The sequence below is a fragment of the Biomphalaria glabrata genome, chromosome 9 (assembly GCF_947242115.1).
Source record: "Biomphalaria glabrata chromosome 9, xgBioGlab47.1, whole genome shotgun sequence".
Taxonomy (NCBI): domain Eukaryota; kingdom Metazoa; phylum Mollusca; class Gastropoda; family Planorbidae; genus Biomphalaria; species Biomphalaria glabrata.
In genome coordinates, this window is record NC_074719.1 from 42,296,713 (window position 1) to 42,368,801 (window position 72,089).

Consider the following 72,089-nt stretch of genomic DNA (forward strand, 5'->3'; position numbering starts at 1 on the left):
GGTTCTTTATTCATCAACACGTGAATATTGCGTGATTTTCATAGTTCTGAATTTGGTGTCAGAAGCATGGACTCTAAACCTGCTAGTTTGAGAGCTAATCAACGTAATCCATCAAGCAGACTAATAAAAATTGGTACGGAGTAGATCAGATATATATCATAGAATAAAAAAAAAATAAAAAAATCCAAACATCTGAAGAAGGTAGATCTATATTCCGGATGTCACGGTTAAACTTTCACATGGGGCACAAGGTCAAGGCTAGGCGCAAGAATACGGCGTCGCATGATCAGATGATTATCCGTGCAGTCAGGGCCGGTCCTAACAATTGCGAGGCCCAATGCAAAACGGGTAGCGATAAGGATAAGTTCAAAATTTAGATTTTGTATAAGAAAAGACATTCGTCTTTGCAATACATTTTTATTAAAGTAATACATTAATGATTGATTGTATTAATTGAGACTTTTCCTGAGATTTTCAAGAGATTTCCAAGACTTTTTCGAGCATATTTTGCAATTTCAAGAGATTTCTAGGAGGCCATGGAAACCCTGTTAATATGTATATAAGTTATAATGATCTAACGTAATAGTTTACACATATTTACACCAATTAGCGCGGGGCCTATAAAAGTGCGGAGCCCACTGCAGTGGTATAGACTGCAGTGGCTTAAAGCTGGTCCTGCATGCAGGTCCACGTTCGTAAGTTAGGTGAGGTCACAAAAAGGCAGGAAGAGAAAGGTGAAGGCTGAAGAAAGCGATGGTGTGGAAAGATGGTTCTAGAAGATTGGGAACAAGATTATAAAGAAACTAGTGGTTCAGTGAGATTGAGAGAATGACAGCTAGATGGTGCTAGTTAAGGTACAAAGCTGGTTTATTTATTTGATCATTACTAACATTATTGTATACCGTATCTGAAGCATAATAACTATGTATATATTTGTTGTTTGATGAAAAATTTTGCAGGTAATACAACATTAAAAGTTATAATTACTGAGTCATTGTATTGCATCTTAGACTCTAAGTAGTGTTTGTCTTATATCAACGGTACCTCGGAATGCGCATGTCAGGTGTTTTAGTGAAGATACGTGTCTATCTTTTAAAACAACATCGTGGCGCCAGGCATTGACAACATCATTGAACGATTCCTCTCTGGTTCATGACATTTGGCTGTAGCACACAAATAAAAGCTCTCGACTCCTCGGAGGAGCAGTAGCTGAGCGGTAAGACGCTTGACGTCTGAACCGGGTGTTCCAGGTTCGAATCCTGGTGAAAACTGGGATTTTTTATTTCGGGACTTTTGGGCGCCTCTGAGTCCACCCAGCTCTAATTTGTACCTGACATTAGTCGGGAAAAAGTAAATGCGATTGGTCGTTGTGCTTGGCCACATGACACCCTAGTTAACCGTAGGCCACAGAAACAGAAGACCTTTACATCATCTGCCCTATGGAAGGTCTGAAAGGGGAACTTTTTTATTTTACTTGACTCCTCAAGAAGCCAGACACTTATCTCCAAGGTAATCAAGTTTCCAATCATTTTTCACCTACGAATGTTCATAACAACACTTGATGATATATAAACTAAATCTATCTCGTGTTTATGTTCTTAAAAATAAAAATAAATTGCCATATGGGAGCCTGAAAGACCGATTTACAAGGTCTGAGCCTCTTTGTCGCTAAAAAATGGTCCATTGCATCAGTGGATTAAAGATTTTCTGATAGGGAGAGAACAAACTGTAATAATAAATGGCTCTAAATCAACACCGATAACAGTAAACTCAGGTGTACCTCAAGAACAGTCTTAGGTCCACTACTATTCTTAATTTACATAAATGATTTACCAAATTGCATTACTTTATGAATAGAGTCAGATTATTTGCAGACGATTGCATAATATTTAGAACAATAAAAACAACACAAGACACAGATATTTTACAAAGTGAATTAGATGAATTACAGAAATGGGAATCAAATTGGAGCATGTCTTTCCACCCAGAAAAATGTCAGTTGTTAAGAGTAACAAAAAAAACTAAAACAAATTAATTCCACTTATCTTATTCATGGCAAACCAGTAACACAGACTAAAAACGCAAAATACCTAGGTGTTATAATAAATGAAAATGAAAAACTGCCATGGAATCCAAATATTGATGAAACTATAAAAAAATCAAACAAAAATTACTTAGACTTAGAATTAGGTTCTCCCGCCCCGCTCGGCGCATTGGGCGGCAAGCTGTCTCCATAAAGATCTGTCACTGGCAATGTCTGAAGCCTCCTCCCACCTGGTGTCAACTGTTCTTAGGTCCTCCATGAAGGTGTATCGCCAAGTAATACGAAGATGTCCCTGTTTGCGCTTTCCTCGTTTTGGCCTCCATGTTATCGCAACTCTTGGTGTGCGTAGTTCATTTTGACGTAGAACATGTCCCGCAAACCTCATGCGACGCTCTGTCACAACCTCACAAAAGTGTTTGACTCCCAATTCGGCATAGGATTTCCTTGTTTGAGACTCGATCTGTGTAACTGACTAAATCCGTCTCAGCCATTTCAGCCATTTTTGTTGAGCAAACAAAGCATTAGGGTTTATTAAAAGAAATTTCTATAAATCAAATAAGAACATAAAACTAAAATGTTATTTAACCTTGGTTAGGCCAATAATAGAATATGCATCCTCCGTTTGGGACCCCTCAACTCAAAAAAAAAAACATTAAGAAACTGGAACAGACACAAAATAGAGCAGTGAGATTCATAACAAACGAATATTCACATTTGACTCGAGTAACACCTTTAGTAAAATAACTAAATTTAGAAAACCTTAAGGACAGAAGACTCAAAAGTAAAGTAGCAATTATACATAAAACACTGAACCATAATTTTCAAATACAAAAAAAAAAAAATTAATAAAATACTCTGAAAGACACAAAGATAAAGGCACATTTCTCGTCCCATATGCTAGGACAAATTTGTACAAATTCTCCTTCTTCCCTAGTGCTATTAGAGTATGTAATGGGTTGCCTGAGCTAGCCAAGAAAACCAGTGACGTCAGAATTTAAGTCATTGGTTAATATGCATGACTAAATGCATGACGCGTAGGATGTAATCATCTTCTTTTTTGAAGTAACGTCAGTATTATATAAGAAGATAAAAGAAAAAAACAACGCTTTTAAACTGGCTATTAAACATAAAGATAAAAATGTCTCTGGAGCCACAAAAACGCTATGGGACGTCATAAGCAATTTGTCAGCCAGCCAGTGGCTCTTTAATAATATGCCTGGATGTATAGCAGATTCTATCATTTAATTACTTTAGAGTTTAGAACAGCAGATAGGTCTTACATAGTGCTGTTTTCTTTTTGGAAGGAATGCTAAGCCTCAATTGTGCAAATAAAGTTTGCGTCATCTATATTCCATTGAACAACAAAATATAAATAAATATTTTAGCTTTTAAATAGCACGACTTTCATGCTTATAGTATGCTCAGAGCGCTTTGGTCCAATCTCTTTTGTGGACCAGTTGGGGGGGGGGAGGCTGGTATTTAAAAGAAGGTGTTCCGTGCTACCTTTAGGCGCTCAGTAAACACAACTCTGCTTGCGTCGGGTTTCAAACCCCGAGCCCCCTCTTCGTTGATAGCCAAGACAAGCGAAGTTCAAGCGTACTTTAGGCTTTCGACCACGCATTCCACATATTAATAATATATAGGGTTATCGCACAAAATTCATTTTCTTTCCAGTTGTATAAAAAGGTTTCTGTAATAAGATCAAGGTTTAAAATGTGAAAAAAAAAGGTTTCTTTATGGTTTAATACAAATATACAAAAATAAAAACACTTTCTTCGTTCCATATGCTAGAAGAAATTTGTACCAATGCTCCTTCTTCCTTAGTGCTATTTAAGCATGGAATGGAGTGCCTGAGCTAGCCAGGAAAAACTAATTACTTGGCAGAAATAAAGTTATTGGTTAACATGCCTGACTAGATGCATGACGCGTAGGACGAAATCATTTTCTTTTTTGAAATAACTTCTCTATTTCCTAATATAAGAAGAAGTTACTATAGTAAAAGTAAAATTTTATATTTTATTCGTCTTTGGAAAAAAAATGGTTTTGCCTAGGAACTGACCGACAAAATTCGTGTTCTTTGCGTGACCAATTAATCTGCTAGCATTAATCTAAAAAATATAATTTTAAGAACTTAGTTAAAAATGGTTAGTAAAATGCAGTTCACAATGACCAATTGTCTAATTGTAGTTTGGATGTTAGTGTTTCAGTGTTATGAAATATGCCTTTCTATGTAAACCTATTACAAACTAGAATTTTTTTTCTATATCTATAAAAAAAGTGTCAATTACTGTATGGCAGCGGATGTGTACTAAAATCATATCAGAGTAATGATTAAATTAGTATACAGTTTGTTTTAAGTGACAAAACTCATTACTCTTAAAGTGAACAAAGTGAAATGGTTTTTGTCACCAACTGTTCCCACGTTTCTGTTATATAGCGTAGCAGACGAGACCTACAGTGTATCTTGCTGATCCAGGGCAGAGCAAACGTAAAGGTAAGACCGATTTCGTTACTATTGCACTGTCAAATGAAATCTTAAAGCGGGTGGTAAGTTTTTTTTTTAATCTTTTTCTTGTTTCGAAAATACAAACGCGCCTGTTGGTATGTACAGAGTTATTAAACTGTAAAAGAGTATACTTGATACTGCTAGATCTTCATCTAGATCAAAATTTTACTTCGGAAAGCGATACTATACTCGGACAAAATAACACATCGCTTGTTAACTATTTTAATGCATCTAAACACGAGTTCTGGTGAAGAATGGAATTTAAAATTTCGAGATCTTCTAGCGCCTCTGAGTCGACCAAGCTCTAATGGGTCCTGACGATAGTTGGGGAATATTAAAGTCGGTTAATCGTTGTGCTGGCCACATGGCACCTTTGTTAACCATAGGCCACAGAAAAAGATGACCTTTACATCATTTGTCCTATAGACCACAAAGTCTAAAATGGGAAATTTACTTTAAAAAAAAAAAATTACTTCAACATTAGGCATGCATGTGATGGAGGCAGAGAATAAGAAATAAGAATAGACACATGTTCAAATCTTATAAAACAACATTGTATTCGGATATCTTGAAATTATGTCGAAAATTGGTACAAAAATCAACCGACGTAGACTGCGGTCCAAGCTTACCTTTTACGTGCACCCATCATACGCCCTGGGGGTCAAGTGGCGTAACCGCCCCAGACTCGCGCCTAACATGGGCCCCGCTATCGTATATTTCTTTGTCACCTTTAGCTTCCCAACCAAGATCAGTTCTCATTATTGTTTCTGTAGCTGGAGAGACTATTGAAATTGTGCAAACCTTTAAATACCTTGGTACTATCCTAGACAATAAACTAAATTTTACTGCAAATACTGATTATATCAGCAAAAAAGGGCAGCAAAGATTACGACTACTAAGAAAACTGTCCTCGTTTAATGTTAGCGAAAAGGCTTTGGCTATGTTTTATCACGCTCACATCTGCAATGTTTTCAGTTTCAATATCACTGCCTGGTATGGCAATCTGAGCATTAAAAATAGGAATAAACTTAATAGAATCCTCAATGCTGCTGGCAAAATCATTGGCAAAAAACAAACCCCATTTGGGCAGTTGTTTGAGACAAACATCTATAAAAAAGCTAACAAGATCCTTGAAATAAAGAATCACCCTTTGTGTCAGGATTTTGTGATTTTACCATCACAAAAGAGATACAAGACACCGATAGCAAAGACAAATAGACACAAACACTCTTTTGTTCCCCTGGCAATCAAATCATTAAATAAGAACAATCTGGTATAAACTTGTCACATGTAAATTATGAGTGAGTCTGGTGTGAATGTACACTTTGGTTTCTTATAGTTATAAGGTTTTTTGTTTGGTGTAATGCACAAATTGTAAGACAAATTTCCTTACGGATAATAAAGATTATTATTATTATTATTATTATTATTAAGTACGACTAGATATATTGAAAGCCTTCCCAGAATGTATATGTACCATGCTAGCTCGTAATTTGACATGAATGGTTTTAAATACCGTTCAGTTTCGGTAAAAATGTAAATAGTGGAATTTCGCAAATATAAGAAGGCTAAAAAGTGTATCTGATGAAATTTTAAAATTGGACAATTTTTTTTTTATTCCAGGCTCTCTTACAGATATTGTAAACATCATGCTAATTAAAGCGGGTTACCTCCTCTTAGTTGGTGCATTCTACGTGGCTGGTCAGACTGTGTCTTCTGAGGCGGAAAATGCTTCTGAAGAAATAAACTCTGTTCCTGATGTGACGGACACTGATTCTGAAGTTAATGATTTCAAACAATCTTTAAGTGATGTAAGTTTATCTGTATACATTTTCATTTATTTTGATCAATAAAGATGTCTACTCTTATCTTTCTTATCCATCTATCTGTAACGATGTATGTTTGAGTGCATGATGAAAACATTGTCTTGATGTTACGATGAGATTGTGTTAATCAGACAATTCTTTTCCAATATGGTAATTCTGAATAGTCTTCTAGATTAGACAATTTCTGAATTCTCCAACAATATCGCGATTCCGGAGATACTACTTCAAATTATGAACTAAAATTTTCTTTTAAATAAATATGTCACAGCTTTCCTATTATATAACTCTATCTACTTATAAATCGATATAATCTACCTTAGGTCTCAATACGTCTAGGTGTCCCTAGTTCAGTTCTAGTTAACGAAATGAAACAATTAAACCACTAGATCAAACACATACACTTTAATCAGCTTTACTGCATATCACACACGCTGGTCTCTGTCTGATCAACCTCTGACAACAAAACACACTTCCGGTCATTCGCGCAGAAAGTAAAAATAGATTATACATACATACACACATTCATGCGTGACATCTCGCCCCTCCTAAAATTATAATACATAAAACACTATTATAAAACAAGCATAAAACATTAAAACACAATACAACAAAAATGTTCGTTCGATAGGCCACAAAGGCTCTGGGTATGACACACAGGCGTTTATGTATCCAAACAACTTGAACATAGTCACACAGACTTTAATGTAGTCACACAGACTTTAATGTAGTCACACAGACTGCAATGTAATAGGCACACAGTCTATACCTAAGACACACAGTCTTAGAAGATGAAGACACAAAGTCTTAAACGATGAAGACACACAGTCTTAAAAGGTGAAGACACAAAGTCCTAGTTGTTGACAGAAAGTCTACCACCAAGCAACAAAGTCTAAACGTCTAAACTGTTGAAGACACAAAGTCTTTGACCAAGCAACACATGCTTGTAAGAAGCCAAGAAGGCTTATCTCTATGATAAGCGTGACAGAATGTCCGCTACGACGTTTCCTTTACCTGGAATATGCTGCACTTCGAACTGAAAGTCCTGAAGCACCAGGGCCCAGCGAGTTACCCTGGAATTCACCGACTTACGTGTGTTTAAACAGCGTAAGGGTGCGTGATCTTTGCGGAGTACGAATGTTCTGGTATCTGGCCAACTTGGTTACTGCCCAAAAAACTGCCAAGCACTCTCTTTCTACGGTGCTGTATCGTTGTTCTGCTGAAGACAACTTTCTACTGACGTACATAACGGGATGTAGAATGCCCTGTGATTAATGTGCTAAGCATCCCCCGCTAGCAACAGCAGATGCATCAGTAGCTAGTATGAATTCCTTCTGACAGTCAGGTAGACGCAGGATCGGTTCCTCTGCAAATGCCTTCTTTTTCTGCTGTAGTTTCTCTTTCTTATCTTGTCTCATCAGTAGCCCATTTTTCACTTTAAATGTCATACATTGGACTTTCTTACCGGTCAACTGGTGAGGGTGCGCATGTAGTCTCTTCACTCCGATTGTGGTCGCTGCTGTATCTCTCAAGACCCAAATAGATTTCTTCCCAACAAATCCAGAATACATTTTTAATTTCCCAGCATCACAGGTTACAGCTCCAGCCATCTGGATCTGATCAGCTTCATGAGGGAGTTGTTCACCATGTTGATAGTCTATGCAAACTGACGCAATGTATGGATGTCCAGTGGGTCTTCCCCTGTTGCTGGTTTAAACTCCTGACTTCTGCTTGAACCCATAGTCTCATTTCGTCTTAATGGGCTTTTGTTTCTACATTGGGCTGCTAAATGTCCCGTTTTTAAACACTTAAAACATTATCTTTTTTCACCAACACTTCTTTTCTGCAGACGGTCCTGTCTCCATTCTTGTTTAAATCGACTTCTGTTATCATTAACTTGCTAGTTATCAAGTCTTCCTCTCACTGAATTGTCTGCTCTGGATGTGCAGTAATATATTGCTGACACAACTTTACAGTTGTTGGAACATCTTTTGTTTTCCTTTCATGTAGAAAAGCCACTAACTGAGGGTTGCATGATGTAAGGATCTTGTCTCTGATGAACAAATCAATGAGACCTTCGAATGTCTTTTCAGTATTAGACAGTTCTACCCAACGCATTAAGTATCTTGCAATGTCCTCAACTAATTCATGGAATGGCTGGTTTCTCTTTGGTTTAGCTTTATGGAACTTCTCTCTTTACCAATCATCTGTCAAGTTGTATCTTTTCATCAATACATCCTTCACCTTGTCATATTCCTCTAAATCTTTCTTTGAAAAGTTGATACAAGCTTGCAGTGCCTTTCCCTGTAACAATGTGTATAGATGACTTCCCCACTGAGTTTTAGGTATATCTGTAGCTTGAGCATGCACTTCAAATCTCGCCAAATATGCATCCATTTGATCCACGTTCTCATTAAAAGATGTTCCTTCTGCCTCTTTAGCTCTCTCCACCGCCTCTCTTTCTTTAGCTCTTTCCCCCGCCTCTCTTTCTTTAGCTCTTTTTTCTCTCTCTTTAACACGTTCGTCACGCTCTCTTTCTTCTTTTTCTTTCTTTTCCAGCTTGACTTCTCTTTCTTTCACCCACTCCTGTAGAGCTGTCCCCGACAATCCCATCTCTTTTCCAGCGGCTAATATCTGTGATAATTTGTCTGCCATCCTTGTTTATGCGTATAGCATCAAATATAAAGAATACAAATTACTTTATCACTGTGTTCGACCTAGTTTCGTCTCTGCTGATTGACTTAGTTTTTTTCCCGCCGTTGCACGTGAGCGCACACACTTCACGACTTCACAGCCTTCTTGGTCCTTGACCTTTTCACAATGGCGAACCGCAGTTCTGCCTAATGTCTTCCAAGACTAAGTCAAATAACTAGATGAACGAGCCTCCAAATATGTCACAGCTTTCCTATTATATAACTCTATCTAATTATAACTCGATAGAATCTACCTTAGGTCTCGATACGTCTAGGTGTCCCTGGTTCAGTTCTAGTTAACGAAATGAAACAATTAAACCACTAGATCAAACACATAAACTTTAATCAGCTTTACTGCATATCACACACAAGCTGGTCTCTGTCTGATCAACCTCTGACAAAAAAACACACTTCCGGTCATTCGCGCAGAATGTAAAAATAGATTACACATAGGGGAAAGGGGGGTAAAACGTACCCCCTAAGGGAGAAAATTCATAAAAAAAAAGTTTGGCAAAAAGAATGTTTATTTTTTATGTCATAGCTTTACAACAACACATACTACAAATGTACAAGGTTTAAAGACTGAGTTATTTATATTAAAATAGAAAAATACAAAACAAAAAAAAAAAAAAAGAGTACTATTTACCCTCCCAAGAGTCTAAATAGTACCAGCATGGAGGGTAATAAGTACCAACTATATATATACATAACAATGCAGAAAGATTCACAAACATAACTCACAAGTATAAGTATCAGCATTTTCACAACCTGCACATGCAATATGCACCCAAGAAGCACATATTAAACATTGTATCATATCTTCTTTAAGGTTTTCTTCGCATATAAAACAATACCAATTTTGACTTTTCTCACTCTCATTCTGACCAAACTGAATAGAAATTTTACTTTTTTTTTTCTTTTGTGTTGCAGGAATAATTTGAGTTTGTTGTTTTTTACTTTTTTTTGCAATTGCAGCATCCACAAGAATTTTTTTATAGGGACTGGAAGTTAAAATTTCAGATTGAAAAGATTTTTTTTTCTGTTTAACATGGGGTTTTTCTTTTACTGGGATAGGAGAGATTGCAGTTACAGGGATGTATTTAGACTTTGATTGCCGAGAAGGAATTAAGCAATCATAATGGCCTACATCATCTCCAATATTTGTAAATCGAATAACTACTGCAGGGGAGGAAGGAAAATCATTCATGCCATATTTTAAAACAACATTACTAGTTGCATTCATAATGACAATTGGCTTTCTGAGCAGCTTCGTAGTTGCTATTATCTCTAGCTCGCCAACCATAGTATTTGGTCTAGAAATACTATCTAGCCTTTCAAAAATATTGTCAAATTTTGCATGTGGCATGTCAGCACACAATGTTGCTGCATCAAGGTCAGTATAATGCTCAATGTTTTTACAAATATAGTCAACAACTTGTGCTCTAAGAGAGTCTGCCAATGCCTTTTCTTGTATTTTAACTTGCAGGCTACATACAACTCCACTTGAATCTCTGTCAGTTAGCTGGAGATGTTCATGTAATGAAATGCAAATGCTTCTAAAAAAGCATCTGCCGTCAGGCTCTGTTGGAATTGCATTGTACGCAGATATAGAAAGTTCTAGGTGAGAATAATTTGAATTTATGGAGCTTTGAGCAGTTGCACCAAATCGTGGTTCATTTGATGAAGTGAGTGGGGATGTTGCAACTATTGTTGAGGAGTCTGATGATGACTGCACTAACAACTGATCATGTTGGGAATTTGAGGTTGAAGGGATGGGTTCTACAGGAATATTTATAACTGAGCAAATGGAGGTTTCAAAATCACTTTCAGTGAATATATGTCGATTGCAAGGCCATATGCCACATTTCAAAAAACCATTAGCAAAATTTGCGACCGAAGCTGCTCTTGGGTATGCTCTACCTAAGATGGTAGCCACCTGAAATACAGTAATTCCTCTACCTGGATGATTAAAAAGCCACTTATCTGACTCTTGTACATAACAGCTTTGCAGGGGCTTAAAAAACGAGACATCCAAAGGTTGAAGCTTATGTGTAGTATGAGGGGGCAAGCTGAGCATAATAACACAAGAGTTACTTGCAGCAGTGATGGCTTGCAAATTTTTGCTGTGAGAGGTATGTCCATCCAAGATAAGAAGAACAGGCTTTTCTTTTGATGGTTTTACACTGTTTATAAAATGATCCATCCATTCTGAAAAGCTATCTGCAGTCATCCAGCCACTTTCATTGCATACAGCGATTGTTCCTGGAGGAGCACCATCTAAAAGTTCGCCCTTCATCCGTTTTCGCTTGTAGACAAGCATAGGTGGAATAGCATTTCCTGCTGCATTAGCGCAAAATATTGCTGTGGTGGTAAGACCTCTTTCTGCACTGGTCAACTTCCCCACCTGATGCCTTCCTGTCAAGCTCACCACTTTTTGATGTTTTTTCTGGACAGTTGAGAGCGCTGTTTCATCGGTATTGAAGATCCTAAGAGCATCTAATTTATTTTCTGTAATGATGCTTTCAAGTTTGTCAAAAAATCTGTTAACTGCTATCTTGTTAAAACCGGTACTACGCGCAAGAGATGTTGCTTCAGGTTGTCGCAAGCTCAGATTGTGACGTTTCTTAAAATCTCTAAACCAGTCTTTTCCTGCCATTCCTTCTGTTTTATTAAATCTGTGAGACAAGCCATTTTTTTCTGCTATTTGGTATGCAAGACATCTTATATCGTTTCTGGTCAGGCCGAACAGCATTCCTTCCAGTTGATTGATGTGACTGACAAGTTCATTCTCAAGCTCTGCTGGGAGAACAGTCATTCTACCTCTTTGTACTACATTCCCATTCGCAAACTTGTTTTTTCCATCTAAGTGTCTTTTTAGAGTTGGTTTAGGTATACCGTAAAGTCTAGACACTTCATTGAGACCATATTTATTCTTCAATGCCTCTAAGGCTTTCTGAAGATCCTCCGGGGACCAGGTTGAAGCTCTGCCCCTGGGTAAAAAAAATAATGAATGTAAATGATTATTAAATAGATTGCTATAGTCTATATGGTATGTTATTTATTTTTTTTAAATGTAGATCTACTTATAGTTAAGGGCTAGATTATGTTTAGTCTAAAATTTAGATATAGCCTTAATTTTATTAAATCTAAATCTACTAGATTTAGTACCTTAATTATCTTTTTTAGTCTAGACTCTATATTCTATAGTTATAAAGAAAGTTATTGTTACATAGACATAGAGTAGAGTATAGAGGATGATAGAATATGATTTAGAACTAGATTATATTATAAAGATCTTTAGCAATTACTAGATCTAGATCTAGATTCTAGCTTTAAAACATAAAATAAGAAAGTTATTCGATCTACATCTAGATATTATGTCGAGATCAACTGTGGGGCTAAATAGTACCGAATGTCGGATAATTAGTACTTCCGGTACTTTTTACCCTCCTGGCGCCGGTACGATTTACCTCAAGGGGTCAGCCCACATAACGGTTTATTATATTAACATGTCTAAAAATAACTGATGTACTGAGGCATTATTTTCAAGAGGAAAGGTTGGTTAACAATGCAATAGCTTTTGGAACATGATAGGTTGCCTCATTAGATAATTATACGATTTCTAACATGTGCAAAAATTACATCAAAAAAGGTAAAAATGAATAAAACCTTACCGTTTTGGTGTCTTTTGGTTCAACTCCATAACATTAACATGAATGATGACGCTATAGTTGTAGGTCAATATGCCAGGTTTTTTATTTTTAAAGACCATTTCTAAATATGAAAATTTTCGGTGGTACGAATTAAACAGTGGTACGTTTTACCCCCCTTTCCCCTACATACACACATTCATCCGTGACAAAATACAAAGCTTTAAATCTAGAACGTGAATTTACTTTGATAATATTTTTTGTTGTTGCTGTCCTGCAGTGTGAAGACATTCCAGCAGTCAACTTTGAGATGTATCCTTTTATCGACTCGTTTGGGACTAGTCATTTGTGGGCTAATTACAGTATTGCCTCCAACCTGCACAGAGTATTTTTAATTCAAAGTGATAGTTGGCTTGCGTAGACCAATACCACTCTTTGAGCCAAATGCAGTTCACAGAAGTCTGAGACGGCTGCGGACCACAGATAGACGCAGGTTTTATATCGGAATTTCCGTCTCCTAGACTGGCTGCCGACCAAAGCTATAGAGCCCAGTCTGCTTAAATGTACAATGCCAATTAATTAAAATTATTTTCCTTTAGTCGCCGTTCACACTAAATTGATATATATCCGTCTTTTGAATACTACCTCTTGCCCCCTTTCTCGTTAAGTCCAAACTATTTGTAGAGGTTATGGAAAAACTGTTATCGTTTTAAATAAAATTCTTACTACTTGTGAAAAACGTGCAAATATGAACGTGAGCTAACGAAATACAATCTAAAAATAAACTTAATGCAACAGAAATGTCATAGGGTGTGGTGCAATGGACTAACTTTTTTGTTGTTGGAGGGGAAGGGGGGGGGGAGAAAAGAGTAAAGTAAAGGGCCCAAAATATGAGTGCATGTATGTGTTGGGGGTACATTATTAAGAGCGTATTTCTAAATGAAGTGAAAAGGCTATGTCGAAGAGGTTTAAAAAATAAAATGGGGTTCCAGAGAGCGAAACAGACTGTTTATATATATATATATATATATGAAACTATTAGCCCTTTTCATTTACTCATAATAATCAATAATTCTCTCACTTCCCGTGGACGTTAAAATACGAAAATTAAATCTAAGCTTACTTAAGCAAGGACAACTAAACAAATTATATGTTTGAAACTGCAGCGGTTATTTTTTCCCCAAAATGGTTACTTTATCCGCAATAGAGGTGAAGCACATTGGTAGAGAGGTAAAGCGCTTGGCTTTAGAACCGAAATTACCCGGTTCAAATCCTAGTGAAGAATAAGATTTTTTTATTTCGGGATCTTTTGGCGCCTGATTCCAGCAGCCCTAATGGGTACCTAACATTAATTATACTTACCACATGACACCCTCGTTAACCGTAGGCCACAGAAACAGATGACCTTTACATCATCTGCACTAGATCTATAGATCACAAGGTCTGAAAGGGGAACCTCTTTCTTCGTTATGACTTTTTTAATGTTTTAAGTAAAAAAAAAATTAATAAAGTTTCCCTTTTAAGACCTAGTGGTCTACAGGGTAGATATTGTAAAGGTCATATTGATTATCTGTGGTCAACGGTTAATGAGGGTGTATTGTGGCCAGCACAACGGCCTTGATAGATCCATAACTGAGAAAATAAAAATATATATGTATATTTAATTAATTTGTTTATTATATCGATATCTATCTATCTATCTATCTATCTATCTATCTATCTATCTATCTATCTATCTATCTATCTATCCATCTATCTATCTATCTATCTATCTATCTATCTATCTATCTATCTATCTATCTATCTATCTATCTATCTATCTATCTATCTATCTATTTATCTCTAATCTATCTCTATGTATCTATCCATGTGTGTGTTTTAGTGTGTGTTAGTTTCCATTGCCGACCATCCGGTCTATAGTACAGATAATAAAACGCTTATCTGTTTCTGTGGCCTACGGTTAATGAGGGTGTCATGTGACTAGCAGAACGCCCAACCACCTTTGCTTTACTAGGATTATATTTATTTATTTATATTTGTAACCAGATTTTTTTTTTCACTTTCAGTTAGGAAAAAAAATATTCTTGAACAAAGTGGCCGCTGCAAATGAGGCAGCTAAATGGGCAACTGCAACTTCACCGTTCTCAAGTCTTTTTGCTAGAGATTTCAACAACTTAGAAGAGCCACTAAATACCAATCGAAAACGTTTGGACTGGCCTGGCAGAGATACTGAAGACAAAGAAAGACAACAAAATATCAATAACAGAGACGCTGGAGATGAGATTGCAAAATGGGCACCTTTAGTGTTTAGTATTTTTGGCAGAGATACTGACAAGCTAGTTGAGCAATTGAATAAGAGAGACACTGCTGGTGACATTGCAACTTGGTTACCTATAGCTATTTCAGTGTTAGATTTATTTGGCAGAGATACAGACAAGCTAGTTGAGCAATTGAATAAGAGAGACACTGATGATGGCATTGAAACTTGGTTACCTATAGCTATTTCAGTGTTAGATTTATTTGGCAGAGATACAGACAAGCTAGTTGAGCAATTGAATAAGAGAGACACTGCTGGTGACATTGCAACTTGGTTACCTATAGCTATTTCAGTGTTAGATTTATTTGGCAGAGATACAGACAAGCTAGTTGAGCAATTGAATAAGAGAGACACTGCTGGTGACATTGCAACTTGGTTACCTATAGCTATTTCAGTGTTAGATTTATTTGGCAGAGATACAGACAAGCTAGTTGAGCAATTGAATAAGAGAGACACTGATGATGGCATTGAAACTTGGTTACCTATAGCTATTTCAGTGTTAGATTTATTTGGCAGAGATACAGACAAGCTAGTTGAGCAATTGAATAAGAGAGACACTGCTGGTGACATTGCAACTTGGTTACCTATAGCTATTTCAGTGTTAGATTTTTTTGGCAGAGATACAGACAAGCTAGTTGAGCAATTGAATAAGAGAGACACTGCTGGTGACATTGCAACTTGGTTACCTATAGCTATTTCAGTGTTAGATTTTTTTGGCAGAGATACAGACAAGCTAGTTGAGCAATTGAATAAGAGAGACACTGCTGGTGACATTGCAACTTGGTTACCTATAGCTATTTCAGTGTTAGATTTATTTGGCAGAGATACAGACAAGCTAGTTGAGCAATTGAATAAGAGAGACACTGCTGGTGACATTGCAACTTGGTTACCTATAGCTATTTCAGTGTTAGATTTATTTGGCAGAGATACAGACAAGCTAGTTGAGCAATTGAATAAGAGAGACACTGATGATGGCATTGAAACTTGGTTACCTATAGCTATTTCAGTGTTAGATTTATTTGGCAGAGATACAGACAAGCTAGTTGAGCAATTGAATAAGAGAGACACTGCTGGTGACATTGCAACTTGGTTACCTATAGCTATTTCAGTGTTAGATTTTTTTGGCAGAGATACAGACAAGCTAGTTGAGCAATTGAATAAGAGAGACACTGCTGGTGACATTGCAACTTGGTTACCTATAGCTATTTCAGTGTTAGATTTTTTTGGCAGAGATACAGACAAGCTAGTTGAGCAATTGAATAAGAGAGACACTGCTGGTGACATTGCAACTTGGTTACCTGTAGCTATTTCATTGTTAGATTTTTTTGGCAGAGATACAGACAAGCTAGTTGAGCAATTGAATAAGAGAGACACTGCTGGTGACATTGCAACTTGGTTACCTGTAGCTATTTCAGTGTTAGATTTTTTTGGCAGAGATACAGACAAGCTTGTTGAGCAATTGAATAAGAGAGACACTGCTGGTGACATTGCAACTTGGTTACCTGTAGCTATTTCATTGTTAGATTTTTTTGGCAGAGATACAGACAAGCTAGTTGAGCAATTGAATAAGAGAGACACTGATGATGACATTGCAAATTGGGTATCTGTAGCTATTTCATTGTTAGATTTTTTTGGCAGAGATACAGACAAGCTAGTTGAGCAATTGAATAAGAGAGATTTTGAAGATAACAATGATAAATGGTCATGGTCAGATATTTTTAGCACAGATGTACGAAAATTCGAAGAACTATTAAATGCCAGCCAAACAGATTCTGAAAACACTGATACTGATCTTGAAGATGTAAATGTATCTTAAGAAATTCATGGTCTCAACAGAGATTCTCGTTACATACAAGAGGCATTGCATTTAAATAAAAAGATTACTGACAACATGTGCTGAAATGAGCTATTAAAGAAGGTCTCTTCCTGGTATTGTGGACCAAGATGTACAAAATATAAATAGCTTCTGAATTAAGTTTAAAGACGTATCTGAGATATAAAAAAAAAAACAAGACTGCCTGAGAGCTTCTAATATTTTCTTTGTTTGCTTGTACATTAGTCCTTATGGTGAAAAAAAATAAATAAAGCTCATATCTCAGGTGTTTGTTGTAATGTAACGTCAAGAGCTGTTTTATTAAAAATGATATACAAGTATGCCTACAGAAGATTAAAAGTTTGGGAAAATACAAATATTTATGATTTCTTTGCTTTTATTTGTCTAATTCCAATAGTTAATAGAAGGTGGCTGCTTGGTCTGCGCGATTAACTGCCGTTCGGGCTTGTGGATAGTCCCGGGTTCATGCCCTGCCCACTGTCATTCCTCGTCGTCTTGCAATAAGTTTAGACTAGGAAGTAAATTTTCTTCAACTCTGAATGGACAACCAAAACATATGAAACATTTTATAAAAATACAATGCTTCTAATCTTCAGCTTAACTTTAATCTACATTTAGGAATTCAGAACAAATATTTTTAAAATAATGCTTAGTTTGTTTTGTCATGTTTCGGATGTTCCTTGATATTAGGAGATGATCTACATCCTAGTTCAAACGTCCTGTAGGACGACGTGGGATGACAGCGAGAAATTTTATGAACCAGGAACCATCGAGAGACCACCGAACGTTAGACCAATGCAATATCGCACGACCTAACAGCTACCCCAAAAAATCTAGACATATTTTAGGATACTTGCTCTTATTTGTTCTTGTGTTGAATCGCAAGTTGTAAGAAAGAAAATAGTTTTTTTTAATTGTAACAATAGTTTTTATATTGTAAAATTTGAATTTAGTCATTGAGACATGAACAAAAAAGAAACTTTATCAAACTGGTGAGGGACATTGAACATGTTAAATATAGTAAAATTGAAAAAGTAATGTTCCCTTTTAGACCATTCGGCTTATAGGGCCAATGATGTAAAGGTTATCTGTTTGTTTGGCACACGATGAACCAGTAGGCTGTGATGTAGCCAGCACAACGACCGACCGCCTTAACTTACCCCGACTGAAGGCAGGTACTCATTAGAGTTGGGTGGATTAAAGGGCGCCCTAAAAATCTCGAACTTAAAAATCCTAGTTTTCATCAAGATTCGAACCAATGACTCCAGGTTTGGAAGCCAATCGCTTAACTACTTAGTCACCGCGCTCCCGTTAAATATATTACATGGCGTATAAATTGATATATCTCAACATCATACATTCTCTTCTTCCTTTAACTCTTTTAGTGCAGATTATTTAGATCGAAACAATTAAATATTGCTGAACAAAAAAAAAATATCTGCAGGGTGGTTAGAGTTACTAAACCTAACGTAGCTTTTTTTTATTTTATTACATAATTTAACATATTTGATTAAAAAAAAAAGAAAATTGGTCTCCACCAACTGCGCCAGAAAATTTACTCACTGAGAGTAACTCCGCACTGAAAGAGTTAAGGTGATTCAAATTATTTTTTGTTTTTAGGTCTCACCATTGCTATTTAATGTACAGGTAATATACGAGATGGTTGCTTGTGTAAATGTGGAAAATGTTGTGCTCCTATTGTGAGTGTGCCACTACCGTTGCATCGTCCGCGAAGAGCATATTTCTTATGAGAGTGATTCTGATTATAGTGTTGACCCTCAGTCAATATTTAGAAATTTTCCATCAAATCTGGAGTGGAGATATATGTTTGTGGTTGATTTGTCAAACGCGTGGTGGACAAGCAGAGAAAAGAGTATTCCAATAAAGTTTGGGTCCATGACACATCCTTTTTTAGCGGCCCCCCTAAAGTGGAAAAGCCGCTATTAGGTTTGTGCTAAAGGTCTGTCTGTCTGTCTATCACACTCGGATCTCGAAAACTAGAAGAGAAATGAAAAATATTTTTTCACCATGCGATGCGGCTTGAAAAGTTTAGGTGCAACGTCTACTTTTGGTTTCTAAAAGCAAATCGTTTAGTTTATAAAATTAATTATGCAATCGAAAAAATTTATTTTTGTTTATAAAGGCTAAGAAAGCACTTTGTAAATATCACGCCCTTTTTATAAAATTGCATTTTTATGCAGCGACTTTCGTGCAGTAGCGTGACGGTACGTGACGTTTTGGCGCCGCCGTTTTGGCGACGCCGTTTTGGCCCCGCCGTTTTGGCGACGGGACGTTTTGGCGCGAGCCGTTTTGGCGACGGGACGTTTTGGCGCGAGATATCATTTGACGATAATTTAATAAGCACGTAGCTTTTTTTTTTTTAATGAACCCTTGAATTCCAGCGATCCAGCGACTTAGGCAAATAACCATGGTGTCTATGTATAATTAACTTGAAGTATTTTGAGAAACATGGTACATGTATTATATTTTTACTTATATTAGCAAGTGTTTGGTATGTATAGTTGGAGATACCATACAGTTATTAAATAAACCAATGTTAATGTAAACAAATAATTGCATCAATTTTTAGTCTATCATCGTTTCATTTTGTTTTTAATTTTAAAGTAATATCTTAAAAAACGTTTTTGAAAATAAAAGTGTTCCTCTTAATAAACACACATACACAATCCAAAATGTTTATTATAGAAAATGATGTGAAAAACAAACACACATTTACATTTAGTACGTGAAAAATATGTCTTAACACAAACACTCATGCAATGCATAGATATGAATAATTCTTTTAAAAGAAATAATACAATAAACGTACATAATGTATTTCGCGCCAAAACGTCCCGTCGCCAAAACGGCTCGCGCCAAAACGACCTTCGCGCCAAAACGGCGGGGCCAAAACGGCGTCGCCAAAACGGCGTCGCCAAAACGTCCTGCTTCGGTAGCGTGACAAGCATATGCAAGACATGGTGCTATCAGTTCCTTAAAAATTTAAAAAATAATCAGATTGTATTTATTTTTTTTTTGTTTAAAGCCCCCATCGGAATAAAAGAGGCTTTTTATTGTGCGTTTTGTCGGTCGGTCGGTCGGTCTGTCCGTCACATTTAAATAAAAAAACTAAAATTCTATAAGCTATTGAAAATCTGACTTACTCTTTGATGTTTCTGCCGTAACATCTTAATAGTTTAAAGTATCTATAATAGATTGTTCTGGATGTTTTAGTGCAAAACTAATCAATATCAACAATTGTTTGTTTGCTCTTCTAAACTATAATTTCCATGCTTATTAATATGTTTTTTTTTATGTAAATAACATATACATGCTAAATCAAATTCTCTATACTGACTGTAAAATTAACTGTAAAAAATGTATAATGATCATGGGTCTACTGTTAACGAGGTTCTGGTGTGCCCTGGTGTGGCCAGCACAACGACTAACCGCCTTTACTTTTCCCGGACTAATATCAGGTACCCATTAGACCTGGGTGGACTAAGAGGCGCCCAAAGATGCCGAGATTAAGAATCCCTATCTTCACCTGGATTTGGACCTGCGGCTCCGCTCAGCCATACAAGTTCCTTTGGAAAACTCTTTAATGTATTAAGTTTAAGGAAAAAAATCAAAGTTAGGATGGGAGTGGAGAGGGCGAGGTTATGTTGTTTATTTAGGCATATACATATAGTACAACAATCTTTAGTTTACATTTTTTACTATTTTCAATTTTCGTCTTAATCTTAAGCGCCAAAACGTCCATCACCAAAAAAAAAAAAAAAATGGCCATCGTTGAAACGTCGCGTACCGCTCAGTAAACATTTTATAGAGCTTAGTTCGAAAAGTGCCAGCTTTGTTTTGCGAAGTTTTGGTTGTGAACCCAAGAAAAACAAGGAAAACATATTTCCTTTATAAAACTATGACATATAAATGTGTGTGTTTCCAAACTAACCAACATTAATACATACATACTTTTGTTCTTTTCTATATTAGTATATATATATATATATATTGTCTTACCAATGCTTGGGATTAATCTTTCAATGGCAGAAGTTATTTTTCTGATTGCTGCCAAAACGAGTTCAACTGATTGGTCGGACTCTGAAATGCAAAAATTAAAAAAAAAAAAAGAAATAATATAATAAATAACAATACGACACTTTGTATTCTCGTTAAGTCTCGTCTGCGTCACGTGAATGATTGTGTCAAGGCCTTTTTAGACCTTCTAACTATAGATTCTAACCAGGATTCTAACCAGGATTCTAACCTGTCCAAAATTTTTTGAAAAAAAAACAACTTTTTATAAACCTTATACCCAGGAAAGGATTTGATCCAGTAGCCAGGATGAAGAATTAACTCTTCACCAAACGTACTGTCTGTATGTTTTTTTCAAGTAACTAAGGCTTGATAAATTATAGTAATCGCAATTTTTATTGAAATTTTTTTTTCTGTAATTCATTTTAAAGTAAAACTTTGAGTTTATTTTTTTACCCCCCTCCCCTTAAAAAAAAACAAACTAATTTCTCCTGCGTGCAATAAACAATATGTAAAGACGGACCTGAAACTCCTAACCAATCGATGTTGTTAACTTTAAACTGTATTCAGTTTCCTCCTTACAAAGCTTATATCAACTTACTCTTTCTGTCTGAAATTATTTTGTACACGTAATTTCTTCGACACCTAATCTCAGATCAAGCGGAAAATTTTTGCGCAATTATTTTTTTCATCTGACAAAACAAGAATAAATAAAAGAAAATAAACAATTAATTAATTTGCTATTGGTTTGTTTGTTTTTTTGTTCGTTTGGTATCTGAAACAAGGAAGAGACATTGCTCTTGACTGAAGTAGTGGTATGAGCTGAATTAGTCCCCTTTATAGGTCGTCCTATAATTGATAGTGAACTTAAACATAAAATAGAAGTAGACTATAGAAACAATACATATTTATAAAATCTTCTGTAGTCATAAGAAATTCACTAGCAGAGTGGTTACGACGTTGGCTCGAGAAGGCTTGAGCTTTGAGTTTGAATTCAGATCGTTCTCCAAAACCCCCCCCCCCCCCCCAGTTTTTTTTTTAAAGAAAAACTTTTAAAAAACTTTTAGCCTAGATCTATTACAAATTTAATTAGATGACGGATCTAGACAATTAGATACAGCTATATTTAATATAAGCTTTTTTTCCCCACTGAGTAGCTATAAAAACACAGGAATACTACTAATAAATTCAGATGTTATAAACAGGCGCGTTCGCCCACATTTCCACTTTTAGCGCAACTTCCATGCTTATAGCATGATCAGAGCAATATGATCCAATCTCTTTTGGGTATCAGAGAGGAGAAGACGGTATCTGGGAGAAGGTTTTTCCGTGCTGCCGTTAAGCGCTGAGTAAACACAACTTTGCTTAGGTGTCGAACCTCTAGCCTTTCAATAGGTAGACAAGCCAAGTTTTAAGCGTACTTAGCCTCTTAGCCACACATCAGAGAAAGAAGGTTAAATAATGTGACTCACATTTAAAAATCTTTTCATTTATTTACCTTCTTGTTGAAGACCGATCTGTACCAGTTTTTCCAAAACACTAAAATAATCATCCAGAAGGTTGCCATCAAATGTTAAATTATCTGAAATAGAATTGAGTTAGGAATAATAAATGTTTTTAGCTTCCTTCAATTAGGCTCAGCCTTAGGTATAAGTAAACCAGGCAGCCCGAGCCTCCGATTTGTAGAGAACCCGCATAGGGCTCAAAATATGTTGTTTTTGTTTAGAAAAGAAATAGCAAAACTTGTTTCCAATATTTATTTTTTTGGAGGACACTATCACCTAGGGCTTCCAATTATCTACGTCCGGCCCTTTACAAAAAAAAAAAACCAACAAAAATGTTTTTTGTAAAATGTTTTAAATTGTTTTGGATGTTTCTTCAGAGTTGAAGATATTTTACTTCCTAGTCCAAACCTCCCGCAGGACGACGGGAGATGGGAGCGGGCAGGGTTTGAGCCCTAGACCGTCGATAAATCCGAACGACAGTTCAGCGCGCAAACCGCACGACCAGGCAGCCAAAGTGTCCTAACAGTTTAGTCTAAGACTTTTTGGAGCTCTAGGCCTATGGAAATTTGCCTCCATGTGATTGTCTGAACAAAACTTTTGTCTTGGAAAGATCTAATTAGATGTAAAACATTACATCCTTATTACCCATTGCTCGTATCCAAACATGATCGGATTAGAAGCGAGGCCAAAGACCGAGCATATTTGAATGTTTATCAACTGTGAGCAAACAATTTGAAATTTGGCAATGTTGTTGGTTTTCAGAAAGATCTTACATTTTTTTTTATAAAAAAAAAAAGAATGGTACATAGTTTACCAACGAACAATTCTTGCATTTTTAGACAAACTACAAATAAATTTGCGTCAATTATTAAGATGAAAATGGAACACTGTTTTATATTTTTGTGATGTACATTGCCAGTTAAGAAAATGTTTCACTGTATTTACTTCTTACAATTACTTTATTACATACGAACTGTTAACGAAGTTCTATTATCTAACTCTATCTCTCCTAACTGACGATACCAGCATTGATTCTACCAGAATGTGGTAAATAATTACGGAGAAAAATAGTTAAGGTTGGAGCAGTATTAAAAAAAAAAGCTAAACGATTTAAAAACAACCACAATGAAGCATTTTACAAACTTCTAGAACAGACAACAGACACTCACACAACTCAATGTTATTCCTGAACATTCATTGACCGGCAATCTTATTAAGCCCCAGGAACATTTTATACATTAATTCTTATGTATGACTGAGGGCCAAAACTAAAACCAGAACAACTGTGGCGGAATAAGTCCGCCGATCGGTTCGTTTACACTTCCCGATGGGGACGATGGCCTGCGACTCCTAGGGGTAAAGTCTTAGAGCCACAACGTGGTCAATATTTTGTTGGTATTATATAGGCACATAGACAGGCACAAGCAAAACGCAAAGCTTAACGATTTTGTGTAAGAACAAATGTTTAATAAAGATTAATTAAGAAGAAATACAATCAGCGAGTGAGGGGGGGGGGTGCACAGAATGATTTAGGATTTTATGATAACGTTTAAGATAATATCATCACTGTGATGTTGCTCATAAAGATTTGTGTATGGTTTGCTTATTCGGCTGTCTCACACTTATCTGTTATGCATTATTCTCCTCCGGGGTGGGGTAAGTTGAAACTCCGTTGTGTTGTAGCCAGTTGCTGGTGCCCTGCAGGTAGGCAGGCACTAGTGTGATAAATTTGAGGATGCCACGTGGTGGGCTTACTCCTGTGGTAGTTGCAGACCGGTCCTGGGACGTCAGCCTGGAATGCCTTCGGTTCGGGTCGAGGGTGATGAGTGACTCACCCTCAACGGGAATGTGTGAAGAGCTGCTGAGGTCTGCCTTCAGGCAACAAAACACGCCAGCCCTGGTGTAGGAGGCTATGAAATGAGACATGAGAGGAGCCTGAATTATTAACCCATACAGGCTGGTTGGCGGAGGGGCGCATCCTTGATAGGAGCGTCTCCCTCAGACTAACTAAGATACATGCTAATGACATTTCACTAAGTCTGATAATAATTGCTATACAAATGATATAATAACAATATTACGAATACACATATTAATGTACAAGGCAGGGGCATAAATGAGGAGGGAAACAGGGGGGCCGTATTACAGGGTTGTAGCCCATGTGACCTCATTGACCCACAGGTAAACGAATCCGCGGTCACTCGTGACCAGAGGACCGTGACAAGAAGAAGGGAGGGGGGTGCAAAAGGGCACATAACTATGCAGGTCGACAAGCTGAAAATAGTGGGGTAGACACGCGAGACTGATTCTCGGGGCCTAAGGATGCATGGTAACAGCAGATTATGCACATAGCAAAAACAAGCATAATTATAATGTATATATATATGTGCACATATACAGGTACATATGCACAGGTAAGGAAATAATCTAGACGTGAGTAGGTCCAGATGAATATGGATATGAACGAATAACAAATGCATAAATAGACATTAGGATTAACTAAATTGTAAGGTGGATGTCCACCGTTGGGAATACAGTCGACATTGACGAGTTATTAAGGAGCACATATTCATAGAGATTTACAAATGTAATATTTGGAAGCAAACAAGTATTAACATGGTAATGATACATGAACGTAAATGTTACAAGGCGAAGACACACTAAATAATAATGATACAGTTTTTCCAACTAACCCGCTTTCCCTTACACGAGTTCCCAAATGAATCGTTGACTTGAGAGTCTTCTGACTTCTCAGTGATTCTGATCTAGAATGGCATTAACCTGAAACTTTCGTCTCCGGCTTTTATAGGTTCCCGAACGGTATGTTAAAAGTAGTGACGATCCAATGGCCAGCGAGTCTTTTGAGTTTAGAATTGTTAAATTGGACCAATCTTTTCATTTGGGGCTCATTCACCTGACTTCTCTAACCCGCGACCCGGGGGGGGGGGCGAAGGAGGATGAAATTGGAACCATGCAACAATTATCAGGCTGGACTATCGCTCGATGGTACAGCGGACGGGAACGATTTGAATAGCCCTGTGCGTTAGGAGTGTCGACTCAAAGGGATGTACGTGGACACCAAAATTTAACGTCCCTGGACTTTACGGTTGCGTGCTTTTGTTTCGACGTTTGGGTGTAATTTGGGATGTGTGGTTATGGCCTATAATTTGGGGGTTGGATCTAACCTTGGTGTAATAGGATGTTTGTGTTCTACCCTGGTCAGTTTAGTGTAAAAAGGGGCTATACAATGCTAATTAGTGGTTAAGAGGGGGGGGGGTTTAGTTCCACACTGGTCAGTTCTGTATTGAGAAGGGACGCGTTTCGTCACAACAACCATCATAAGAGATATGCTCTTCGCAGACGACGCAGCGGTGGTGGCACACTCACAAGAGGAACATCCGTTACTAATGTCCCGCTTCTCTCAGGCCTGTAAGGAGTATGGCTTCACTATTAGCACAAAGAAAACAAATGTTATGGGACCACCTGCTACAGCACCACCCTCCATCCTCATAGACGATAACAAGCTGGATGCCGTTAATGGATCCACAATTTAAGATGACCTGTCTCTAGAAGAGGAGATTTAAAAAAAACGCATAGAAAAGGCTGCCTCGACCTTCGCTAGACTCAGACCAAGAGTTTGGGAAAACCAGAAGCTCACTACAGTGACCAAAATGGAAGACTACAAGGCATGCGTTATGAGTACACTACTGTATGGTAGTGAATCATGGACCACCTACGCACAGCGAGAAAGAAAACTGAACTCATTCCATTTGCGATGTCTCCGTAGGATCTTGAAAATCACTTGGAAAGAAAAAGTGTTCAATACTGAGATCCTTGTTCGAACAGGTATTCCCAGCATCTTTACAGCCCTCAGACAACGCCGCTTGCGCTGGCTTGGACATGTTCGCCGGATGGAGGACAAACGCATCCCGAAAGTCATCTTCTATGGACAACTCGCGACTGGCTCAAGAAAAACTGGTCGCCCCCAACTACGTTACATAGATGTAATAAAACGGGACCTCAAATCAGTGAACATCAATACTGACCATTGGGAAGACATAACTCTTGACCGCACCAGATGGAGAGAGACAGTGACCAAGAAAACTATGGATAGCGAAAGAACATGGGCCTCAGCCCTGGAAGAAAAACGGACAATGTGAAAAGTGGCCAGCTCCTCTACCACCGAAGCAAAAGCCACCTTAATCTGCGCTTTTTGTGGACGAGAGTGTCTCTCCAAAATAGGGCTCCACAGCCACAAGACGAAGTGTGCTAGATGAACCATAGTCGTTCTACGAGTGAAGGAGGCCGATATATTGGATATTGTAATATTATAATAAAGATGTTTATATATATATATATATATATATATATATATATATATATATATATATATATTACTATATTATATAGGGAATATAGTCGGGTTGTAATAACGTGGCCAATTTTAAAAGCATTTTTTAAAAAAGTTTTTATCATCAATAGTTCATAATATCTAATAAACAAAGCCAAAGCGAAGATGCGAATCTTAAGAGTTAAAAATCTGGCATATGACATATGATGACATTCAAACAGCTAGGTCACACACATTCTAAAATTGATGAAATGGCTGATGTTACACCAATCTCTTGTGAAATTTGTTCTATCAGTTTGTTCACGTCCTCGATGGAAGCTGAAACATTACGAAACATTATAAGATCTCTTAAACTTTTTCAACAGTGCAAAGTACCTAAAACATATGTCGTCAAAAGTATTCACTAAAAAAAATAAATAATAGCTTATCTAAGGGAAAGAACTGATAATTACAGCCATTTATCTCAAGATGGCAAAAATTAACTCCCTTACTGCTATATAAAACAAAATTAAATAATTACTGTTAATGTATTAGCTAATTAATTTTTTCTATACTTATTCGGGTTTTGTCGTTGAGTATAAATAATTATGCAAAAACTTGAACTTAATCCAAGAGCTAGGAAGTGATACAAAACAACAAAAACAACAACAACAACACTTACCAAATCGTAATAAGGGGATTAATTATATTTATACACCAACATTGCTAATTACTATTTAGTCCCCTTATTTCTATCTCAAATAAAATAATTCATCACCAATAATTTGAAAAATAGCAATCGTTTTTTTTTTTAAATTGATTCATGTCTTGTCAGGTACAATTAATAATTTTGCAAAGTTTCAACTAGACCCTAAAATGGGAAGTTGAGAAAAAAAAAATTGTTCAAAGTTTTTACCAGTCAGAGTGAGTTGGTATAAGCTTTGTAAAAATCAGTATTTCAACTGTTGACAAACTCATCGTGATGTATGCTATTTGTAAACAAGCAATTAGTAAATAAATTTGTCATCATTTACATTGAAGGCTTTACACGGCCGTTACATGTACCCTTAATTACACCAATGATAAAACTCTCCATGATGCAGACATAGTTGGCCTTACATGTACACTTAATTACACCAATGATAAAACTCTCCATGATGCAGACATAGTTGGCCTTACATGTACACTTAAATACACCAATGATAAAACTCTCCATGATGCAGACATAGTTGGCCTTACATGTACACTTAATTACACCAATGATAAAACTCTCAATGTTGCAGACATAGTTGGCCTTACATGTACACTTAATTACACCAATGATAAAACTCTCCATGATGCAGACATAGTTGGCCTTACATGTACACTTAATTACACCAATGATAAAACTCTCCATGATGCAGACATAGTTGGCCTTACATGTACACTTAATTACACCAATGATAAAACTCTCCATGATGCAGACATAGTTGGCCTTACATGTACACTTAATTACACCAATGATAAAACTCTCTATGATGCAGACATAGTTGGCCTTACAAGTACACTTAATTACACCAATGATAAAGCTCTCCATGATGCAGACATAGTTGGCCTTACATGTACACTTAATTACACCAATGATAAAACTCTCCATGATGCAGACATAGTTGGCCTTACATGTACACTTAATTACACCAATGATAAAACTCTCCATGTTGCAGACATAGTTGGCCTTACATGTACACTTAATTACACCAATGATAAAACTCTCCATGATGCAGACATAGTTGGCCTTACATGTACACTTAATTACACCAATGATAAAACTCTCCATGATGCAGACATAGTTGGCCTTACATGTACACTTAATTACACCAATGATAAAACTCTCTATGATGCAGACATAGTTGGCCTTACATGTACACTTAATTACACCAATGATAAAACTCTCCATGATGCAGACATAGTTGGCCTTACATGTACACTTAATTACACCAATGATAAAACTCTCCATGATGCAGACATAGTTGGCCTTACATGTACACTTAATTACACCAATGATAAAACTCTCCATGATGCAGACATAGTTGGCCTTACATGTACACTTAATTACACCAATGATAAAGCTCTCCATGATGCAGACATAGTTGGCCTTACATGTACACTTAATTACACCAATGATAAAACTCTCCATGTTGCAGACATAGTTGGCCTTACATGTACACTTAATTACACCAATGATAAAACTCTCCATGATGCAGACATAGTTGGCCTTACATGTACACTTAATTACACCAATGATAAAACTCTCCATGATACAGACATAGTTGGCCTTACATGTACACTTAATTACACCAATGATAAAACTCTCTATGATGCAGACATAGTTGGCCTTACATGTACACTTAATTACACCAATGATAAAACTCTCCATGATGCAGACATAGTTGGCCTTACATGTACACTTAATTACACCAATGATAAAACTCTCCATGATGCAGACATAGTTGGCCTTACATGTACACTTAATTACACCAATGATAAAACTCTCCATGATGCAGACATAGTTGGCCTTACATGTACACTTAATTACACCAATGATAAAACTCTCCATGTTGCAGACATAGTTGGCCTTACATGTACACTTAATTACACCAATGATAAAACTCTCCATGATGCAGACATAGTTGGCCTTACATGTACACTTAATTACACCAATGATAAAACTCTCCATGATGCAGACATAGTTGGCCTTACATGTACACTTAATTACACCAATGATAAAACTCTCCATGATGCAGACATAGTTGGCCTTACATGTACACTTAATTACACCAATGATAAAACTCTCCATGATGCAGACATAGTTGGCCTTACATATACACTTAATTACACCAATGATAAAACTCTCCATGATGCAGACATAGTTGGCCTTACATGTACACTTAATTACACCAATGATAAAACTCTCCATGATGCAGATATAGTTGGCCTTACATGTACACTTAATTACACCAATGATAAAACTCTCCATGATGCAGACATAGTTGGCCTTACATGTACACTTAATTACACCAATGATAAAACTCTCCATGATGCAGACATAGTTGGCCTTATCTCATGCGGCCGAAACTCAGTATCAATGTTCAATAAAAAAAACGACAAACTGGAACATAGACACATTTTTAGAACTGGATGTCTCAAAAAAGTAAAAAAAAAAAGAATTAAAAACCAAATAATAGACATATAAAAGAACAAGGTTACAAAAACAGGTTGTGTTGAAATACAAACTCGAAATCCGCCCCCGAAGGCAGATAAAAAGGCAGGTTTCAATATTTTCAGAAAGACCATCAGAATGAAATTCAATCAAAAACAAAGGATAGAAAAATGTAAAAAGAAGGTTGACAGATCTAGTGTGGTGCCCCAGCGGACCAGAAGACCAAAGGATAGGTTAAAGTAAGTGTGATGATAGATGTGAATCTGGCCAAACTGATGTCTTATAATGAATATCTAATTGATGTAATTGTTTAGTAAAGGGTCAATCTCTTATTCAAATTCTCAAGAAAAAACATTTCAGAAAAAAAAATCGTTTTGTTAAGTGATCTAAAGTCGTGTAGCCAAACTGCAGTTTACGCGATAATATGAAAAACTGCTTATCGATTTTTGTTTAAAATTATGTCCAACTTATATGCATACTAAATAGATTTAGTCTCTTAAAAAGAGGTAAACATTTTTTTTTTTGTAAAACAGTAGTTAATATGACAGAACTTACATAACTTAGCAATACAAATAAAAAAAAAAATCTAAGACCATTTGCATAAATGTTTTAAAATATATGGCAGATGATAGTCTCTCCTACTGAAGAGCCTCCATTGTTAGTTAATATTAACAATAAAAAGTTGTTAAATCGGTGTATTTTAATTAAAAACTGCTTGCATAAGTAATTTAAAAAAAATCGATTTTGTCTATGTCAGAAAAGAAAAAATTAGTAGTAGCAACAGAACTAGGTCTAAAATATTATGATGTCGGAGTTTCACTATCTTTTCTAGTTCACGAGATCTAAACGGGACTGACGGACAGACAGACATTCCACACTAAACAAAGCTTATATTTAGTGTATCTTTGATAAGTTTGGTTCTTTGTGGGAAGAATATGCCTTACTAAATCTCTTTGTTCAAGTTGCAAAACAAAATAATAAATTACCATTATTTAGTTAGAAAAAAACAACAAAAACTTCCTCTTACTGAAGCAAAAATGTGCATTTTCGTTTTTCATTTATAAAAGAAATTGTAAACAAGAAAATCATATAAAAATAACTTTTTTTAAAGACTTAATCTCCTCTATACAACTTTTAGAGCGACTCAAAACCCGACGTTATACTGGCACATACGTGTAACCAGGATTTTTTGTTACTTAATATCTTATTCTCTTTCACTTTCGTATTACTGGATACCATTAGATTAGTTTTTAGTTAGAATAGTTTTATTTTATAATAGGACTTAACTTCTTTGACTTGTTTGTCAATCGAAACGATGATTTGATTGGTTGCTTCTTTGAGCTGTGCTATAGTCAAGCCTGGCAAGAACATCAGTTCAAAGTTAGACCATGAAACATAGAAACAGGTTAAATATTGAGCAAGGTTACAAAGTTTGTGTTAAGAAAATAACTCAGAATCTGCTCCCCTGAGTGGTCCACTCGAACAGGTAAAAAGGTGGGTTTTAAATAGTTACAGCAAAATATCAGAAGCTATGAACAAAAAAAATATCAACAACATTAAACCCTATCTCCAACAATACAAAAAGAAGACATGCATACATTGCCGAAATTATTATATTGTTACGCCGAATAAAGAATCGATAGCGCATAATGAGGAAATCGAACGCTTTTTACATATCATTATATAAAAGGGTTGGAGGCGCGGTGAGCGGTAAAGCGCTTGGCTTTTGAACCGGGGGTCTCGGGTTCGAATCCTGGTGAAGACTGGGATTTTTATTTCGGAATCCTTGGGCGCCTCTGAGTCCACCCAGCTCTAATGGGTACCTGACATTAGTTGGGGAAAAGTAAAGGCGGTTGGTCGTTGTGCTGGCCACATGACACCCTCGTTAACCGTAGGCCACTGAAACAGATGACCTTTACATCATCTGCCCTATAGACCACAAGGTCTGAAAAGGGGACTTTACTTTACTTTACTTTATATAAAAGGGTTGATATTCATAAGTATTTGATAAACTGATAATTAGACTAAATGTGGTTCAACAAAAAATGGCTGAGACGGTTATATGGATCGGGTCTCAAATAACAAAATCCAATGCCGAACTGGGAGTCACCATTTAGTAAGGATGTGAAAGAACGTCGCATGAGTTTTGCGGGACATGTTCTGCGACAAAATGAACTACGCATACCAAGACTTGCGATGACATGTAGGCCAATACGAGAAAAGCGCAAACAGGGACGTCCTCGTATAACTTGGCGCCACACCATCATGGAGGTCCTCAAATCAGTGGACACCAGCTGGGTAGAGGCTTCAGACATTGTCACTGACAGATCTTTGTGGAGACAGCTTGCCGCCCAATGCATCGAACGGCGAGAGAGGACTTAAGTCTAAGTCTAAGTAAGTAAGATAACTTAGAACATATGGTTCAATGTGAAGCTATACTCTCCAATGTTATTAAATGATTATATAATTGATCGTTTTGTAAAGGGCTAATCTGTCAATCAATGCCTCAAGGAAGAAGCTTTTCTCTTTGGTTAAATGTCTAACTTTTTCACGACATTGAAAAATGGCAATGTAATTGTATACTACTGTACTTTCACATTCCAGGCTCTGTGCAAACTGCACCACACGACAATACAAACTTAAGAACTAGACAACTCAAACCTCCAAAACAACGTAGGTTTTTAATGTCCAAAAAATCACAAACCATTCAGTTCTGGGTTCGAATATCGGTGAAGACTCTAATCGGTACCTGACTTTAATTGCGGATAGTAAAAGCAATGGGGCACATGACACCCAGCTCGTTAACCGTAGGCCATAGAAACAGATGACCTTATCCAGGGGCGTAGCTAGACATTTTTCATCATTTGGGGGCCAGGAGAATTTCAACTCTTTGGGGGCCTTTGCATTCTGTGTAATATTAAAAATCAAATTTAAAAAAAACAACAACACTCATTTGGGCCCTCCCCTCAAGTGGAGGCCAGAGTGATTTTCAGATTCTCCCTCCCCCGGCTCCCAACCCTAGCTGCGCCACTGACCTTAACATCTTCTGCCCCATAGATAGCAAGGTCTGAAAAGGAAACTTAAAATGCTGTAAAATTGGCAAAAAGTAACACATACTGTACAAATATCTCTCTTTTAAGAACCGTACCGCGGTATGTGTGCCGCTGTATTAAACTCTTGTACCGCTGTATCAAACTCTTGTACCGCTGTATCAAACTCTTGTACCGCTGTATCAAACTCTTGTACCGCTGTATCAAACTCTTGTACACGCTCGTTGTGGCAGACCATCTGACATTGTCTAGTAGTGTTGTGCGTCGCACCTGGAACAAGCGAACAAAAGCTCCCTTTCACCAGCCTGAAGTGGGCTGCGAGTGTAGTTGTGTTGTGCGTCGCACTTGGAACACTAAGGCCAGCAAAAGCCAACAAAAGCTCCCTTTCACCAGCAATATTTGGGCTGCGAGTTCCTCCCCCTCGCCACCCTGTCCAACGGGGGGGGGGTGATACTTGGACCTTGGTTTTGTGTTCACATCCATTGGACACTTCGAACTCGCGGACTAGAGACGCGGCCGAAGGCGCACCACTGTGACCCCCGTCGTGTTCATATACACTTACCAGGTTAACCGTGCGGGACACGCCATTTATGTAACGGCTCCTTGAGGGACGGGGGCCTGGACGTTGACAGATCGCTGCAGGCGCTCTTTTACATCCCTGCACTGTGCAATAAGGATGCTCTCGCACCCTCTTAGGCACTCCCGGGAAAGCCTTGTTTCGCGTCCCATCCTACGACCGTTTCCATCTGGGCGCCACGATGAGATAGGGCAGAAAACCCGGGTGTGGCAGACCAAAGACGTCGTATCCTGCACGAAATTCAAAATTCCAGACTTTACTGAGATTCGAACCCAGGACCCGGAAACATTAGACAACATTCAATATATATTTTTTATTATTGAGTTGTTATATGATATAATATAACAATAGTTATTAAGTTAAAGCAAAAATAAAAAAATAAATTTCGCACTCCAGTAACAGTATTGGTTGTGATTTATGGGACATTAAAAAGTCACCAGGATTCGAACCCCGGACCCCGGTTTAGAAGCGCTTTATCATTCAGCCACAGCGCCTCATGATCAAAAGATTGATTAAGTGCTTTTCTGTACTCGTTGTATTACACTTGAGCTCGTAGAAACAGACAAGACACAATTAAGTACATCAACCGGTGTAGATAAAATACGAATGTTTAATTCTGAACATTCAAGTCTCAGACACTATAAGAAAGATGTTGCTCCTATGAAAGCCTAGCCTTAACTGTCTGTTTATCTATATCTAATCTACAGTCTCGCTTTGAATTAAATGTCGTCACAATTGCGCGTTCACTAGCAGTAACCTAAAGTGCGTCTCTACAGTTGCACGCCCAAACAACGGTTTGTTTACGATGTTTAATTTACATTTTACTCTTAGGTTAGCAGAAGAAGCTGCGTATCCCCAAAAATCAAAATAATAACATTTTTGAAGTGTAGGTAGTTTTTTTGAGAAATATGATAATTAAAAATCATCAAAATTAGTCTTCCTTGTTTATCAAAAGATTTAATCATACCATTGAGAGAAACAGAAGTACGCAAACTAGCTTCATCTTCCGATACGCTGTCAAGCAAGAATATTAAAATACTGCGACCAACGTACACCAGCGTAGCTAGAGCTGAGACATGGTCCTTATATTCAATTTTAAATTAGTCGGATACAAAAAAGATATTGAGGCGGATGACGTCTTTGATCTTATTTCCACCGCACTGGAGAAAAGGTTTGGTAAATAGGCGATGGACCCATTCATGTTCATGTACTAGTCTAGTGATTTCTCATTGATTTATGCTGAGTTACGGGGCAAGATACTTTACTGGCGCCCCCACCCCTATTTTCCATGAACATCATATATAAATATAGGCTGAGGGTGGCGTCCCGCTTAGCGGAGCGCCCAAGGCATCTTGCCCCCTTAGCTACCCCCCCCCCTTGTCACTACTCCTGCTTGTGAAACTATAAAATATTGTTTTGTGTTAGTGTTTTGTTAGTGTAGTGTTGTGTTTGTGTTAGTGTTGTGTTTGTGTAGTAATCACAGCTGACACTAATTTGATGCAGTGTTATTATGCAATGCAAAAGGCATTTGGGCAAAACTAAATTTAAAGCTTAGAGTTACGTTGAAAAAAATAACAACAAGGAAAAAATTACTGGTGTAATATTTTTCAATCTTTAATTGTTTCAAAATCAAGTCTACTATTGGCATTAGAATGAACACTATGTGAAATTAATACTTTTATATATGTAACATATCTATCATTCATTTGCTCAGTATAGATATTTAAAAAAAATATATTCGTTTGTGAGAAGGGACTTAAACGAATATGCCTCTGTCCGGCCTGTGCATTACTATTTCTAACGCGGTGCGTATTTATTCCAAACCCTAACCATAACGCCCATTAAACCCTAACGCCCATTAAACCCTAACGCCCATTAAACCCTAATGCCCATTAAACCCTAACGCCCATTAAACCCTAACGCCCATTAAACCCTAACGCTATGAATAAACGCACATACAGCAAACAGCTGTAATTTTGTACGCATAAATTGGACCGCGCCCCCCTCGGAAGCTTCAAACCCCGCCAAATCAGTTAACAGGTGGGGGGGGGGCGAAATAATCTAAAAATATGTTGCAATATAAATAATTAGTATATATTATAGCATAAGTAATAAATTCGCATACAAATTGTGTGTGATTTCTATACTAAAATTCGTCCGTCACCCCCAAGGAGGGGGTCGGCCGTGTGTGTGTAAGTGTGGGGCAATCGCTGGTCACCCGTCCAGCGGTTAATAATTAAAACTTAAACCTAGAGAAGCTAGTTTACATTTGAAGTCGAGTTTCGTCCCTTGAGAGCCAATACCTTTGTCACTTATTAAACATGCAATTGTTCTGGCTTCAGGCAGCCGTTATTTTAAGGTCCAGCAAACAGTCAAAGATCTGTTCAAAGTTGTGACTGAAACACAATAAAGAAGTAGAATTAGCACCAATGCACTCGCTTGGGACTTTTACGGAAGAAATAGTCTTCATGATGACACTAACAGCATTATATATCTGAAACGTCATTCTGGTCATTGATAACAAGGCTAAGTTTGTGAGACGGACAAAGGCTGCTTAGCAAACTTTTTTTTTTACTAATTCTTGTCTGAACACAGTTCTGAATGCTAGTCATCACGTGGCAGCCATCGTAGTCTTGGCCGAGTAGTGTGTCCTTAATGTATTCTTTGATACTGACACTAGACACAAGACAGTGCTTCTCTCTAAACAACAGGGACAATGCCAATGAAGTCTTCTCGAATACAACAATCTCCAACAACAAACCAAAGACACGGCCTGAAATATCTGCAGTTTCATCAACAAAATACTCAGCAAATACAGTTAATTCTTTATGATTATGTTATTATTATTATTTTATTATTATTATTATGTTAGAAATGAACGAGTAGTCATTCTCTGGCGCTGCCAGGGTCGAGTTTCGCTAAAGAGAAACAAAATTCATCGTAGTCCCTTTAACAGTTTCACTCAACGCCTGTGAGAATCTTCAACACGCCTGTGAGAATCTTCAACACGCCTGTGAGAATCTTCAACACGCTTCTCAGATGGACATCACGATAGGCCGAAATCATTTGAAATCACACACACACCAATTCACACACACACAAACACACATCAAGTTAAGAATATTAAAATTAAATTCTTTTTGAAAACCTCTCTCATATTAAGCGAAATTGCGTGATTTATTTTGAATAAATCATGCCATTAATATTAGATGCCCCCAAAACTTAACTAAATACTTGCAATAACATTTAGTTGTTTTTTTGTCGTTGATTTAGAACATTTAGAATTCAACATTGAGAGATCTTACATGATCAACGTATAAGTCTATACCCACACGATTAGAACAAATAAGTATTTTAAACCATGCCTACTAGATCAGTGTTTCCCAAACTTTTTCCTTAATGGAACAATTCTCACTTTCTGAGTATTTAGCACAACACTTTTTTTTTTTTTTAAAGAATGATTAATTCACTTGTCAGCCTGCTAGTTAATTGTTTCATTAGTTCGTAAAATATCTATTCAGGAGGAACACTATGATTACGCGGAACACATTTTGGGAAACAATGAACTAAATGATTATGTATTAGAAGTGTTAGTTGTAATTTTAGAGACCGACACATTTTTATACACAAAACAAATGCAGGGCTTGCGTGTATTTTTAGTTTAAATTGAAGTAACGAAAGATGAAGTTGATTGAGCAGATCATGCTTCCAAAAATGTTGATATTAAGTTGCAATCATGGGGATAATTTTTTTTCTGAGAGTCTACATTCAACCCGGGAAATGCGTGATAAAAACATCACATAGGCAAGTCTCGGCAAATTGCGGATTAAATTTAGAATCGACAAGAAAAGGACTACAATAATTAACTTCTTTTTTTTTGTTTTGTTTTGTGAGCTGTGACTGAGTGTTGGCTGTTGCGAGTGACTTACTTTCAGATTTTTTTAAAATTCCGTACGGTAGAGGACAAGTTTAACGTCCTCCAGATGGTGCACCCAAATAGAATTTGTTGTGATAACGCAATGATAAATATGTCAGCCGTAACATCCATTAACAGTATCAACCTCATATAAAGCCTCCATTATTACTAGAGTGTAAATCCAACCCTGAGGTGTGAAGCTAAGAACTCGCTTAACTTTTCGATGACAAAAGCCAGATATACGCGACGTTAATCAAGGTAGATTACTATGACAACAACCATGCAGCGCCGTTTGCTGAAGAGTTGTCTCACTTTGAACGAAAAAAAACAACGCTAAAACACCTCTGTGGGTGAAACCTAGATAGGGGCCACGGTAACGTTCTAACCTTATTTTTATAGAAATTTGACAGTTTGGTGTATAACGATGGGTAAAGGATGACACGCTTATTTCCCACTAGTTTGACATTTATAATTTTTCAAAGTTACAAAAATGCATGTTAAATTTGGCTAACCAACTATATGGTATTTATCTTGAACGAACTAATACTAATGATTTTTTACTGTTATCTCGCTAGTGTTTTAATTAAACAACACAAAACAACATAATATCACTACAGATATACAGTTGTTCTTAATTAAAAATAATTAACTATTTACACTCGTGCATAACGTTCCGTAACTGTGGAACTAGCTTACTAGTTGATAACCTCGTTGCTGCTTTTCAATTTGCACTCAGTCAGCGTCCACGAGTGTACACTTGTTTTGGAACAAGAATATTCTGGTATATGAACTATGGAGGATATGGACCCTGACAGGTCATTCACAAATGTAATCCTTGATTATTATCAATGTATCTAGGTATTTACCTGGCACAAGAGGTACCATGATCAGCAAGGTCTCCCAGGTCGAGGCAGCATTATAGGCCTCTGTTTCCACTGTTTAATCTATATCTATTGGAAGTATTTTTTTCTTTATTTGTTTTTTTGTGTTTTCTTTGGAGTTTCGATTCATTTGGATTTTACGGTTTTTAAACTTTCTTGTGTTTTCTTTTGAAGTGTTAGGAGTGTTGTGCCTAAAATTTACTTCTTAAGGAGTGTGTTCTTTGATTGTTTTTTTGTTGTTGTTTTTGTCATTTCCTTTTTTTCTTTCTTTCTACTATGTCTATAAAGACATTCCTGATAGAAAAAAAGGACCTGGAGGGTGGCTTGGTCCACCCACCAGGTACTCTACTAATAAAACTGTCCGGACAGGGAGCAGTTCGAGCTTCGATGGCGTCCATCGTCGCCGCCTTGAGGCTCGGGCCGGAGGAGGTGGGTTCCCTGTACCGGTTTGAGAACCCTTTCCTATGGTTCCTGGGTGTTTCCTCACCAGTGGTGAGAAACAGGGTCATAGGAAAGGTCTTCGGAAGCGAAGACACCTTCAGGGTGGAAGTTACCACCCTGGAGGAAGAGAAAATAAAAGTGACGCTTCACTGGGTGTCACCCACCATTTCAAAGAAAAAAATTGAGTAGATTTTCAGTAAACTCGCGGCAGAAGGCTCCAAAATAGAAGCTTTTAGGCTAGGGGTTAGTGACAAGTGGGCGGCTTGGATTAAACCCCGCAAGGGTACCGAGCTACCCCACTACATACAACTGAAGTATGAGGAAGACCCCAGGACTTACAAGGTCTTAATCACTACACCGGGGAGAAGGCAGCAATGTTGGTTCTGCCAAAAGGAAGATCATTGGTCAAACTAATGTCCCAACAGAGCTACCCCTAGGGGTCCCAAAAAGGACTTTGAGAGGTCCTTGGAAGGTAAAAAGAACACATATGCGTCAGTCTTAAAAAAGATAGTGAAAAGGGGCAGACCAAGGCTATACCCCCTGAGGTAGATGAAGACGGGTTCGAACCAGTGAAAATCTAAAAAAAAGGTACAACACCTGAAAAACGTATGGACAGTGGGAAGGGTACCCTTTCCCCCCAAAAAAAGGCGAAAGTAGCACAGGGTCTAACACACACACAAAATGAAAACTACCGGACACGTTAGATCGGAGCCTAGCTCTCCAAACAAAACAAACAGGAAAAGAACTCTTTCTCTGTCCTCTACCTCAGATGACCAGGGGGAAGGCTCTGAGATGAGAAGGGAAAGGGGGAGAACGGGAGAGGAAATGGAGGATTTGGAAGATATCCCCAGCTCTCCTGCACCTCTAGTAATTGACGAGGGGGAGGACCCTGACACACCGCCTAACACATGAACATTTTTTAAATAGTAGGCACACACACACACAGTGTCAGACACACACACACAACGCAATAACCCACCAACACACAATCATGGCAGACATTACAATTCTTTCACTTAATATTCGAAGTCTGAAAAATAAACAAAAATACATAGTTCACTCAACTAAAACACGCAAACCGGACTTTATTTTCCTACAGGAATCCAATATCAATTCAATTTTCACAAAAACACACATGCACCTTAGTTACAAACAAACCCACTTAAATATATAATCATGGAGGTCATCACGGTTTTGTCTCTCAACATTCACGGACTCATAAACAAACAAAAATATGTAGTTCATTTATCAAGAAAGTACAAACCAGACTTTATTTTTTTACAAGAGACAAATTTAGGTACAGAACACAAAGCACACATATACACAACAGATATGGGTTTTAAGGAAGGGTGCTTTAGTTATGGTAGCAGATCCAGGGGGGTAGAAATTTTTCAGGTGTCAGATAGGTTTAAAATAGTCCACAAGTATAGTTACAATATAGGGAGAGTAGTCATCATAAAAGTAGAAACAAGAAATGAATCATTTACACTGGCTAACATCTATGCACCAGCGAAAAAAACAGAAAAACGGGAATTTTTTGAATATTTGAGTGAAAAATTACACGATACATACAGAGGGGATAGCTTGATCTTAGGAGGGGATTTTAATTACATCACGTCTACACTAGACAAGCAGTACATAACAACGGTGAATCTTCCTTCACAGATGTACACTACCATTAATAATTTCTTGAAAGACATTGAGAGTGAATTCAAATTACTTGATGCATATAGGAGTGTGAATCCCACTGGTCAGGACACTACTTCGGTGAATAAAGCTTATCCCGTAACTTCCAGACTAGACAGAATTTACGTACCAACGGAGTACCATATAAGTAAGGTAGCTCATTTGGAAGAGTCTCTGGAATATTCAGACCATAAGGCAATAATAGTTACGATAAGTAAGGAAAGTAAAAAAGGATTAGGAAAACTAGTCATTGGAAATTTAATAATTCTCTTCTAGAAATACCTCTTTTTATAGAATTAATCTCAAACACACTCAATTCTTGCTTACAAGATACAAACAATCCAAATTTTAACCTAACAACAACATGGTCACTAGTAAAAAACTCAATAAAACAACAATGTCAGGTCATATCAACACTAGTACAAACACGTAGAAAACAAGAACTAGAGAAACTGAAGCACCCACTATTACACGCTGAAGACGAAATAGATAGAACACAAGCCTCATTAAAGCTGGAAGAATCAAACAACTACATCTACAAAGGAGCTGAAGTTAGATGCAGGAACTATTTAAGTCAAGAAGGTCCAAACAAACTTTTCTTGTCGATTGAACAAAATGTTCAGTCTAGTAAATGCATAACAAGTGTTCTTGATATACATGGCTCAAAAGTTGAAGACGAAGACAAAATTAAAGATGTTTTCATAAGTCATTTTAAAAATATCTACCAGTTGGAACCTATAAACAAGGAGGCTCAAGAATGTTTTCTAAAATATTGTAAACATTTGAAGCAGACCGATGAAGAACTTTTGGAGACTCCATTTACTCTAGACGAACTCCAAACTGCAATAGACTCGACACAAAACAACAAATCTCCCGGACCGGACGGTCTGACATTTGAGTTCTATAAGACTTTTTTTCCTTTAATAAGGCCTCTATTACTGCGACTGTATAGTGACGCTGTTAAAACAGGACAACTTACAAAAAATTTCAACGAAGCATATTGTTATAAACCTGGTGGTGGCACAAATGGGGGTAGTGGTGTGTGTGTAGTCAGCCGACGCAAATCGCCCCAGGCCAGCGCTAGACGAGCGGTCAACCGTGACGAGCTACGACTGTCAGCCGAGTCGAGTATCAACAGGACGGTTCGGGAAGGATCGCAGCGTCACGAGAGTTGTAGTCATCTGACCACCTAGAAACGTCGAGCGGCATTCTGTCCGGTTCGAGAAGGCCAGTAGGGACCCTATATAAAGAGCGGAGGTGTCGTAGTCAGGTCGGTCGAGAAAAGGGGTTTAATACAGCAAGGTTCACGGCAGGGGTTTAGAGCCCGGTTCACTACAGTCCGGTCGACTACAGCACAGTTCAGCGGTGTGGTTCTGTACGAGCATTACGACGGTTCAGTGCGGAGTACTGTTAAGTACAGTTGAGACGGCTGGCGTCTTGATCTTGGTCTGCGATCGAGTCCGACACAACGAGCCTAGTGTGTGAAGTCAGTCCTGAACTGTTGAACCCAGTGCAAGTCCGGAACGAGACGGAGAGGCCAGTGCAAGAGTTGATACGGCGGAACGGTGTTATCGGAGAGATATTTGTACAGTGTACGTGTTGCCAATTGTACAGTATTGGCTGTTATTTATCAACTATTAAAGTGTTACGTTACTTTGGAGCCCTGAGTTGTCAAGTTCTTTAAGTTGGTGGTGTATGGTGCAGTTTGCAGAGAGCCTGGATAGTGAGATTCGTAACAATATATTACACTATTAGCCAAAAAAAAAACAACAGATAACAGTTCTCCAAGTGACTACAGGCCCATCTCACTACTCAATACAGACTATAAACTACTGACAAAAATGATTTTTAAACGACTTAAACCCTTCACTCCCCAACTCGTAGGACAAGACCAATACTGCACCCACCCCGACAGGAGTATTGATGGAATGACACATTTCATTCGAGATTTTATCATGTACAGTCATAAAAAAAAAAAAAAACTCTAGCGTTGCCTTGTTATCTGTAGACCAAGAGAAAGCATTTGATAGAGTCAGCCATAATTACCTCTTTAAAATATTAGAAAAATGTAAAATCAGCCCTTTTTTAATAAAATGTATTAAACTAATTTACACCAATGCCAGCAGTAGACTAATAATCAACCATTCTTTAAGCCAATCCTTTCCAATTCAAAAATCTGTTAGACAAGGCTGTCCTTTATCCCCCTTTTTATACATCCTTTGTCTAGAACCTTTTCTAGAATCTATTAGGTCAGATCCATCTATCAAAGGAACAAAAATCCCGGGACCCATCCCGGTTGTTAAAGTTAAGGCTTATGCCGACGACACAACATTTTTTCCCTCCTCTGAAAATGATTTTAATAGCATAGTTAAAAAGTTTACCTTTTTTGGACATGCCAGTGGTTCTAAAATTAACATAAATAAATCCTCAATAATGGGTGTAGGGAGGTGGACATTTAAGGAAAAATATTCTTTCAAACTTGTAAATAAAATCAAAATATGTGGTATAGAATACAATAGTAATCCTTTTTTCTTCTGTGAAGATCAGGAAAAATATTATTAGTAAGGCATCCAATATAGTTAACATGTACAAGCATACAAGTTCTACCATTTTTGTTAGAGCCATTCTTATAAACAATTTGGTCATCCCAAAGATAGTCTATTTAGCCAATATTATAGAACCTCCTACAAAATACATATTTCAATTAAATAACATAATTAGAAGTTTCATCTACAATCATTCAAAACAAAGAGGATGGGGGGATCAATTTACAAGACATCAAAACTAAAATATGTGCACTCAGATTAAAATTCATAGGTCAAGTAGTTAAGAATCCAAATGATTTTCCCTTTACAATATATTATTATGGTTTGAGATTAAGCAATTTAATTCCAATACAAAACAACACTCCACACTATTTTGGTACAAACTTACATCCTTTTTATAGATCCATTTCAAGAAGTCTCTCTGGCAATGAACCTTTAATACACAATAAATATAAAGAAATATACACAACATTAAAAAAACAGTTACAAGAAAATTTAGCTATCAGGATTAAATGGGGAAGAGATTTAAATATAACATATTTTAAAGACACTTTTACTAACCTTCATAACAAACACATTGCAACAAAGGCTAAAGAAATATCTTACAGACTCATCTTTGGGATGACTCCATGTTCAAAGAAAAAACCTAGTGTAAAATATTGTAAATTTTGTCAATCTATTAATGGTGACAATGAAAAGCATTTATATTTGAAATGTTCTTTATTTAGTGATGTTAGAAATACTGTAAGAGATTTATTAGAGGGAAATTGTGAAACCTATGTGAATATTAATTTATCTATTCTCTTAAATAAGTTGCCTAAAGCTAAACACAAGATGATACATAATTTTAATTTAATAATTGTATCAGAATACAGAAACTTAGTATGGAACAGTAGACTTAAAGCTGTGTATCATAATGTCATTTTTAACCCTAATGATTTGGATATAATATATAGAAATATAGTTGATTTTAAAATTGAACACTATAAAGGCTAACCTTAAATGTAATTTTATATTGATCCATTGTATGTTATATATTAAATCAAAGAATTTCTTTTTTTTTTTTTTTTTTCCAAGGATTCCTTTATTTTTTTTCAATGAATTGGAAGGTTCCATTGCTATCATAAATTATCAATTCACAAAGTCTGTTTAAACAATGAAGAAAATAAGTTTGAATGTATGGGTGTGCGTGTTTGTATAAGTAATAACTATTAAAAATTTGCATGTGTATGTATTTATTACATCATTTATTTGCTTTAAAATTATAATTACTAAAAATTACCTATAAATTATTTATTAATTTTTTTTTCAACAAGAGTGACAATTAGGACTGGAAGATGCAAGGTGGAAATTTCTTTTGGTTACATCCCTTTGACCAAATTAATAAATTTTCAAGACAACCCAAACAGGACAGGATTTCATGAAAATGGACCAAATGGACTACTAAATTGTTAAAAAAAAAACAACAGAAAACAAACAAACACTATTACAATAAATAATAATAAAAATAAATTTAATCTTAAAATAAGTTATATTCCAAAATGAAATAATTTTTTACGCTCTTCATATACATACTTACTTTGAGCTCTGTACTTTTATAGAAACCAATTTGCTTCATTATATGTACATTTTTGTAACTCTAGCAGACCCCAGAGAATTCCTAAGGATATAGGATGGAGGTCCTTTGTCTTAGGTTCTTAGGAGAAAAATTGTTGCAAAAATAGATATAAATAAAAATGAAGGCTAATAACTCATAAGTCAACCACATCGTTGAATGAGGGAGCGGAGGCGCTACAGCTTCGGCAGCTAGATTGGAGGTTCTCTCACGATTTTTTGTGGCGGTCTGTCACATGACTCTTTTATGCTGTGACATGTTAATTGAGAAGCATTGCATTGGGAAGCACGAAGTGAATTATAAAGTTAATATTTCACGTGAAAGACGAGAATACAGTTGAATGGTGGGAAATTGGTCACATGATAAGAGGGCCGACAACATGGGCAAGAGGCAGTAGAGACCATGTTCTTAAACTGAAAGGAAGTATATTTAGTTGGTTGAGTAATTTGTTATTACAATGTACTTGCAACATTTTATTGAAACCTGGGTATTTTTTTATGCTAGGACAAATTTGTACAAATACTCCTTCTTCCCTAGTGCTATTAGAGCATGGAACGGGTTGCCTGAGCTAGCTAGGAAAACCAGTGACTTGGCAGAAGTTAAGTCATTGGTTAATATGCATGACTAAATGCATGACGCGTAGGACGTAATCATCTTCTTTTTTGAAGTAACGTCTGTATTATATAAGATAAGATAAGATAAGATGTACAATATGAATTGTTTTATGGCTGGTATTGCTAGTGAACTGCTATTTTCTTTTGAGGAATAAAGAACTGTTAACTTAGGAATTATTAACTGTTTTGCTATAAAAACCCATAGCTAATGTTACAAAGTTTAAAAACGTTTAAGCAAACGACGTAAAAGTCAGAATGACTGTGAGCACCTTTGCGTGACAACACACCCGACATAGCACACCTAACATAGAACATTCCGATTGAAAAAGTAATTTAAAATTTAGGTTTTTTGGCTTTCAGAAAATAAAAAAAATAGCCGTTGTATCAGAACTTTTGAATGGTCTAAAATATTATGATGTCAAAATTTTTCTGTGTTTTCTAGTTTACAGGACGGACAGACAGACGGACATTCCTCACAAAACTAGTAGCGTTCTTTCCCTTTTCGGGGTCCGCTAAAAATAGTTTTTACACATTTTTGTAACTTTCTTAATATTTGAGCTATGAGTATAAATTTGAAATCCTCGGTCTTAGTATCACGAGTTTTATCTAAATAAATAAATAAAATAAATAAAATAATTTACGTAACGATTTTAAAAAATGGTCTTTGGTTCCTACTTATAAGCGAACTAAAGAGACTACTTGCAATATTGATAAATAGTTCTCACTTTTCTATTATATATTGTATATTTATATATTTATATATTGTAGTAGATTTTAACACCAATAAAAAATGGAATCTAAAACCATTTGCATTAATGTGTTAAAAATTTAATAAATTGACTTCTTCCTTATTTAGTAGTCTCACGTGTTTCTTAATATTAATAGTTGTTTTGAAAAAAGGTACAACTTTATGAAAAAAAACTGCTTGCATAGTTGAAGTAGCTGTTACATCAAACCTTTGAAAGGTGTCAAATATCACAATGTTGGATTTTAAATATTAATTTTAGTTTAGAAGGTCTAAACAGGTCTAATCTTAGTATGGATCTGACTCATTATGTAATAGAAAAATGTTTTTGTTTTGTGCAAACCGATTAAAAAAAAAACTAAGATTGTTTTGTATATAGCTAACATCAAAGTATTTGAAATGGGCCTCTATTACCAACAAATACAATACGATATTATGTATAATACATTCAAATCTTATTAGATTAATGATTAAATTAGTAAACCTTTTAAGTGACAAAACTCATTACGCTCAGAGTGAACGAAGCGAAATGGTTTTTGTCACCCACTGTTCTCACATTTCTATTATATATTGTAGTACATTTTAACATACAGTGTATCTTGTTGCCCCAGAGCAGCACAAGCTTTACGGTAAGACCGTTGTCGTTAGTATTTCACTGTCACTTTAAGTATGTCTTTTTTAACAAACAAAACTCTTAAACCTGTTTGTGGTAAACTTGTGGTAACCTTTTGGTAAACCTGTGGTAAACTTGTGGTAAACATGTGGTAAACCTATGGTAAACCTGTGGTAAACCTGTGGTAAACTTGTGGTAAACTTGTGATAAACCTGTGGTAAACTAGTGGTAAACTTGTGGTAAACCTGTGGTAAATCCTGTTATAAATCCTGTTATAAATCCTGTAATAAACCTGTGGTAAACCAGTAGTAGGGTGATTTTTTTTTACTTTTTTTTCTGTGGGAGGGGGGGGGGTAAGTTGACGATCCAAATATATTCCTAGATCAAAACTTGAGACAAATCTGTAATAAAGATTAACAGTGAACAATATATCTTTAAAAAAAGTCAAATTCGTGTTTATTCAAATTCGTGACATCGAACGAGTTAGCTATATAAGCACACAGAAATATATATGTTGAGTTTTTACAACTTACAAAGCTTATATCAACTCACTCTGCCTGGTAAAAAGTTTTTTTTAAAACGTTAATTCTTCGACATACAATGTCGGATCAAGCGAAATTTTGCACATGTAAACTAATCTTTTAGCTATAAACACAAGAATCAATAAATAAAATTATCCAATGAGTTAATTAATTATTTGTAATCGATTGTAATGTTTGTATCTTTAACAAAGGAAACAAAATTATACTTGACTGAATTGGAGCTAAAATCTGAAGTAGTCCCCTTCACAGGACGCCGCTTTAAGGTAAGTTTGAAACAAACAATACATAACTAAGCAATCTTATTTATTCGTAAGCTGCTCACTAGCAGAGTGATTAGTATGTTGGCTTAAGGAGGCTCTTGCCATGAGTTTAAATTCAGGTCGTTCTCCCCTTTTTTTTTATAAATACTTTTAAAAAAGCGATTAAAGTTTAGTCCACACAGATATCCCTCTCTCCACCCTCCTCATAACTAGTCTAGATAATCGATAGGTCCATAGCGTATTGATAATGCTAAACAAAACAATATCTAAAAATATTTGTAATTGCACAGATTTATTATTGTTAGTCTAGATATATTACACATTCAATGATATGTACGGTCTATGCTAATAAAAACAATAACACTTTATATAAGCTTTTTATTTAAGTATTTTTTATGGTTTTCTTGTTTTGAAAATACGAACGCGCGTATTCGTTATGTACAGTGCTTTAAAACTGTAAAATAAAATGATACGGTTAGATCCTTATCTGTATATGTAATTGAGAATCCGAAGAATAGCCAGATGTAATGGATTAACAAATTCAAGTGTCAAAAGTCTATGCTGGATAGCGTTACAATGTGAGGTCAAAGTAACACATTGCTTGTTAACTATTGTAATGCAACGAAACACGAGTACTCAGAATAATGACAAGTCAAAGTCCAAACAATAAAAAAAATATAAATAACGCCCCAATTTTTTATTCGCTTGCTTCATTGTTAGGCGAAGAAGAGAAAAAGAATCAGGCACATATTCGAATCTCAAAAAACAACAACAACAACATGGTATTCATATATTTTGAAATTATGTCGAAAATTAAGGAAAAATTAACCGACGTAGTCGGCAGTCAGAGCTTACCTTTTACCTGCGCCAAACATAATCTGACGACCGTCTTTCTCCTTTCCTCTGTCTTTTGCGTTAAATATAATCTCTTTAAATGAGAGGTCCGTCAATTTTACTATAACTTTCCCATCATTTTCTCTGTCTGCGTTTTGTTAATTAGTTCAAACAAGTCTAATATCTGATAAATATAAGACATTGAAGTGTCCGCTCTTAGATCGACTGCAACATAAAAATGGCCTTACCCAGAAGTTCTGCGATGACTTGACAAACTCTTCTAAAAGACTGAGCCTGTTAATACAGTATACAATATCATCATTTGGGAAATCATCTTGTCCACCGAGAAACGTAATTGTATTAGTAATGGAATTAATACATGTTATGTCAAGATACTTTAATTCTATTGTATCAGGGAGCTAGCTAGGACTGATTAACAAATTCTCAACTTTGAAATTTTATCTAAAGGGAAACTTCTATGATTTTTCAAATTTGAGTTATTTACATATTTAATTTTGGCGGTAATGCGCTTAGCTTCCAAACCGTGGGTCCTGGATTAAAATCCTGGTGGAAATTTTAAAATTTAGGCGCCTTTGAATCCACCCAGCTCTAAAGGGTACCTGATATTAGGGGAAAAGAACAGGCGGTTGGTCGTTGTTCAGGCCACTTGACAGCCTCGTTAACCGTAGGTCACAGAAACAGATGACCTTCACATCATCAGCCGTATAGATCGCAAGGTCTGAAAGGGGAACTTTACCTTACATGTTTAAATTCTGTATAAAACGTAATAGAAAACATTTTTACAATTTTTATTTAAATTCTTAAAAACATTTTTTTAAAATAAATTATAAATTACATTTTTGACATAACAGCCAACAAAAGAAAAAACTGGGGTTCTCTAAAAATGTAGTTTTTAGGTAAGTCATACGTCACTTACCTCAATAATATTTTTTTAAAAGTACAAGAATGGACTCAAGACAATATTCTCAAACTACAGGGATGTCTAGACTGCACTGACTGGAATTTGTTTAAAGAGACCACTTCAAATCTGGAAGAATGGGTCGACGCAGTGACAAATTACATCAAATTCTGTGAAAACATGTGTGTCAGCACTAAGAGCATCAAGATATACCCCAACAATAAACCATGGGTCACTGCAAAAATAAAACGGGAAATAATCAAAAAGAAAAGAGCATTTATGAGTGGCGATCGACAGACAAGGAAAATAGCTCAACGAAATCTCAACGTCGTTCTTGAGAAAGGGAGGAGAAACTACCGCAACAAGCTGGAAGACTCGATTAAGACAAGTGACTTGAGACAGGCGTGGGGCATCATGAACAAAATGGCAGGAGCACAAGTCAAAATTAAAAATAATCTTGCTACAAGAGACGAAAAAACATTGGCCAACGAGTTAAATGATTTCTATTGTCGCTTCGACACGAAAGATTTTAATTATCTAAGACTCAAGGCCCTTGAGGATGTCAATGTTAACAACTGTTTAGAATTAGCGACTACTAGAGAGCAAGTTTGTAACATTTTCAAAAACGTCAACCCAATGAAAGCTGGTGGGCCTGATCGAATAAAAGGGCGAATCTTAAAAGAATGTGCTGAACAACTAGCTGAACCTTTCCAAGATATTTTTTCTACTTCATTACTAAACCATGAGATACCATCTGTGTGGAAATCTTCTATAATAGTACCTGTGCCAAAGGTTTCCAAACCGAAGGAAATGAATGACTATAGACCTGTTTCACTTACTTCCATTGTGTCTAAATGTTTAGAAAAATTGGTTAAAATGTTTCTTCTGAATGATCTTTGTAATAAGTTAGACCCTTTACAATTTGCTTACCAAAAGGGTAAAGGTGTAGACGATGCCATCCTAAATATTTTAAACTGTGTCTACAAACATCTGGACTTACCGAACACTTATGTAAGATTGTTCTTTATTGATTTCTCATCAGCTTTTAACACGATACAACTTCATTTACTCATTGAAAAGATGAAAGCGTTGCAGATTAGTCCATAAATAATACTATGGGCTAATGAATTTTTGACCCAGAGAGCTCAGAGGGTTAGGGTAAACAATGTTATATCTAATGAACGCATAGTTAACACAGGTGCGCCCCAGGAGGCTGTGACATCGACATTGTGGTTCATTTTGTACACCAATGATTTTCAATCCGATAGTTCTTGTTGCTCCTTCACAAAATTCGCTGATGATGCGGCTCTTCTTGCCCTGCTCTCAGAGAGCTCAGACGTAAATGAGTATTTCAAAGAATCAGAACACATTGAAGAATACTGCAAAGATAATTTTTTATTATTAAATGTAAAAAAACCCCAAAGAAATGCTAATCGATTTTCGTAGGGACAAGAAGGAAAATGATATTGTTTCTGTAGCTGGAGAGACAATTGAAATTGTGCAAACCTTTAAATACCTTGGTACTATCCTAGACAATAAACTAAATTTTACTGCAAATACTGATTATATCAGCAAAAAAGGGCAGCAAAGATTACGATTACTAAGAAAACTGTCCTCGTTTAATGTTAGCGAAAAGGCCTTGGCTATGTTTTTTCACGCTCACATCTGCAATATTTTAAGTTTCAATATCACTGCCTGGTATGGCAATCTGAGCATTAAAAATAAAAATAAACTTATTAGAATCCTAAATGCTGCTGGCAAAATCATTGGCAAAAAACAAAACCCATTTGGGCAGTTATTTGAGACAAACATCTATAAAAAAGCTAACAAGATTCTCGAAATAAAGAATCGCCCTTTGTGTCAGGATTTTGTGATTTTACCATGACAAAAGAGATACAAGACACCGATAGAAAAGACAAACAGACACAAAAACTCTTTTGTTCCCCTGGCAATCAAATCATTAAATAAGAACAATCTGGTATAAACCTTTTCACATGTAAATTATGAGTGAGTCTGGTGTGAATGTACACTTTGGTTTCTTATAGTTATAATGTTTTTTGTTTGGTGTAATGCACAAATTGTAAGACAAATTTCCTTACGGATAATACAGATTATTATTATTATTATTATTATTATTATTAAAGCGAATATAGATTTAACTAATCGTTTCGCCTCATTTTTACAGTACATTTAAGGCTTTGTGACGGCCTAGCCCATATCTATGGTACAGTTATATAGGGACCCAAAAGCATTAGGATAACCAACTCGAGAAAACAAAAGTAACATTTTCATCTACACCCCTTCCTGTCCCAAAAATTAAAAATAGATTGTAAGTCTGTCTTATTCTAAAAAATACTGGTTAGTGTAAGGCTAGCCCAGGCTACGTGTAATCTGCCAGTACAAAAAAAAAAAAAAAAGAAAACAAGCGATAGTGTTTGTTGTGTGTTCAATGGTTAGGCAAGAAGATAGACTCTGCCATTTGTTAGTCAAGCATACAGATCTACTCTTAAAACGTTTTCTTTGCTTACAAGATCTAGATCTAACTGCATAGACTAAGATACATTTCTTTAACAACAATGTAAACTTTATTGTATTGTTTTTTTCTTGTTATACATTAAGCCAATAGATAAAAATAATGTTTGTGTGACCTAGTGAAAATCTGTTTTTTTATGCGTAGAAAAATTACGCCAAAAAAAAACATATCAATTACTAAAATATATTGAAAATAAAATAAGAAGAATAATATGTCCACACCGTGGAAATTAAAACACATATAATATATATATATATATAAAAATAGAGCTATATACTATCGTGTGTGGGTGGATGCCTGGTTGTGTGATATGAGCGCTGGAGTGTCGCTCGGACTTCCCCCGTCGTCCTGCGGGAGGTTTGGGCTAGGAAGTAAATTATAAACACCGAAAGAAACATTCCAAACATGTCAAACATTTGACAAACATTTCAATATTAGACTAGGTAAATGACACCTTCATATAATTATTTGAACTAAGTCTACATCTCCTCTAGATCTAAATCAAAATCTAAATGTAAAAGAATTACGACTCCACGGAATAATCAGAGTGAATTTGAGAAATTATCTTTAGACCTTAGGGATAATCAAAATTGTTTTTATGACAACAGGGAACATCGAGCAATCTAGTGTGTGTGTGTGGGTGTGTGCGCGCGCGCGCGTGCGTGTGTGTGTGTGTGTGTGTGCGCGCGCGCGCGTGTGTGTGTGTGTGTTTATAAATTACTACAGTTTGAAATGTAGAGACTTTAGCTTAGGATTTTGTGTAACACAATACTAAAGCGACTACCGATAGATCTAATTCCACATCTAAAATTATCTATAGTATTTGTCGTCTCTGTTAATATAATTGACTAGGCTGCATTTATTGTATGATTTTTGTTTTTATAATAGGTGTGTATAGTACGGCTTCTATGTAGAAAATACTAAAAACATGCATATATGTAACCCTGCCCGACCAAGTTAAGCAACGTTTTTTAATATGGTCTGGCAGGGTTACATATATGCATGTTTTTAGTATTTTCCATATAGTCGTTTACCCCTGCAGCTGTTAATCTTTGTTTTTAGGCTTTGGGTATACCTTTTATTCTTTGTATTTTGCGTTTCTAGTTAACAGTTTCATGAATACAATAAAGTCTACGACTGACATCAAAAAAAGTCAACTAAGATGAGAACAGTGATGCTGTTTCTTTCGACATGTTTCTTAGGAAGAAAAAGCTTAAATGTTTTTATCAATCAGGGCTTCTGTAATTTACGAGATGGCGAGTGGGCATAGGATGCTGGCGTCTGTGAGTGCTACGATGTTGTATTTAAGACTGCATTACTGGCCTTTTTTAATTTAGGGGCGGCCCCAAAATGCGTGGTTCGCTATAAGCGCAGTATGTTATAGCATATATAAAACTATTAGATTTTATTATATAACTGGTAGTTCCACTAAATAATATTAGCAAATTAAAGTTTGAGATGAAACTAATCAGTTGCATGCTGTGCCTACGAATATATTGTGTTTGTTTATCGTATGTGTTTGTGTGTAAGGGTTCTTTTTGTGGTGGAGGGGCATTGCATAAAAAAAAAAAAACAGTCTGTGTGCACAAAAAAGTCATGCAAGTTTGTTTGTTGGTTCCAGATATCTCTAGATAAAATAAGTTAATTTCGCAATTATTTGAAGGCTAAACAAGTGTATCAGATAAAAGTTAAAAATTATATATTTTATTTTATTCCAGGCTATCGTGCAGATATTGTACACATCATCCTAATTAAAGCGGGTTACCTTCTCTTAGTTGATGCATTCTACGTTGCTGGTCAGACTGTGTCTTCTGAGACAGAAAATGTTTCTGAAGAAATAAACTCTGTTCCTGATGTGACGGGCACTGATTCTGAAGTTAATGATTTCAAACAAGCTTTAAGTGATGTAAGTTTATCTATCTGAATTTCCATTTATTTTGATCAATAAAGATGTCTACTCGTATCTTTCTTATCCATCAATCTGTAATGATGTATGTTTGAGTGCCAGATGACAACAATGTCCTACTGACTAATACGATATAATTGTGTTGATCAGACAATTCCGTTTGTAATATTCAAACTGTATCTGAATGGATCTCATTCACCAATCGTAAACAAACAACATTTAGCCACGTGATTCTCAATCTCTTCTATACAAATTATTTAATCCATAAAGGCTAACACGTGATACGTTTTTTTCATTGTTTTATCAATATTATCACGTTGCTATCTATCTATCTATCTATCTATCTATTTATCTATCTATCTATCTATCTATCATTTTATTTATCTATTTATCTATCTGTCTGTTTATCTATCTATTTATCTATTTATCTATCTATCTATCTATCTGTCTATCTATCTCTAGGCCTGAAATGTCTAATTGCGTTCAATGCTTAATTTAAGATAAAATGTTGAAGAAAATAGGGAAAAATAAAATGTGGAGAAATTCACTATCGAAATATGATAAAGTTTGAATTTAGAAGCTGAAGAAATGTCGTAGCGTGTACGATGAACAGACTTCTTGTTTTGGGCGGGCCAAAGAGATAAGTAAAAGTGATACAAGAAGTAAAGGGCCCAAACATGAGTTCATCTACATGTTGTGGGTGAATTTGGAAACGGGCCTTTCCAAATGATAAAAAAAATCTCGAAGAGGTTAAAAAAGCTAATTGGAAGTTTCTGAGAGCGAACGAGATAGATATAGATATAATATGAAATTATTGGTCCTGACTTTTACTCAAAACAATCACTACTTCTCCCACTTGCCGAAGACGATAAAATAAGAAAGTTGAACCAAAGCTTACTTAACCTAAGACAACTAATTTCATGTTTGAAATTATAGCGGTTTACTTACCCAATATGCCTTTTAGTTCGCAATTTCTAGCAAATCTAATAGAAAGCTGGCTTTTCAATGTCTCAAGTATATAAGACTAATTCATTTTGTTCAAGCAATAATTAAGACATTTTTTTTGGTTTTGTTTTATAAAAGAGAAGGGTTTGACTTAAAAAAAAACGTTATACTTAAAACTTCCTTGGCTGCCTGGGGCAAGTGATGGATTAGTGTCAACATCTTACCTAAAATAAGCAGAATCAAAGTAAAAATACATTCACTTAATTCCGATCTCCCCCCTCAGGGGTGGATTTCATTTCAGGGGAGGGGAGGGGGTTGAACCTAAACACCCCTAGCTGCGCCCATGATATATGTATATTTATTTATTTTTATTTATACATTCTTTATTTTTATGTTTCAGATACACAAGAAAATATTCTTCAACAAATTGGCTGCTGCAAATGAGGTTGCAAAATGGACACCTGTAGTTTCACATTTTACAAGTCTTTTTGTTAGAGATTTCCAAAACTTAGAAGAGCCAGTAAACGCAAATCGAAAACGTTTAGTCTAGCCGGGCAGAGATACTAAGAACGAAGAGGAACCATTGAGCACCAATCAAAGACGATTAATTATATTTCGCAGAGGCACTGAGAAGGAAGAAGAACCAGTAAACGCAAATCGAAAACGTTTGGGCTGGCTTGGCAGAGATACTGAGAACGAAGAAGAACCATTGAGCTTATAATATATTTTTTATTGTTTTAAACTGGCCCTAATGTTGAAAACTAAATAGCTTTAAACAAATAAAGCTTATATTTCATGAGTCGGTTGTAAAACATCATATGCTGTTTGAATTAGATATAATATGTATGCATGTCAACAGAATATTAAAAGTTTGTTAGCAAATACATACATATTATGATTTAATTTCTTTTATATGTCTATAACTTTATCATTGTGTTTTATAAAGCTTGTTAACTTCAGCGTTACTTCAATATATAGGCTTAGAGAAATACAAAACATACAATATGAATAATGCTAAGTTTGTTTCTCATGCTGTGGATGTTCCTTCATATTTGAAGATAATCTACTCCGTAATTCAATCATGCCGTAGGAGGACCTGGTAAAATATCTAGAAGGGTATGTATCCAGAACTATGGAGATTACCGAACGACAGTCCAGTATATACAGCACGATCATTTCCTAAGAATGTTTGCTTTTTTTTTTTGTTAAATTGCAATCTTAGATAATAAGAATATTTCAAATTTATGACACCAGTTTTAAGATAGTAAAATTTAAAGTTAGTCATTGGGGAAAATGGAAAAAAAAAGGGATACACAGTAGTAGAAGAATGACAACAAATATATTAATTGAAAACGATCAACCGCATTTACTTTATTCAGGCTGGGGTGCACTAAAAATCCGAAGTTTATATTTCAGCATTCTCAAAGAGCTTTGAGCACAGGACCTCAGGTTCGAAAGCCAAGCGCTAAACCAGTCTGTCACCACATGACTTAATATCCACATCTCTATTTAGCACTGCCAGAAACCAGACTGAGGAGGATGTTGACATTAGAAAGAGGAGAAGTTTCCAAGTCTAAAGTCGATATGAAGAGACTGTGCTAAAGACAGATGTTGTAACTCCGCTCCCGCGCCTTCACTAATGGTGCGCATGAAAGAACCATTCAAGACAATTAGTACGAGACATGTTGATTCTACATGAAGAAGGACTGTTGTAGATCCGTCTGAAGTTATGGGAGTCTGAACAGCCTGGGGATAAGTGCTGTCCTATTTGATACTAGGGAACTGTTTGGGAGACCTGGAGCGACACTGGGAAGTGTGCCGGTGGTCTGTTCTAGTATTAAGTAGGACACTTAGAACTTAGTCCTAGACCTACTTGTTTGAGGTAGAACCAAATATTGGCGAGCTCCTGATCACCATGCAGGACTTGTTACGAGAACAAGGCGAAACAAATGTGTACCTTGCAGGATTCGATCAACCATTCGATGGACAAACATGCGGAACATACAAGGCCAGATGGAAAATTTTAGAGAGAGAAGCTAACATTATTTATCAATCAACCGTTACTCATTCAAGACTGTGGTTGTACTGATAATTAAGAAAAATGCGTCTATCTTAACTCGAAGTACACAAGTGAACTGAAGGGACAGTAGAAGCAATAGAAGAAGGCTGCTATGTAACTTAACATTTTGCTGTACCAACAATGAGTACCACAACGACCCGGACAGATCAAGATAACTTTGGGCCTGCGTCCGAGCCTGCCACTTTGGACCTTTAAGACCTCTGTCTATCTGCCAGTGTCTATGAAGAGATAACTGGTACCAGGAGTTAAACCAGAACCGTACATGTAGTGTTTCACGAAGGGAATGCAAATGTCAAGAAACCCACCAACAGGACTTTTAAACTTGTGTTTTCTTCAGCGAGAGTAACGTGAACGATGGTAAACCAATTTCAGCTGGAACCAATGCAGCACTTAATGAGCGTTTACACATTGAGCATTGCAAGTATGATTTATGGGCATGAGGTAGTAACATGGCTGAAAAAGATGATGTACTAACAACTATGGTTACGTTTGAGTCTACAAGAATGTAATGGGAAGTCCATCAAGAAGGTCTGCTGAAGCGGCGCGCAGGACCAACTGCACTGATGACAACTACAGGGTTGGCCATTACCTCCATACGTGCAAAAGGGCGAGCGTCACCGACGACGTTCACAAAGAAGTCAACGCAACGATCACGGCATCGTCTCAAGAATGGACTGGCCAACTGGAGGAAGAGAAAGCGGAACCCGCAGAGAACATTTCAGATGGCTTATAGTCATGTGAATGGCGTTCACAATGAATGCATATTTTTCTTGTTTTGGGAATCAGGCTTTAGACTGTGAGGAAGTCAAGCCTGATCTCTATTTGCATTAACCCTACTTGGCTATTATCCATTGGGTTGTGGGCATCGCAAGTCTGGAGTAGGCTGTTCGCATTGTGACTGAGCTGTGTTTTTTGCACATTTATATGTAATAAAACCATATCTGCTGACCCTTTATGATTCTAAGTGTTGTAATAGTAGAGTTCAGTATGTTAGCGTTCTTGCGCACCAGCAAATCTAGTGCGTGTGAGAAAGTATTTAGTTAGCAAGGCACAGAACTTTATAGTAGTGCCAGAAGAGGTAGCTACAACACACAAGGCAGACCAATTCAAGAACGTCCAGACCTGGAGTAGACTGTTCGCATTGTGACTGACCTGTGTTTTTTGCACATAACCTAAGCGAACTGACATAGTATTATTTGTTATGTATAACTATCATCCATTTTATCTCATATTATCATATTACCATTACTTGTTGTTCTTTTAATTAAGAGATGCGCGGGCAGACGAGCCATGGCCAAATTTACAACCCCATTAGTGACAACAGTCCAAAGAATATACCACACTTGCCATCCCAGATTTCATATTTGTATTGCTTTTGTGTTTTAATTATATTTTTTACCATACAAAATTACATGCATCTAAGATTTTGATTTTAAATAAAAAAATTATCTTATGACACCAGGTCTTGCACCCTCCCCCCCCCCAAAAAAAAAAAAAAAAAAAAAAAACTTAAAATGTGTTAACTTCAAAATTGGATCATGTAAAATAAGGCTGTAGAAATGATTCGATGTTCATCGAGATCAGGGAATAAAAATGAAACAGGATAAGCTGTACGATAATTAGCTATTTTCTAGGTGAGATTTATCATGTTTCACAGTATGACTCGGTCATTCATGACAATAAATTTCCTTTTGTGAGTTTGTTAGCCATTGGTGTCAATTTCATCGGTAGGATTAGTACACTTGTTTTTAGCAGTACAACTCTTGCCAAGGTCATTTTGAGTAATATTTGGCCACCAGAATGTTTCAACTCCTTTGGAGTACAACCCTGTGGGTTCCAATTTCTTATGTTATTTTGTTGTACTTACCATAAAAAGTAGGATTAACGCTAAACACAAAATAAATAGTGCGAGTCAGTGCAACTAATACGGTCGAAACGTAACTATTTCACGATCATCAACCAGGCCTGATTGACGCAACTGGAAATCCTGGGTTTAAGTTCCCACACATTTTGACAATGTATTCAATTTAGAGACTAGTTTTTCTTAAATGAATTTATCGGCGTTGGGAGAGAGGCCGCTAAAAACAAATTACTGGGATCATAGGCGTAGCCGGGGGGGGGGGGGGGGGGGTGGAGTTCACCCCCCCCCCTGAAATGAAATTAAGTGAATGCTTTTTTGCTTTGATTTTGTTTATTTTAGGTGAGATTTTAATACTAAACCATCACTTGCCCCAGCACAACCAAGGGGGTTTTGAGTTTAAAACCCCCTACCATGGGGGTTCAAGTTTAAAAAACCCTACCAGAGGGGGTTCGAGTTTAAAACCCCCTACCAAGAGGGTTTGAGTTTAAAGCCCCTACCAGGGGTTTTCTCAGTTAAATTCCCCTCTTCTATAACACAAAACAAAACAAAAAAATGCAAACCAAAATCCCCAAATTCCAAGAGTACAGTTAAGGAAGATTTTGATTTTAAACTCCCTCCAAAATATACGATAAACCCCCTCTTCAATATAAATATAGCAAATTACACACTCAAAATGTTATGAGCGTAGCTAAATGGGTTTTGACTCAGTTTTGAGTTTAAACCTCACTTCAGCGGGGTTTGAAGGTAAAAAATACCTCTTTAATAATAAAAACAAAGCAAATTATACACTCAAAATGTTATGAGTGTAGTCAAAGGGGTTTAGAGTTTAAACTCCCTTCCAGTGGAGTTTGAAGCTAAAAAGTACCTGTTTAATATAAATAAAAGCAAATTACTCACTCTAATATCTATGAGCGTGGCTAAAAGGGGTTTTGAGTTTAAACCCCCCTTTAGGGGGGTTTGATGCTAAAAATACCTCTTCAACATTAAAAAAATGCAAATTACACACTAAAATTATTTGAGCGTAGCCAATCCAATCGGGGGTTTAGAGTTTAAACCCCTCTCCTACAGATGGCTTTTTTTTTTAAAGTTTAAAACCCCTCCAGATGGTTTTGAGTTTAGGATCCCCCCTATAGAGCATTTTGAGGTGGAAAACCCTCAACAGATGATTTTGACGATAAAACTTCTCTTTTCGATATAAAATCTAAAGCAAACTACAGTCACTTAATTCCAAGAGCGTATTCAAGAGAGGTTACACATTTTTACCAGTGTCCGGGCTCCATTAATAAAGTGCAGTGAATAGTCGTCTGCCGAAATTGAAAAACACAAAATGTGGCTCAACAAAGATGGCTAAGACAGATTTTAGGAGTCAGTTATAGAGATCGGGTCTAAATAAAAGAAATCCTATGCCGAACTGGGAGTCGTCCCCTTAGTAAGAATAAGAGAGACCGTCGCATGACGTTTGCGGGACATGTTCTCCGAAAAAATGAATTACGCATAAGAAAAGTTGCGATGATATCCTAGTACAACTTGACGCCACATATTCATGGAGGTCCTCATGGCAAGGGACAGGACAGCTTTTTATGGAAACAGCTTGACGGCAAATGCTCCGAAAGGCGCATGAGGGTCTAAGTCAGTAAGAATAGCACATAAGTTTTTGAAATAAAACCTTTTAATAGCAAGAAAATGCAGTGTAGGTACCTCAGAATATGCATTTTGTTGGCTTTCAATACCAGAAATAGTGCTTGGCAGCGGGGCTTCGGCTCCTAGCGCTCCCCCAGACCCACTTGCTAGTAATTGTGGGGAATCTACAATTTTTCCACTAACTCATGGAAGAACCTATTCTAGGGCACAATAAACGTCTTCCGAAAGAATGAAGGGTCAGAATGTAATAAAGATTATGTACACACACACACACGCAAAAGTACATATAATTTTTTTTTCGCGACGGGGGGGGGGGGGGGGGTCGGGGGGGGGAGAAAAAAATCCCCCCAAACCCCTCCCCCCCCCCCGAAAAAAAATCCTGGCTACGCCCATGACTGGGATAATTAGCTAGTAGGCTACCATGTGAACTAATCTCTCTAAAAAATTAGTAAAGTTCTCCGTAAATCCTCTGAATCAGCGAAGTGTTCCGTAAAGTTAAAGAATTGGAAAAAAACCTGGTCTAGACTTAGACCTCAGATCTAAATATTAATGTACTATGTATTTTATCAGTCACTTGTTGATTTTGTTTTATTAAACTACCTAATTTACTAAAACTATTGTCAATTTATATTTTAGCTTATACTAACTTTGCATCTCTATTGTTTAACTATTTATTTACATTATAAATTGTGTTTTGGTGTACATAAAAAAGAAATTACCATTTTAAATGTAATTTAATAAGTATTTTAATATCTAAGAATGACAAGCAAACAAAAAAAATATAATAAAACATCTGAAAGTATCAGCTTTTAACTAAGTTACATATGTCTATAATTAGATTCGATGTACGTCAAGATAATGGAATATAGAGGACACCGGGTGACTAAATTGAGGCTGAGTCGAGCATTTCCAGTCGGACGAACAAAAAACGTCCTTAGGTGTTAAGTATCTATTTTTACAGTATGGTGAGGTGAGGGGTGGAAGTAATCATTGTTTAATGGATTATTTCACCGCTGGTGTTAAATTTATCATTACATCGGTTCGGTGATTTTTTATTCTTAATAGAAGACAAACCGCTGGGGCAGGGTCATGTTGAGTAATGATATTTTGTCACCAGGATGTAGTGACCGTATTTTGAATGTAATCAATGTGGAAGTAAATACTTGGTTATAAAACTTATCTCCACGCCACAGGCTTGGCAAAACGAACACCAAATATCAACATCAGGTGTAAATATCTTTGTGACGTAATGAATTCAAGGCCGTGACACAGTGAATTAACCTCAGTCAACCAGTTGCAAATCGTGTGGCAAGGACTGGCCGAGTGTTTCAAACTAAAAACTATTTAGAAACAGTCTGTAGTAACCTACTGCACATTTAGATGCGAGTAACAAACGCATCCAATGTTTGAAGAAAACGATGTGATGGGTAAATGGACTGAATACAGTTCCTCTTTAAAATGTAAGGAGTTTTAAATATGTCCCAACAGGTAACCAACACCCACAATTCAAAGATCACCGGTAGAATCAGCGTTGGAATTAATGAGAAAAAACAACAACTTAACTGGAGTTGAAAAAACTATTGAGCTTCAACAGTCTGGGGAAGCAGCCTCAATAACTAAATTTGTAAGATTTATGGAAAGATTTGGCGGTCAGCAGGTTAGCCCAAGCCCTGGAGCCTATCTTTCATTATTAGCAATTTGAAATTTGTAAAAATTACCATACTATCAGCCTCATACGATCTCTCGTTAAAAATTAAATTATAGCTTTTATATACATCTATTTCATGCATGTAGCATGCTCAGGGCGCTACGGTACAATTTCACTTGTGGACCAGTTGGGATGGGGGTATCTAGAAAAAGGTTTTTCCGTACTGCCTTTAAGCATTAGGCGCTCAGTAAACACAGCTGTGCTCGAGTCGGGTGTCGAACCTCGAGCCCCCTTCATAGGTAGCCAAGCCACGCCACGTTCAATCGTACTTAGCTTCTCGACCACGCTTCCCAGTTAAAAGATATACTGTTGAGAACATTTGATGTATTCTGTGTTGAGTGATGCCTAAAATAACATTGAGGTAACTCTACTAACCAGAGGCGTAGTCAGCGAAACGTGCGCCCGGGAAAAGGTACTTAAATGGCCCCTTGTCCATTTTACATGAAAATCAAAGAGAAAAATAAGCTAATTTATACAATATATTAATAGTAATATAAGTCAAAATATTTTTTAAATACATTTTATATTTATTATATTTTAAATATTTAACTTCTACAAAATACTCGACTGTTTTACATGCTGTAAAGAACTTTACTCCGTAGTTTTTCAGAATTTTTAAATATATTTTTCTAAAATTCGATCAGGAATCAGAAGCAAAAAGTGTTTTGCAACTAATATAAACATTCAGAAGGTATATATTTATAAAAAAAAACTTCTTCTTCATGAATGTAGAAAGGAATGTATAACCTCAAGTTGTTAGACCTATAAATGTAGAAAAAAAATATCGTTATTTAAGTTCGTCTCTAATATCCATTCATTTTTTAATGTTATGACAACGTCAAGAACTAGTCATACCTATCACCCAAATTTAAAAATGAGTTTACTCGTCTTCTGGGAACTACATATAAATCAACTAATAATTGGCATAAATCGAATACAATTAGGATATTTGTCAGGCTCTGCAGATATAATTTCACGTTGAGAGCATATGTCGAATTTCTTAAGTTATTTAGATAGTGCTTTGACCAACATGTTTTCATTAAGGAGTCCTTTTTTTAAGGGGACTTATGGAAATATATGCTAAAGATGTATCCTCAATTTTAGAAAAATATTTTCCAATCATAAATGTTTCGTTTCAGATGTTAATTCACAAGTAAATTCTGCACTCTATCCAGAAGAAATGAAGAAATTAATTGTAGATAAAATAAATGAGAAATGGACGAGCTCCCATCCAAATCACAAAAAATATGACGCTTACTATAAGCTATCCCGACAAGACCAGGACTCATGACCGGACACAATAGAATGCGACAACACATGCACCGGAAGCTCAAAATTGGAATGAGTGAAATCTGCCCATGTGGAGCATCACCAGAAAATGCCGACCTCCAAAACTGCTCTCTTTACCAAGAGGCCCGTATAAGACATTGGCCCCAAATCACCCCAATAGAAAGAAAACTATATGGAGAGCTCCCTGATTTGGAAACCACTGCTCAGTTCATCTCATGTATTGGTCTAGTCATATGAACACTCCAACATAACAATGAGAACCATGAAGAAGAAGAAGATGTTAATTATGATTGCTGTGTTTTACAAGGTTACGCAGACCCAGTTGCGACCTGTTCTAATGCAGACAAAGCCTTTGTCAGCTAAGGGTATAATTAAGTTTTCTGTAAGTCTTCTGCGCCTGTCTTTTAGAAGAATTTTCTTATGAGCCTAAAATATGTGTCCCGTCGCCTTCGTGAGAGCTCTTCAACTGTCGTTTTCAGAGACCTTTTGCTTATAGTTACATTCTTCTATGCCAATGAGGTCAAACTGACGCTTACGGGTGGGGTATCTCTGTTACGCCTAAAGAGTGGTTTTGGTCTGCACAATTCAAATTCCACTGTAAAAATATCTAACACAGACTGAATGTCTAAGAGTATTTCACAAAACTTACATAAGTTCATTTCATATTTCATTAATAAAATGTAGATGTGTTTGTCAAATAAACTATTTTAGCTGTTAGTTCTTACTAGAAAAATATTCAAGGCTGTTTGGTCTGACCAGAGAAATTTTTAATGCTGTTGGGTCTGACCAGAGAAATGTTCAATTCTGTTAGTTCTTACCAGATAACTATTCAACGCTGGTCTTACCGTGGCAGACATTGTTAAAGAGGGAGGCAGACATAATGAAAGAAAAGAAGTAGGGCACTTTTAAGTTGTAAAAGTGCTAAGCAAAAAGGAAGTTTTATGTCATGTGTCGTAAAGTTGACTCTTTACCTAATTTATGTAATGTCTCAGGACATTACTCTTTACCTAATTTATGTAATGTCTCAGGACATTGACTCTTTACCTAATTTATGTAATGTCTCAGGACATTACTCTTTACCTAATTTATGTAATGTCTCAGGACAGTGACTCCTTACCTAATTTATGTAATGTCTCAGGACATTACTCTTTACCTAATTTATGTAATGTCTCAGGACATTACTCTTTACCTAATTTATGTAATGTCTCAGGACATTACTCTTTACCTAATTTATGTAATGTCTCAGGACAGTGACTCTTTACCTAATTTATGTAATGTCTCAGGACATTGACTCTTTACCTAATTTATGTAATGTCTCAGGACAGTGACTCTTTACCTAATTTATGTAATGTCTCAGGACATTGACTCTTTACCTAATTTATGTAATGTCTCAGGACAGTGACTCTTTACCTAATTTATGTAATGTCTCAGGACAGTGACTCTTTACCTTATTTATGTAATGTCTCAGGACAGTGACTCTTTACCTAATTTATGTAATGTCTCAGGACAGTGACTCTTTACCTAATTTATGTAATGTCTCAGGACAGTGACTCTTTACCTAATTTATGTAATGTCTCAGGACAGTGACTCTTTACCTAATTTATGTACTGTCTCAGGACATTGACTCTTTAGCTAATTTATGTAATGTCTCAGGACATTGACTCTTTACCTAATTTATGTCATTTCTTGGGACGTTGGCTCTTTACTAGTTTTGTGTCATGTGTCGTTACGTTAAATCTTTAGTTGTCGTGATTGGCCATCATGAAATATGAAAAGTCTCGGGGAAAAAAAAACATGCTTTTTTCGTTGTTGCAAATATAATGGTCTTAAAAATGATAAAGAAATATCTCTAAAACTATATCAGGTGTGACGTTGTTTATGCTTTTCTTTTGCTAATTCGGCATTTATCTTTTAATATAGGATCATGTCTTCAGTACCACTCTATTTTTTTTTTAAATACATTATTTCCAAGAAAAAAATGTCGGCCACATATTGATGAATTAATAAATCACAACTTCAATATCTATATATATATTGAAGTGAAAACTGGAGCACAGGTTGACGAGGAAAAGAGAACAACGATGGCAAAAGAAAATTGCCTGAGAAGAAAAGCAAGGCAAATCACTAGCTCAAGCTAGAATAACCTGCCCAGTGTGCGGCCGAACATTCCGGGCTCACATAGGACTCACCAGCCACATGAGGGGGCATAAAACCTCAGTGCAAAGCCCTCAGCCTCCTGGATGACAAAGTGGTCATAATCTCTATATATATATATACCTTTTTTATTACTTAAATAAATTATTACTTAAAAAGTATTCATTTGACAAGATACACGAATAACAAAGTCAATGTTCCTTTGTAAGATCACAATAATTAATGAGTTCTCACTTACAATCGCTACCATTGCAATGAAACCAGAAAATAAAGATTACTATCAATTAGTTTCAAGTTAATTCACTTTTATTTAATTTATTTTAACGAACGAACTTAACGAACTTTCTTCTGTTTACACCTTGTTCGTTTTGTTTCTCCTAAACTCTAGACCTAGAAATTTCTTGTTCCAGATGTTTCCTTTATGTTGTTTTCTTTTAGAAACTGACAGTGACTTGACCTCAATATCAGAATTATTTTTTTCATCAACACATGAATATCGCGCAATTGTCATTGTCTAAAAATTTGGTGTCAGACTTTGATAGCTACTCCATGTAATTCATGAAACAAACAGATAAAAATTGGTGCCTGGTTCCAAGTCCTTTACCCTTTAGCAACATCATCTCCATATATTCATTTTTTAAAAATTATTAACCTTATCCATACATTTAAAATTAATAAGATGCTACATGTAATAAAGAGAAACAACGAAAGATTTATTCTTCTTACAAAATTAGATAAGTTGGCAGCACGAAAAAAAAAAACCTACTTTACGCAGTGAGCGAGCTAGAAATTTACTTACTGACTTGGACAAGACTTGGACATGACTTTCCCATTGCAAATAAAAACGAATATCTTCATTGCCATTTGTCATACAAACTAGATCTAGATCTAGTTAAAGATCTACATCTAGATTCAAGATGTAAGTCTAAGTCTAGATTCAAGATCTACATATAATATATAGGTCTATGAAATTATCTTATGGGAGCCTGAATGACCAACTTACAAGGTTTGAGCCTCTTTGTTGCTGAAAAGAAAGAAAAAAAGAAGAGTTTCTTAACTCGCCATTAAAAAAGTAGAAAAGAATGTCTCTGTAGCCACCATGGGCGTAGCCAGGGGGGGTTCTTGGGGTTCAAACCCCCCCCCCCGAAATGAAATCCCCCCCCGCAGGGGGGGGGGCGGAATTAAGTGACTGATTTTTGCTTTCATTTTGTTTATTTTAGGTGAGATTTTAATACTAAATCATCACTTACCACAGCACAGCCGAGGCAGTTTTGAGTTAAAAACCCTCTACCAGGGGGTTTTGAGATTTTAAAAACCCCTATCAAGGGGTTTTGAGATTTTAAAAACCCCTATCAGGGGGTTTTGAGATACAAATCCCTCTACCAGGGGACTTTGAGTTTAAAACCCCCTACAGGGGGTTTTGAATTTTAAACCCCCTACCAGAGGTTTTTGCAGTTTAATCCCCCTCTTCTATAAAACAAAACAAAAAAAATGCAAACAACAATCCCAAATTCCAACAGCACAGTTGAGGAAGATTTTGATTTTAAAACCCCATCCAAAATTTACGATAACCCCATCTTCAATATCAAAAAAGCAAATTACACACTCAAAATTCTATGAGCGTAGCCAAAGAGGTTTTGAGTTTAACCCCCCCTCCCCCTTCCAGTTGGGGTTTGAAGCTAAAAAGTACCTCTTCAATAGAAAAAAAAAAGCAAATTACACACTATAAAATCTATGAGCGTAGCCAAAGGGGTTTTGAGTTTAAATCCCCCTCCTCCAGATGGCTTTTTCTTTAAAGTTTAAAACTCCTCCAGATGGTTTTGAGTTTAAAATTCCCCTACAGAGCGTTTAGAGTTGAAAACCTCTCTCTTTAATATTATTTTAAAGCAAACTACAGTCACCAAATTCTATGATCGTAGCTAAATGGGGTTTTGAATTAAAAACAAAACAAAAAAAACCCAGAGATTTTTTAGTTTAAAACCCCTCAACAGATGATTTGACGAAAAAACTTTCCTTTTCGATATAAAATCTAAAGCGAAATACAGGCATGTAATTCCAAGAGCGTAGTCAAGAAAGGTTACAAATTTCTACCAGTGGCTTGGGCTCCATTAATTAAGTGTGAATAGTCTTCTGCCGAAATTGAAAAACACTAAATGTGGCTCAACAAAGATGGCAAAGACAGATTTTAGGAGTCAGTCATAGAGATCGGGTCTTAATCAAAGAAAAATTATGCCGAACTGGGAGTGGAATCCTTAGTAAGGTTGTGACAGAGCGTCGCATGAGGTTTTGCGGGACATGTTTTCCGACGATATGAATTACGCAAAATAAGAGTTGCGGAAACAGCTTGCCGGAAAATGCGCCGAACGGCGCGAGAGGGTCAAAGTCAGTAAGAATAGCACATTAGGTTTTTGAAATAAAACTTTTTAATAGCAAGATAATGCACTGTAGATACCTCAGAATATGCATTTTGTTGGCTTTCAATACCAGAAATAGTGCTCGGCGGCGGGGCTTCGCCCCGCGCTGGGGGAGCGCTGCGAACTCCCCCAGACCCCTTTGCTAGCAAGGGCGGGGAGTCTACAATAAACAATAAACGTCTTCCGAAAGGGTCAGAATGTAATAAAGATTAATTATGTATACACACACACACACATATATGTATATATATATATATTTTTTTTTCGCGGGGGGGGGGGGGGGGTTCGGGGGGGGGGGAATCCCCCCCCAAAACCCTCCCCGAAAAAAAATCCTGGCTACGCCCATGGTAGCCACACTCATAAGCGATATGACAGCTAGCAATAAACTTATAAATAATATGTTCTCATTCCATAACAGATTTAATCCTTTTAATTTATGCTAGAATGTTGTTCACATTGACTGATTGTCTAATTTTAACTTAGATCTTGCTTATTCTATGTTAGGAAATATTACGTTTTATGCCGGCCGTTAGAAAAAAAAAGATTTTTTGCATATAGCTGACTTCAAAGTAATTGAAATAGGCAGTATCAGCACAATATACAATACAATATTATGTATATTACATTAAAATCTTATCAGATCAATGATTGATTTAGTATACACTTTGCTAAGTGACAAATCTCATCATTACGTTTAAGAGTGAACGAAGTGAAATGGTTTTTTGTCACCCACTGTTCTCACTTTTCTATTATATATTGTAGTAGACTTTAACCTGCAGTGTATCCTGTTGCCCCAGAGCAGCACAATCTTTACGGTAAGACCGTTGTCGTTAGTATCTCACTGTCACTTGACATTATTTCTAGTTTACCTAATGAACTCTTAAACTAGTAGTACGGTAAAATTTTGTGAGTGAACATTACATTTTTTTAAAAATCAATTTCTTGTTTATTCAAATTCGTAATATTGAAACAGTTAGCTATCTACACACACACACACGCGCGCACACGCACACACACACATACATGCACACACACGTACGCACACACGCAAACACACACACATACACACACACGTACGCACACACACACACACGGTTTGGGGGGGGGTAGCATTACATTTAAAAACCAGTTTCCTAGTACGTGTGTACAAAAGAGTGATGCAAATTTGTTTGTGCAATTCATCTCTAGATGAAATCAGTAAATCAGTCTTTGAATAAATGGAGTTTCGCGAATATAAAATGATTAAAAAAGTGTATCAGATAAAAGTTACAATTTGAGAACATTTATTTTTTTTTATTCCAGGCTGTCTTACAGATATAGTTCACATCATGCTATTTAAAGTGAATTACCTTCTCTTCATTGGTGCATTCTACGTTGCTGGTCAGACTGTGCCTTCTGCGACAGAAAATGCTTCCGAAGAAACAAACTCTCTTCCTGACGAGACAGACACTGATTCTAAAGTCAATGATTTAAAAGACTCTTTAAGCGATGTAAGTTAATATATCTATCTTAAATTCCATTCATTTTTATTACTAAAGATATCTACTGTGATATTATAGTATCCATCTATCTGTGACGATGTGTGTTTGCAGAAATGACAACTATGTTTTTTTATTTTACGATGAGATTGTGCTAATCAGACTATACGTTTTTACTGTTAAAATTCTGTATAGTGATCCCTTTCAGACAATCGTTGATGTCTCAAATAATATCGTGACCATTGAGACACTACTCTTTAAATTATAAATTCAAAACTAAAATATGCTTTTAAATTATTAAAAAGCTTTAATTCTAAATACAAAAAAAAAAGTCCATTGATGTTTAAAAAAAGTAACATTCAAATTTGTGTTTAAAAAGCAATTTTAAATAAATTCGTTCCTTATATCTGCGAATTTAGATGTCCTGACGTACATTCTTTCATTAGACAAGACTGAAATCTCTCCAACCCTATGTCAAATTCAGCTCTAAGATGATATAACTACTCTTCGCAAAGATAGTTTTATGCTGTATCACTTAAGCATACTAAATATAGTCCATTATATATTCATATTTTAATCAAATTAACCTTTAATTAGTTTTTCTAAAGCATTTTTACATACATTCGTTTACTATAAATGCGACGTGTGACTTATACCGTTTTGACAAACCTTACATGCGCAGTGTAAACAAACTTTGATTGCACAGGTAAAAGAGGCTCTTTGTGGGTTATATTAAATATTCTAAAACAAAAGATTATTGGGTCTTACATTCAAACTTAAACTGATAAATCAAAAATGTTTAGAGAAAAAAAATGTATTTTCTTAATTCAAACAAATGTATGTAAGTTTAATCTAGATCAAAAAATATTTTAGACTATGGATCTAGATCTTAATACATATAGAAATCAGGGGCGTAACTAGGGATTTGGGGGCCCGGGGGGATTGACCTCTTTGGGGGCCCCTTGCATTTTGACATTCGACATATGACATGAGATAATGTAAGCAAATATGTATAAGCTCAAAATCAAATTGGTTCAGTATATCAGTAAACTTAACAAAAAAATAATCATCAAGACTCTTTTAATAAATATTGCCGTTGTTTATTTGTTAAATAATGCACAAGTGACAACTCTCAATTGATATCGCTTCACGTAGTGCATTCTGTGCAGCAAAGACATCTATAACATCAACTACATGGATACTTTCTAGTATATGTGACTTCACTGACATTAAAGCCATGATAAGCCTTTTTTGCGTCATTGTGCTCCTGAAATAGTTTTTGATGAACTTGAGCTTTGAGAATGATCTCTCACATGACGTAATGGAAGTGGCCTGAGTTTGCGGTATTCGGAGGAGGTTGCAAAGTTTGAGCACACGTAATTCCCATATGAAGCCTGTTTCCTCAATATGTCTATTGGTGATTGTATTACTGTTTGTTGATGAAAAGTGCTCGTGCATCAATGACATCATTGAAAAAGCGATTTTCCATTTATTTCATCATACAAACAGGAAAAGTAGCACAGTTTGTCATAAGCGTGTCTTCATCTAACAGGTATCTTGGTTCAAGAAGAAACCCAAAGGTATCCATTTTCTTTCCAGCCTTTGGAATCTGCCCTTCATCTCCATATGAAATCTGTTCAGCGCATCTGTCGCAACACGTTTGAATTGCAATCTATTGACAGTCCTACATTAGAACTCAACTTCCCATCAAGTCTTTTCTTTCTTCTGGTTGTTTTGATTACAGGGAATCCATAGTATTCACTACCTTCTTTTGCTTTTTCGATGGATTGTGTTTTTGTCAGTTTCTCATCATTTTGCAGAAAGCATGAAAGGGTACTAATTTCTTTAGCAGCTTCCCGTATATGCAGTCCAGACTTTTGTAGTTTCTTCTGAACTATATTAATTGGGCGCAGGAGCTTTGACCAGAATTCAAGATAGGCAAAAAATTCTTAATTTTCCACTGCATGAAGAAGATTCTGTGCTAATATTATTATATGGTATTACGTCATTGTTGGTTGGTTGTGTTTTGTGCGAAAGCAAAAGGATTCAGAGCATACAAAAGTGGGAAAGATCCATATCTCGCTATGCTCGAGTATAGAAAACTCCGATAAGTGGACAGCCGTATTCACCATCACAACTGCTGACGAGTAGAAGACTCAGGGAATCATTCCAACTGATCCCAAGCTATTGAAACCATAGGTAGCTGAAAATGCAGACACATTACTCAACGAACGACAGATGAAAAGCAAAGTGAAATACGATGCAAAAGCTAGACTACCTAAAGATTATTCTGTCGGAGAGTTCGTCTAGGTCAAACATGGCAGAAAGCAGTTGTCATAAAAAAAACATTCAGCACCCAGATCTTACATCATCAAGACAAACGATGAAAAAACATACAGAAGAAATCAACGCTTTTTGAATAAGAGTTTCGATGAAGACATCTCTGGGTACAATGATACCGATGGAGACAATAAACTGCAAACTGTTGGAACAAACGAAACAGACAGTTATAGACCAATGTCTAGTGAACATGTTGTGCCAGTCAAGACAACCAGAAGTGGACGAATTGTTAAAGTTCCTAGTAGACAGGGCCGGCCTTAGGCCTCTTCAGCCTATGCAGTCGCAGTGGGACCCGCGCTTTCATAGGCCCCGCGCTAATTCTAAGTATTAAATTAAACCATTATAACGTAAATAAATTAGCATGGTTTTCGCGACCTCCTGATTTTCCAGGACTTCCAGGAAATCTCATGAAAAGGCAAAATATGCGATAAAGTCCTTACTTTTTTTGAATTTATTCAGATCTCCTGAAGAATAGACCAAATTGACATTTTGGGGTGCCAATAAAAGAAAGTGGCATTGCGAGCTTTCATTTGATGAAAATTTATTGTAAAGACGAAAGTAGGC

General features: G+C 36.3%; 2 protein-coding genes across 2 annotated transcripts; one reads left to right on the forward strand and one right to left on the reverse strand.

Moving 5' to 3' along the window:
* Positions 1 to 4,470: 4,470 nt before the first annotated feature.
* Positions 4,471 to 17,223, forward strand: LOC106061515 (uncharacterized). Its single transcript, XM_013219678.2, has 3 exons — positions 4,471 to 4,538; positions 6,174 to 6,361; positions 14,783 to 17,223. The coding sequence occupies exons 2-3, from the start codon at positions 6,200 to 6,202 to the stop codon at positions 16,847 to 16,849; spliced, it is 2,229 nt and encodes a 742-aa protein (XP_013075132.2). The 5' UTR covers positions 4,471 to 4,538; positions 6,174 to 6,199; the 3' UTR covers positions 16,850 to 17,223.
* On the reverse strand, positions 9,573 to 12,903 carry LOC129928062 (uncharacterized). Its single transcript, XM_056040219.1, has 2 exons — positions 12,741 to 12,903; positions 9,573 to 12,056 (listed from the first exon to the last, which is right to left on the reverse strand). Exons 1-2 carry the CDS (start codon positions 12,836 to 12,838, stop codon positions 9,791 to 9,793), a joined length of 2,364 nt encoding a protein of 787 aa, XP_055896194.1. The 5' UTR covers positions 12,839 to 12,903; the 3' UTR covers positions 9,573 to 9,790.
* Positions 17,224 to 72,089: the final 54,866 nt, after the last annotated feature.

Coding starts and splice junctions, on each gene's coding strand:
- LOC106061515 (XM_013219678.2), top strand. CDS start 6,200: ATGCTAATTAAAGCGGGTTACCTCCTCTTAGTTGGTGCATTCTACGTG. Junction 6,362..14,782: donor TCAAACAATCTTTAAGTGAT/GTAAGTTTATCT, acceptor TTTCACTTTCAG/TTAGGAAAAAAAATATTCTT.
- LOC129928062 (XM_056040219.1), bottom strand. CDS start 12,838: ATGGTCTTTAAAAATAAAAAACCTGGCATATTGACCTACAACTATAGC. Junction 12,057..12,740: donor AACCAAAAGACACCAAAACG/GTAAGGTTTTAT, acceptor TTTTTTACCCAG/GGGCAGAGCTTCAACCTGGT.